Raw genomic sequence first — 72,089 nt, forward strand, 5'->3', positions numbered from 1 at the left:
TCCAGATTATGCTGAGTTTACCCCCAGTTTACCACACCTGGTCCATGTTCTAAATTCTTTTAGGCAGGTCAGGGGAAGGTAAAGATTTTCCCCCAAGTCTTTGGGTCTTGATTAACTTCAGCTCAAAGTAATCCACATGCCAAAGTGGCATTTAAGGAGAGGCTCATTTTGAATCCCTTCAGCACTAAGCTCTAATAGTAATTTCTTAGGTAGTGGGGTATAAATGATTCATTTGGGAGAGTTCAAAGCCTTCCCTCAATCCACTCAGACTATTGAAGAGGTCTCAGTTCTCACATGTCATGGTAAAGTCAATGCTTAGAATCTTAGAGCAATTAGAACCTCATTATAGCTATTATGCAGTCCCTTATTATCTAGTATTTTTAATGGCTTTGACCTCTTCTTACTTTTTATATATTCTCTGCTCTTGAATCTTATTTTCCTCAGTTGGCCACATTTAATTTTATGTGTTGGAACTCTTCCATTCTCTCTAGAACATAAAGCATCATGAGAACAAGAATTTTGTCTTGTTCACTACTTTGTTGCCAGTGCGTGCAGCCATTCCAGGCATATAGTAGATGTTCAATAAATACTGACTGACTGTGAGTGAATGTGTGAGTACCTAAATGCATGAATGAAGCAACGGAAAGAAGTGGACATGGCAGAGTGCAAGAGAAGAGAAACTGGGTAAGATTGAGGCTTGGGGTATTTGTGGAGAGAGGGCAGCTAGAGGTGTAAAGCAAGCAGGCAGGAGAGAAGAGCAATTTTATAAGTATTGCTGAGGGCAGTGTACTACGAACACTATTATTTAAAAGTTCGGTGCTGGGGCGCCTGAGTGGCTCAGTGGGTTAAGCCTCTGCCTTCAACTCAGGCCATGATCTCAGGGTCCCGGGATTGAGCCCCGCATCGGGCTCTCTGCTCAGCGGGGAGCCTGTTTCTCTCTCTCTTTCTGCCTGCCTCTCTGCCTGCTTGTGATCTCTCTCTCTGTCAAATAAATAAATAAAATCTTTTTAAAAAGATTTTTAAAATTTATTTATTCGACAGAGATCATAAGTAGGCAGAGAGGCAGGCAGAGAGAGAGGGGAAGCAGGCTCCCAGCTGAGCAGGGAGCCCGATGCGGGGCTCGATCCCAGGACCCAGAGATCATGACTTGAGCCAAAGGCAGAGGCTTAACCCACTGAGCCACCCAGGTGCCCCAATAAATAAAATCTTAAAAAAAAAATAAATAAAAATTCAGTACTGTGGTGAGTGCTGTGAATTGTGTAAGACTGATGAATCACAGATCTGTACCCCTGAAACAAATAATATATTATATGTTAATAAAAAATTTTGGGGGTGCCTTTGTCTCAGGTCATGATCCTGGAATTCTGGGATTGAGCCCCGCATCAGGCTCTCTGCTCAGCAGGGAGCCTGCCTCCCCACACCCCCCCACCTGCCTCTCTGCCTACTTGTGATCTCTGTCTGTCAAATAAATAAATAAAATCTTTAAAAACCTTTTTTTTAAAAAGCACATACTGAATAAAAAATGCCATTTCATATGTTGAAAAAAATAAAAATTTTTCTTCATTCTAAATTAAAAGATAAAAATTCAAGTAAAATTTTTTTAACTTTCTGAGCTGTATTTCTTCTATTGATCCATTTTTTAAAAAATTGACCAAATGAGTTCCATATCACTAGTAAAATTCCTACCTGGTTTTCATGACTGATTCACATGTCACTTAATTCCTTTTGTTATTTGCTATTTTGAAGGCATATATCATGTGTTAAGTGCTATATTGGGTTCCAGAAAAAAATATATAAATACTATTATATTCCTGCACTCGATTAGGGCAATGATGTAGGTACGCTGGTACTATAGATCGAAACCTTTGTGGGAGCACAGAGGATGGGTCACAAACAGTAGGGTATGAGTGTGTCATGGATCAGCCTCTTAGCGGTAGCTACCTTTGTAGTTATGGATGAAAGACGTTGCAGGCTTCAACAAACTAAGCATTTGGCTATGGCTAGATAACAATATATATGTATGGACAGTTAGAAAAAGAGTCTGGATCACTGTTGGATTTTTAAGTAGGAGAATAGAAATTCCATCTTTGTTTTATACTCTGGGACGAAAAATAGAGAAGGAATCACAACAGTGTTTCTCAAAGTGTGGACCCAAGTATCAGCATCAGCATCACCTGGGAACTTTTTAGGAGTGCAGATAATCAGGCCCCACCTAAGACCTACTGATTCAGAAACTCTGGGGAGTGGGGTCCAGTAATTTGTATTGAACAAGCCCTCCTGGTGATTTTGCTGCATACTAAAGTTTGTGAACCACTGAGTGAGCATGAGTGTGAGAGGGTGAGACTATAGCAGGAAGACCTGATAGGAACTTAAAATATCCCTGGTGAGAAACAGTGAGGGCATCAACTACAGTGTTGGTTATGGTATTAGAGAGGCAGGCACAGACAGATGTAAATAAATGTTTCAGATGGTAAGATAAGTCAGCATGGTAGGGGAGCCAAGGAATAAGATATAAGGAGGGAGAGAGAGAGAGAAACTTTGATAGAGGAAGTAACAATGATGTGTGACTTGAAATGGATCAGATAGAATGAGATGGAGGGGGGACAAACCAAGCAAAAATCTAGTAACCAGTCATTGCAAGAACTTCATAGTATCTCTTGCTGTGACTTCACAGCATCCCTGGCCATTCTCTAGCATTCTGCCCAAGAAACACACCCCAAATGATGCCCCTGTCTCATCTAACAAGCCAACACAAACCCCAAGCTTCAGAACTAGACAACTGTCCAGCAAGCCTATATCCTACAGCTAAAGAATCTGAACTCTAAATAATCATTCATCATAGTGGTCCATAGATTCTGAACTCCAAATAATTATTCACCATAGTGTTGAGTTGTTTGCCAATTCAACAGTCATTACCCCTCTTCCTGATTCCCAAAATCAGCAATTTTGTTCTGAGTGACCATGTGCCCAACCCTCAGCGTATGAATTATGATGGATAAGTCAACCATACCTATAGCTTCCCATTTTCTCTGAGCAGGTGACCAAGTTCTAGCTAAGAAATGGAAGGGTAGGAAAGTCTGTTGGGGGTTCCTGGGAAAGATGTTTCTCCTTGAGGGAGTAAAATACCCTTTTGTCCCACCTCTGCTTTACACTTTGGGTGCTGTTATGTGAAGAACTGGTTTTTGAATGAGAGGACAAACTTGAGAACGGAAGGCAATGCATATGGGATGGCAGAATAGAGAGATTAGAAAGAGTTTGTTCTGAGCCCCATTTGGACTAGCCTATGTCTTGTCTTTAAGTACTTACAGCCAAAAACATTCCTAATTGATTACTCATTCTTCTCTAGCAAACTACCAGAACTAACCTTGGTATGTTTCTCAGCTCTGTTTACTCCAGGCATCTAGATTTTTTGGCCTCATTTGGAAATCTGATATCATTCTGCTTTGTAAATCCCTTAATCTGGCCCTATCCCTTCCCACACTTCCTACTTGACGTCTATGTCCTATGAATTCCAACTTCTGTGAACTGCAAACTCCCTGTACTCTCAGCTGCTGCATCTCCTTGTTCCAACTGAGAACCAGTTATCCCTCAAGTTCTCTATTTCCTCTGTAGTATTCTCCAGTAGAGACCAGTAATTTTTGCTCTCGTACAGGCATTCCAGAGTTCCTGTGGTGTCAGTGTCTTCCTTGTTCTCTGTTGGCATTTTCACTAATTCCCTTTTTTTCCCCTAACAAAATCACAGCTCTTTGAAATGTGTATAGTAGATGGCCTCAGACTTTACCACCTATTTCTACCCTTAGTTGTCATCTTGAGTCAAATTCCAGGATACCTCATTTCATTTTTTGATGACTTTTGGCCTCTGGCTCATTCTTCTCTCCACCATTTTCCCTATTGTTATTCTTGGTGACTTCAATATATTTATAGATGTCTATCCTACCCTTGGGCCCATTATTTCCTAGACTCCTCACCTCCAATGATCTTTTCCCCCATCCTACTCAGCTATAACTATGAGGAGAAGAGAAACAGTCAGTGGGGTTGGCCAGAAGGTCTCTAGACTCCTAAACCCAGCCTTCCTTTAAACTATACCATGATACCTTCACAGTCAGTATTTATAAGAGCATCAACTCTAACATCTCTGCTATTCGATAATAGCAGATTCTAGTAAAGGTAACTGGGTGCAAGTTGTTTTGTTACTGTCTGAAGGTCAAGATATTCTGGGGTGAAGTATCATTGAGGAAAAATCAATAGTAGCCTTCATAAATGTCAGCATAAAATGCTGTTCAAAACAAGTATAAAAGCCTCATGATACCTTGTTTTGAGTGTTTCAAAATATATTATCAGATTAAATAGAAGTTACAATGACATGTTGTTCCCCATGAAGAGATAAAATAATTAGCTAATGCTATTTAAATATCTGTTAATTACATGAAAAAAATTTCAATTAAGCAAGCATGTGTTTCAGATTATGTGCTCAAAACACACCTGAATACCCCAGCACAGTGGGTCCTTTTCATATCTGTGAGTATTCAGTGCAATCATCAAAGTTGTCATTGAGCATTTAAATCAGGAGAGGTCAGGTAGGGTCAGAGAATATCTAGTAAGACTCTGTGGTAAAATGCTATTTTATGAAGACTTTGATGGAGTCATAAGTTTTCTGAGGAATTAAGTGAATGCCCAGAAGACAAGTTCAGATATGCCAGGGTATCCTGAGACAAAGGCTTAATACTGATCTTGGGTTATGGTGTCTCTTTGGTAACCATGGTGAAGCTGGATGAGCTTAAACACTGCATGTTGGAAATTCCTTACGAATGAGTCAATAATGAATCTCTTGCCGGTAAAATCAGTCTGAAATACTTCAAAGTCAGATTGGGAAATCTATGCTTGAAGATTTCAGAGTTAAGAAGTCTCAGCTTGGGTTGATTAAAGAAGAAAACCCCTCAAAGGCCCTCATTTGAGGAAAAAAATGATATTTTACAACAAATAGAAATGCTGGTGTGTCTCTTAAGCAACTCACATTTGTTAATGGAATCAAATAACTGAAATCCATTGATTTCTCAAAATTATTACTGTATCCAAGGGTTACAAGCAAAATTCTACTTAGAGATGAACAGGATGTGTCCAGTTTCTGTGAATGAGTTCATGATTAATCATTCTAACATGTCAGATTCTTCCAATAAGGATGATAAATGTATTACCTCACCTCAGTATTCTTCAACAACTGATGTGTCAAAATCTTTTAACTTCCTGGGTCAGGAAAGAAACCTCTCTATTCTCAAGAACCTACAGCAGAGTAGGGAATAAGAGAATCAGAAGTCCCCACAGAACCTTTTAATATCCAAAATGGTGGCTTCTGCAGAAGGGAAAAAGACATCTCTTATTCTCTGTGGTCCTTTATCATGGTTCATATCCTGGTATTCTCTTCCTCCCATTCTAGTTTCCAGAGTATCTCTACTGCTAACTGCATAGACATGGTTGTTAGTGCCTTCTATATTGACTACAGAAAGAATAAGCTGTATCTCTGAAAATAAGAACTGAAATGGAATTTGGGTGATAGAGATTTCCATTTACCCTTGAGAATTTAGGAAACAAAAACCTATTCTTCATTATCTACTTTTAAAGAAAAAGAATGCATGAATTCAGATAAAAATATTTATTACTTCCCTATCTTTTCTTATAGCATGGAGAGGATTTAACTTTGGTCCCTGTACCAAGTAAACCATTATTTAGAATTGACAACAATGCAGAATATAAAATGATAGTGGAGAGTGAGGGGTGAGCATATCCAAATGCTAGAGGGAAAATAAATCGTAGAGAATCTAGTAACCATCTTATTCTCTTGTTATAGGACAAAGTATTTAAAAGACTTTTTGTTTAAAAAAGAACCTAATTAAAAAATATTAAATTAAGATAAATTAAAAAATAGCACTCATTCTCTTGCATTACATAAATTTCATTACAGTTCATTTAGTAATAAGTCACAGTAAAGAGTTGAACCCAGTGGCTCTGTATTTCCCAGGCCAAAGTACTTTATTCTTTTAGGAAATGCCTAACATACATGCCATCAGTTATCTTGGGTAGTGAATGATGGATTTGGTCAATTTTCTTGGGCCTCTAACAATCCCCAGACAGCTTGATTCTACCTCAGCCCCGGGAATGTAGGTTGCGCAGGCAGACATGTAGAGTGGCTACGTTCATATGTAGGGGAATTGTTTCAGTTTATCCACACATAGCCATACTTGGGAAAGTTAACTTGTTCAACTTTGTGGAAAAAATGCTACAGAAAGTGGGGCGCCTGGGTGGCTCAGTGGGTTAAAGCCTCTGCCTTTGGCTCAGGTCCTGATCCCAGGGTCATGGGACTGGGGCTCTCTGCTCCGCGGGGTGCCTGCTTCCTCCTCTCTCTGCCTGCCTCTCTGCCTACCTGTGATCTCTGTTAAATTAAAAAAAAAAAAAATGCTACAGAAAGTATACTTGTTGCCATCTGAAGTAGAGCAAGCATAAAGTGATATTTATAGATAATGATGGATACTTATGATATAAGCATTTAATACTCTATGATTAGATTACTTCTTCAGATAAAGTGACTTGTGTTCAAGATACTTTTTCATGGCTGAGGAAGGCATAATGCAGAAGGAATAAATGTGTCTACCTTTATGTTAGTGATAGGATGTGAGTGGTGAGATGGGATATGGAATTTAGGAAAAGCACTATCAGCCAAACAATCATGAACTGGGGAAAAAAAAATCCAAAGCAAATTATTCTGAGTATGTGTCATAGAAAACCACTACTCCCACTATGACAGAAATACTTCAGACTGAAAAAAAGAAAAAAAAAATGAAAGGAAGGAAGGAAGGAAGGAAGGAAGAAAGAAAGAAAGAAAGAAAGAAAGAAAGAAAGAAAGAAAGAAAGAAAGAAAGAAAGAAAGAAATCTCTTGATCTGCTAAACTAGGAAGAATTAATCTACTACTATACCGCATCTTTTTCACACTAAGTAGCCAGAAAAAATTGTTAGAAAACCAAAAAACAATTCAAGTGTAAGAGTAATAATTGTTAGATTCACCTCAAAAGGATAGAGCTTACCCAAACTTCAGTTAAAATGACACATTTCTGGGCGCCTAGGTGCCTTAGTGGGTTAAGCCTCTGCCTTCAGCTCTGGTCGTGACCTCAGGGTCCTGGGATGGAGTCCTGCATCGGGCTCTCTGCTCGGTGGGGATCCTGCTCCCCCCACCCCACCCTGTCCAGCCGCCTGCCTCTCTGCCTACTTGTGATCTCTCTCTGTCAAATAAATAAATAAAATCTTTAAAAAAACGACACATTTCTTTTCTGAAAGATGAAACTTGTGCACGAATTGAAAACTTAAATTTGTTGTTTGCTTGATTTATTTAAGTGTCATAAAAGGGGCACCTGGATGGCTCAGTTGGTTAAACTTCTGACTTGTTGATTTCAACCCAGATCATGATCTTGGGGTCTTAAGATCTAGCTGTGTGGGGGACTCTGCATTGAGTGTGGAGCCTTATTGAGATTCTTCTTCTACCCCTCCCTGATCATATGCTCTCTCTCTCTCAAAAAATTTTTTTTTCATAAAATGTATCCCTTCATCATAAAGAAAAGCTTAATTTCCTGTCTTGTGAGAAACAGCCTTTATTTTTGTTTGAGGCTTTCTCTGTGGAGATGACGCCCCCTGCTGTGACAAAGCTAAACTGCAGACTGATTTTTTTTTCCTCTAAGGGAAAGGATATGAAGAATAAAGGTACAATTGTTGAGGTGAAAGAGACTTTATTTTGAATATACATATCATTCATTCAGTTTCATCTTTATAGTGCATAGTATATATGGAAATATATATGGAAAAATAAACATAGAAATATCTAAAGATGAAAGTATACAGGCAAAGAAGACATTCGATATATACCCTTGAACAGGTTTAGAAGCACCATACAACAGTATCCATTAGAAAAGAGTAAATGCATGCAAAAAAAAAAAAAAAATCTATCCAAACCATGGTAGGCAAGTGCAATCAGTACAAGTTATAGTTTCTTGGGTACAAAAGGTATACATGTTCTTTGGACTGGAAATGTAAGTGAATGGCTTGGCTTTTATGTCCAGGCCAGAAATCACCTATAGAAGGAAAAAGTGGATGCCATGTGTGACAATAAAGTATTTAAGGCCACAGATGGAGGTCATGAGCTTACAAAGAGAATACTGCGAGGTAGGGCAAGTTAAAAAAAAAAAAAAAAAGTAGAGAAATGCAATAAAGCCACCTCTGCCTAAATGAGAAAAGAGCAAATGCAAAAGCATTAGAATGATAATAGCCCTCTGTACTCTGCTGCGTTTCTCTTTTCTTTGTCAAAAGAATTCACTGAGTATCACTACAAAGTTCAGTGAATAAGATAAGGCAATAAACGCAGAGCCTTGGCATTAGGGCAAGTTTAATTTCCTTTCATTTTACATGAGAGGGGGGAAAAGAATATAGAACTAGTATTGTGCATTTTTTCATTCAGCACACTAATTTTTCAGTGTTCATAAATAGTTTGTTTGGCACAGGGGGATAGGTGTATGAAGATTAATTAAACCCAGGCTTCCACCTCCAAGATTTTACATGAGGAAAGCTAAGGAAAGATAAAAATTCCTTACTGTTTTAAAAATCAAGTGCTTAAAAGGCAGGTTTTAAAAATTGAGATGAAAAAAAAAATCGATAAGGAAAAACAGCAAAGAAAGGCATTGAACAAAATCTCCTGGTTTCCTTTACAGTTTCTTTTTTTTTTTTTTTCATTTATTTCTCCAAATTGCATTTTACAGTAGAAATGCAGACCATTTAGGATAGCTATGGCTCAATACTGCTTGGTACTTTCCTCTTAAGACATCATCTTCTTACACTCCACTGAACAGAAAACCATCCCTTCTACTGGCATGAACTTCTGCCCAATGAGACACTTGCTGCAGCAGGAACACAAAAAGCACTCTGTGGACGCATGCCAGCTGAAATTGTTATAGGTCACCCGCTGCACTTCAGGGTCGATGGCATTGTGGCACCCTTGACATACCTGTTAAGTTGATTACATAGATAACAGAAGAGGATGAGAAATCAAACTGATAGTAACATTTTCATGTTAGAACAAACAATGTCTTTCTTTCAGATGGTAAATTAAACTGAGAATGACCACCTCAAAAATATATAACTAAGATTGACCTTCTAGTTAACTGTTTAGCCCACCACTGTTAATGGATGTCTATAGAGAATGGGTGTCTCTGAGAAATAACAGGTAAAGACCAAACAGATGATTTGGTGCTTGTAAGATATCCCCATGGTGTTTGAGGCAGAAAGTCTTAATGGTGAGTTTCAGAGAAGTTTCATTCTAGTGTATTCTACTTTACTAATTATAGAAAAGTTTTATGATTTTCTCTATAAATCCAAATGCTGGTGAAGATGTGGAACAACAGGAACTCTCATTCATTATCGGTGGGAATGCAAAATGTACAGCCACTTTGGGAGACAGTTTAGCAGTTTCTTAGAAAACTGAATATACTTTCATCATACAGTCCAAAATGATGCTCCTTGGCATTTACCTAAAGGAGCTGAAAACTTATGCCCACAAAAACTTGCACATTGATATTTATAGAATCTTTATTTATAATTGCCAAAATCTGGAAGCAACCAAGATGTCCTTCAGTAAGTAAAGAGATAAATACACTGTGGTAATCGAGACAATGGGATATTAACCAGTGCTAAAAAAGACAGAGCTATCAAACCATGAAAAGACGTGGAGGAATTTTAAATGCACATTGCTAAGAGAAAGAAGCCAATCTTTTAAAAAAGTAACATACTGTATGATTCCAACCGTATCACATTCTGGCAAAGGCAAAACTATGGAGAAAATAAAAAGATTATTGGTTGTCAGGGGTGGGATGGGGGATTGGAAAGAAGACCAGGTAGAGAGCACAGAGGACATTTAGGGCAGTGAAAATATTCTCTACAGTTTTATTATGATGGGTATATGTCATTTGCCCAGGCTATACTTTTGTCCAAACCCACAGAATGTGAAACACCGAGGATGAACCCTGAGGTGAACTGTGGACTCTGGGTGATTATGAAATGTGAATGTAGATTAATCCTTGGTAAAAAATGTAGCATTCAGGTGAGTGATGTTACAGTGAGTGAGATACTATATGTGTAAGTGTAGAGGTTATGTGGGAAATTGCTGTGTCTTCCTCTTTTGTTGTAAACCTAACACTGCTCTTAAAAAAATAGTCTTTAAGAAAAAAGATTTTCCTCAGTCATTAAAGCTTTGAAGCATAATTTTACTAATCTTACCTCTGACACATGAGATTATTAACATCACTGGTTTCTAGAGAGTATGAAATGAAAATCATGTTCAAAATAATTAAGGATGCAACTTAAAATACTGCCAGTGTTTGAGAATAATTAGTTTGCACTAAAAATTGTAGTTAATTGGCTTCTGTTCTAAGTCATAATTTATGTATAATCAAATATTATAAAATATTAATACTTATATTCTCTGTGGAATTCAGTGTATGTTATGTACAAATAAATACATGGCATGCACATGTATCCACATCCACAACACACACAATTTTCTTCTTTAGCTGAACATCCATATGAAGAAAATAAATGAATAACCCTCAATATTTTAAGAGAAAACAAAACTACCCTATCGAGACTTCCAAAACACTAGATAGTTCATAGGCTTTCCTGTTTGTGCATATTCTGAATGAATGGAACTATCTAAAGTTTTTAAGTATTTTATAACAAGTAAAGAAAGTGACAGACTGTCCTGCATTACATAGAAGTGTCTAATCTTCAGCACCTTTGGTTTCTTAATGTGAATCCTTCAGAGAGGAGGGCATGTCATTCAGCCTGAGCCTCCTTACTTGAAAAGACCTTAAAACATGGCTGCTATTCAGTGGGGAAAACTGGTTTAGGTTGTGAAGTGAGGCCTTATTACAAATACCCACTTCAAACGTGCAATATACTTTCTATGCCTTTTTTTTTTTTTTTTAAGGTTTTGTTTATTTTGAGAGAAAGAGAGAGGCAGAAGGAGATGGGGGTAGAGATTTTGAGCTTGGCATGGAGGCTGACATGGGCTTGATCCCACAACCTGAGATCATGACCTGAGGAGAAATCAAGAGTCAGACACTCAACCGACTAAGCCACCCAGGCGCCCTGACTTTCCATTCTTTTTAGTGCTACATGACTTCTAATTACAGAGATTATAGCTATTTAATTCCCATGTTATGTCAACCTAGTGTTTCCTGAGAAGCAAGAGAGATATTCTCTTTCCATGATCAATATGTGGCTATTCCTGAATATGACAAAAATGGGTGTTTTAATTACAAGTGAGCTCTTAATTTGTAGCTGTATCATGCAAGCAATTGCTTTTGCATATATTCATATTTTGTAGATTTATATTTAGAACATTGGCCTTTGCAGTTTTCTATCTTTCATATTAATTTTTCAATATTTTAAACTTGTTTGTGTAACATAGACACATCTCACAAATTTTTTTAGAAAAAATTGTTTTTAGAACATGCTTTTAGACCATGACTTATCTTCTTTATCTCAACCCTCTAACAATACTTGTGGATCTTTTCATATCTTTTGAAATTCATATTTTTATTTGTGATTTTAAAAAAGATATAACTGGGGCACCTGGGGGGCTCAGTTGGTTAAGCAACTGCCTTCCGCTCAGGTCATGATCCTGGAATCCCGGGATTGAGTCCCGCATTGGGCTCCCAGTTCCATGAGGCGTCTACTTCTCCCTCTGACCTTCTCCCCTGTCATTCTCTCTCTCTCACTCTCTAGCAAATAAATAAATAAATCTTAAAAAAAAAATAAAAAAGAGATCACTACTATTCAATTATATATAAAATTAAGGAAATTGCTTAGGCTAAAAAAAAAAAAAACTAATGAACACACTGAATGGTATAGGAATTTAAGCTTTGTGGTTTCATATAATTTAGTTTTTCTAATAATTTGTCATTCATTCCAAATTCTGACAGAGAGTCCCAGCTAAAACCTACTGCCCCTAATTCTTTATAAATCTGAAAGTTGCCTAGGCCTCATTGAGTGTCTGGGAGATGATGTGCTTTACCACTTTCTGCCTGGCATTTGATTTTTGGGGGTTCTTAAAGTATTTCAATTTGTTCTGATTTCCTTCAATTTCTCCTACTTCTTTTAGTTTATTTGTATACACAATGTGAAAAAAAAAAAAAAAAAAAAACCACTAACAACACTTATTGTAATGACCTCTCTGGCAAGAGGTTCCTGTGAAGTCTCAGAGATGTGAATTCAGGAAATGGCCATTTGAGACCAGAATTCCAGAGACCATTTAGAGACAAACTAAGTGTATTTCCCACTATCCTCTTTCTAAGTTAATTTTTTTCCCACAGAAATATCCTGTTTTAAATTGAGTTCTTGCCTTCAGGTCCACAGACAATTTGTTTGTTTGAAGATTAAAAGATCTAAGCAGACTGATGCCCTAAACCAGACAATCTTCAAAATTTTACATCATTTAGTATGTGGAAGGGATAGCTTGTTTCATCATTAGCTGGTTTGTGCAGGCAATGGAAAAAGCTGTTCATTTTAATTTTAGGCAAAGGGCAATAGTACATCTTACTGAGAAAGTAAACTTCCTTAAAGAAATCGTACCACATTATAAAGCTAAATGATTTATAAATTTTCTCTCTGTGTTTTCATAATATCTCTGGTTATTCCTCTGTGTTGGTTAGTTACAAGCTAAGGAAGAGAAGCTTATAACAGTTACATAAAGCAGCTTCATCTGTTTAAGGCTTTATTCAGTATTTACTGAGTATCTACTGTGCTGTTCTTATGTTGGAATTAGAAAACACCGCAGACAAAGTTCCCTGCCTACATGGAATTTGCATCCTGGTCCTTGAGACTGAGGTCACACAGCCCTATAGTAAAATATACATTATGATAACAATTTACCTTCAAAGAAACTGTAGCAATAATATTCAGGGAAGCAGTTTTTAGCTAAATTATGTACCAGGTCACATGGTGATTCATAATCCTTTCCCCAGGTATAAGGAGGCCCATGTTGATCCAAAGCAAATGAGAAATATTAGAGGACAAAGAAGTCACTTGAACATTTCCTAAGGGCAGACATTGAGGGCATGGAAATAAAAAGGCAAGCTCTGTCCACCAGCTGCTTATAGTCTAGGGGAGGAGACAGAAGGGTGGTATTAATTACACACAGATGTGCTCTGCTGGAGCACAGAGAGGCATCTTACCCAGAGAAAAATGGCTGGAGCTTAGGACCAAAAAAATTAAGAAAGGTATTCTAAAAAAAGCCTCCACTGAGTCTGAGCAGGTGAAACAGGGAACGGGGAGAGTGCAACAGATGAAGGAGTTAAGGTGAGTAGAAGACCCAGAATAGTCTAAAAGCTAGAAAATGCGTAACTTGGTGAATATGATTTGGATTGGGTAACTAGTAGAAGAGGCTGAACAGGCAAGGAGGGGCTGGATCTGGTAAGTAAAGGCTTACTGATTAGGTTTGCGTTTCAGAAAGATTACCTTCCATCATTATGGAAGGTGATTCTGGACAAGATGAAGAGTGGACGTGGGGAGACCAAACTTGAGGTCACTATAATAATCCAAATGACAAAAAATAAAGGTCTGAAGTAGAGTATAGCTGTAACTGTGAGGATCTGAGATTTACGGACGAGGCAGAATTGATAGAAAATGACGAATTATACTCAGAGAGTAGATAAAGGTTGAAAACTGGCACTGGCATCAGAACTTACTACGTTATTCCCACAGTACCACACTCCTAGAATGATATAAATACAACACTGTATTCCTTAGCCAGAAGCCTGCTTTACATGATAGCTCTGAGGAACTTTAGTACATATTTTCCTGCTTATAAAGAAGTAGATGTCTATCATTTTAATATCCCTTGGATTAAGAGGTTTACTATATATGGCCAACTTTCTTTATCTATCCTTTATCTAAATTGCTTATCTCTTGGCCTTCGTGCAATAGCAGCTCTGTGTAAGCAGGGTAGAGCCAAGAAAAAAAATATATTCTCACATTAACTATTTGAATGTTTGGCTGATAAAAATAAATCTAAATATGTAGGTCAAATTTTGTTATAGTCAATCAATTCAATAAGGGTTTAAGAAACAGTCATTGTACAACATCCAGGTTAAAAAGAGATAATGAAGCCACAGTTGGGGGCCCTAGGAACATGGAACAGAAAGCAAAAACACTCAAACACAGCTAAAGAACATAAACAGCTCCTAAAATCTTAATGTAAATGGACTCTGATCTGTATGATGAGAACCAATCAGTCTCATTTCTATTAAAGAACTTTTTTTAGTGGGGATTTGATAACTAAGTAGCACTTATAATCTATAGTGTAAACTGCACAGATAGAAATCTTGAGGTGGCTCACAGTCAATGCATGTTATTGTTTTTGAATTACCTGAATTTTAAGACCCTATAGCAGGAATCACAGGTTTCTTACTTAACCGCAGTCCTTTCTGTTTCTCATTGGCTTAAATAAAGGCATAGTGTTAAGTCCTCAAGCAGGTCAAAGCACCCATACCCCAGAGCGCTTCTTACCACAGCATGATTCTTCACATAGCAGGGCTTGCACACGGGCTTGTCATTGACCATCACATATATTTCCCCAGCTAGGATGTTGTCACAGTCAAAGCAGCAGAAGTGTTTCAAATGCCAATTTTGGTTTTCTGCTTGGGTGTACTCATTGCTGAATATCAACTGGGAAGAAGGCAAAAATAAGAGGAATCACGTATTTTCCTTTTTGCTACAAATGACAAAGCTAGGTTCCATAGACTAGTAAGGGATTTAGATCCACAAGTAAAAAATCAACCCACTTTCCTGATCTCAAAGTCTGAAAATAACTTAATCCTTAAATTCAGGTTATTATTTCCTTCAGTCCAAATCAGTCTTCTATGTTCCTGGACAGTCTTTCATTAGTCAACACAGTTAACATAGACACCCCGAATGACTGAGTTAAAAGTTGTTTTCCCACTCAACTCCTCTGCGTGTAAATATTGGCTAATTCATGTGGACTTTCTGCCAAGGATGGCCCAGTGAAGATGGTTAGGGGACTCTATGGGAGCCCATCTATAGGAGCTGCAGGGAACACACCTCATCGCAGCCAGCACACCGTGGTTTCTCACTGTCACAGTAATGTCTGCCACAGTACAGCTTCCCTTTCTTCCAGAAATAAATCATGTCGACCAGGAGCTCGTGGCAGGTACTGCAGACGAAACAAGCTGGATGCCACAGTTTATCATAGCCGGCCCTTTCAGCATAGATGGCTGGGTCACCCTCTTTCATACTCTGTTTGCAGCAGTAGCAGGACTGAAAGGAAACCCGTTCAAAACAATATGTCATTGTAAAACTGGCATTTCTCATCATCAGTGTCACAGGAATTCAGAGAAACAACTTCCAAGAGAAAGAATTCCTACTAAAATTAGTAATTTGTCCACAGAGACAGTAAGATGTCAGCATTTCCGGGAAATGGAATTTCTTGGCTTTCTCCAGGCTCTTCAAACCTAATTCTTGTGCCCTGCTGTAAAGGAGCACTGTTTCCTGAGTTATCACTTACAGAAAAAGGGCAACAATAATTTCCACCCCAACTTTTAAGTGGTTCTCCCAAAATCATTAACTTAGAGCTTATTGGTATTGGTATCTTTCTCTCTCTTTCTCTCTCTTTTTAAACAGGACTAAGCCTTATTGGTTAATGCATTATTTGTATCTATGAGAAATATATTACACTAAATTTAGCTCTTATATTTTGTTCATGTGTATCACAATTCTCTTTTAATTTCAAGGCATAAGAAAAAGACTTCAATTTCCCTCCTATGAGAGATTTTTAAAAAGTAATATTGGTTGTATAGTTGACCCTCGAACAACACAGGGGTTAGGGGTGCTGACCCCACACGTAATCAGAAATCTACGTATAAATTTGACTTCCTCAAAACTCAACTACTCGGGCGCCTGGGTGGCTCAGTGGGTTGGGCCGCTGTCTTCGGCTCAGGTCATGATCTTGGGATCCTGGGATCGAGTCCCGCATCGGGCTCTCTGCTCAGCAGGGAGCCTGCTTCCTTCTCTCTCTCTCTCTGCCTGCCTCTCAGTGTACTTGTAATTTCTCTCTGTCAAATAAATAAATAAAATCTTAAAAAAAAAAAAAAAACTCAACTACTAATAGTCTACTACTGATTTGAAGCCTTACCAATAACATAGTTGATTAACACATATTTTGTATGTTTTATGAATTATATACTGAATTCTTACAATAGAGTAAGCTAGAAAAAAGAAATTATTATTAAGAAAATAAAATGGAAGAGAAAATACATTTATAGGACTATACTGTAGCGATTAAAAAAAAATCTGTGTATAAGTGGATCTACATAGTTCAAACCTGTGTTTTTCAGCGTCAACTGTATATCCATATAAATTTGAATTATGAATTTTAGGCATGTTCTCACAAGCAAAACTGAATTAACCTAATCATACATTATTCTTGTTTATGGGAAGAGATAAACAATTAACACCAAAATTATGTTTGGAAACAGATTCTAGAGGAGCATGTTGTCTTCCAGCATGACACCAATGCTAACTACTATGTATACATAAAACTCACAATTACTCTTGGCAACAGAGATCAGAAAATTGGCGTTAGAGGTTTCAAATGTGATGATTGCTAAAATAAACCTAAAATGAATTTTAATTTATTTCCTTCACTTACTCCTTTTGGAAATTGAGGAATGCCACCCCGCCCGCCCCCCCCCCCCCCCCCCCGTAAAAAATATTCAAAGAATGGGAAAGAACCTGTAGAAACAGACCAGTTGGGCCAACACCAGGAGCTCTGTACTTACATACTGAGTTTTTTTGTGTTCGGCTGATTTGTCTTCCATGGCCCCCACGGCTGCTGGGGTGCTTCTATCCCCGCTAGGGATGTACATTCTGTTGGGGCCTTGAGCATCCATCTCACGGGGAAGTTTGACATCTCCTACTCCCAGAGCTTCGCTCTTATATTTCTTCACAAACTGTTCCATCTCCTTTACCTCTTTGGGAGACAACTCATGACACTTTGAAGGGTCCTGGTCATGTGCAGGGAGCTGCTTTGCCAGCTGTTTCTTTCGGTACTGTGCCCCCTCTGAGCCTGCCACTGGCTGCTTCTCCTTGGGCAGCATCTGCATGTACTGCCTGGCCTGAACCACAAGGAGACCCGTGTTAACTGAGAGGTGCCTTGGTCATCAGACAAGCAATATTTTATAACACACACCAGAAGCAAATTAAGAAAGAAGGGGGTTTTATCCATTCATAACAGTCTTTATAATATAAATATCTTAAGATATTAACATAATCAAAAAAGGTATTGTAAAATAGATTAAGTTCAGTAAAAATAAATACATTTTTCTCCATGAAATTAAACTTTTGTTGTCAGTGTATAAGAAGATTTTGGTTATTAATGTTTACTTGTGTTATATATACAAATATATAATTGCAAGAGAACACAAATTTTTAGCAGGCATGGTTAAATGTTTAGAACTGCCTATGGATCAAGAACATTTTATCATTATATATAAAAAAAGATATCGTAAGATTCACTTGAATGATTTAATTAGTCTTCTTAAAAGACTTCCAAATGTTATATTTGGTTGTTATAACAGTAAAAGGAGTTTGACACAAAATTACCTTTTTTTTCTTTATATTGTAAAATATACTGTTAAACACTTTTTGAGTTAAAAAAAAAGACAAATTCAATTCTTTCAGATAGTCCTTGCTATCTTAAGAGATACCTCTCAAGTATAAGCTAGAAGTTACTAGATATATACAAAATATGTTTTTCATCTAATTATTTAAAAATGTCAGACCATTCCCTCAAAAAGGTTAACATACCTGAGTAGTCAGGAAAATTCTATGAGGTATCTAATTTTACTTTCAAAAACCAATAAAAGTCTGAAGTCAAAATAATGGGAACCCCAGAAAAATAACAGACTTGAGGTTGATTAGGTCACCAAAGGGACTGCCCTAAAAAAATAGCCCCTGAAATTTAACAAACAGACTGCCCTTCCCCTAATTATTTACCAATGCCTGATTCTGGACAGGAGGAGCCCATTCATAGGTAACTGTATTGATGGAGACATTCTTCTTGGCAGCAACTGGATTGGTCAATATCATAACATTACGTTTATACATGGGAATTCCATCTGATTTTAGCTTTGCAATCAGGGTGGTATATTTGGTGTCTTCAAAAAGTTTTCCCACTTTTCGATCCTCTTCATTGCTCAAGAGGACATCATGCTCTTCTTGGCCACACTTGCAGTTACGACATATTTTTCTATAATTTTGGAAATAAGTTGGCAATAACTAATTATACCTAATAAATAAGTAAGCATACTCATACATTTATAGTTTATAAAATACTTTTATACATGTTCCACAAAATGGTATGGAAAGGCAAGGTACTGGGCAGGGGGGCTTCCAAGAAGCTATCCATAAATTTAACCAAGGAAACATAAAAATGTACCTTCACATTATAAGACTTTAAAAAGTTAGTTGTTCTTTTCTTTTTTAAGATTTTATTTATTTATTTGAAAGAGAGAGAGAGAGATCACAAGTAGGCAGAGAGAGAGAGGGGGAGGCAGGCTCCCCACTGAGCAGAGAGCCTGATGCGGATCTCGATCCCAGGACACTGGGGTCATGACCTGAGCCAAAGGCAGAAGCTTAACCCACTGAACTACCCAGGTGCCCAAAAAGTTAGTTTTTAATTAAAAAGTGTACACTCAAGGGGCATATCTGACCAAAGCCTCATCTGGTATTCCTCATTTTCTTAAATCAATAAGTATTTTAACTCAAATAACCCAAACACTATTACAGCAAATTTCATATTTTATTGCATGGTAAAATTTCATAGCCATTACCTAAGTTTTTTGTTTTGGGAATTTTTTCTAAGTGAGAGGGAGGCTGATATAACTTTTCTGATCAAGGACTATAAAGCTATATGCAGCATTAGCTTTCCTCATCTCCTTTCCTGTCCCCTTGCTAATTTCCCTTCCTTTCCCATGTCCCGTTTTCTTTCTCTTTCTTTCCTTTCCTTTTATTCCTTCAAACATTCACTGACCACTTACTATGTGCTCTCATATGTATAAAAAACCAGATAGATGAAAGTCTCTGGAGTTTCAGAGAAATGAAATGAAAGATACCACTAGATGAAAGCTACTGCTCTCTTTCTCCAATCTGGTCTAGCAGGTAATCATTCTTTCATGCAACTTACATGAACATCCATGTGCTTAGCTTATATATAGCACTTAGCTAAGCTTATAGCAATGAACTTAGATTGATACACCCTATAACTGCATTTGTGATAGATAAGTACAGGATATTTTGAGAGGTCTAATTTTTACTTAGAACTGGTGAGAAAAGGGCTCCATAGAAATATTACTCCATAAGAAACTAACATTTAGGTTGAGAATCTGAAGGATAATGAAACAAGTATGGTGTGTGTGTGTGTGTTTACTTGAGATGGGATAAAGAAGAGAGATGAAAAGCCTCCAAACATTGGGTAGAAAGTGTATTTGTGATGGTCCTGAATTAGGAAAGAGTTTGTGCCCTTAGGTCCCATAATCAGAGAAGGCTGGCATGGCTGCAGTGAGGTAAATAAAGGGGGAGTGACAAGGTTGGAGAGGTGGGCAGGCATAAGATGTGTAGGGACTTGTAGAACACATTAAAAGATTTGGCTTTTACTGTAAGAATAAGCAGGAGGCACTGAAGGCTTTTAGGTAATGGACTAACATGATTAGATCTATCATTCTCAAAAACTCTACCACCTATTATATGAGAATGGATTAGGGGTAGACATAATTGGAAGGAATGAGATCAGTTCAATTAATATGTCAATAATGCATCCAGTTTGCATGCTACTACTGCTTTACAAGTGGAATTTATATTTTGGATGGTTATTGTTGTGGTCTAGGTACAATGTATTATAGCTTAGACTATAGTATTTAACAGTGGAGATAGGGGAAAAAAAAAGAACAGATCTCCTCAAAGGTAAAACTGATGAAACTTTGTGGTTGATTTGGATGTAGTGATGCTAAAGGGAAGGCCCAATCTGTCAGAAAATGAACCCAGGTTTCCAGGATGAGTAAGCTGGTGGAAGGAATATAACTATGAAAGAACAGATCTGAGATAGTTGGGAGGGGGGAAGCTGATCAAAGCTCTCCAAAATTCAACTACTGAAAAGTTCAAAATGTCTACAAAACAGGGTAAAGATATCAAGTAGATTGTAGGATATGTAGATCTGGTGTTAAAACTGTAGCCTGTTAGAAAATATAAATTTGGGAGTCGGGGAGTGACACATTTGCATGTAAAGTAAACAGATCACTTTCACTTCCTAGGCAAGAGTACAGGGAAAAGGTGGGGACTCAGGAAGGAGCCTGGCAGAGTAAGCAAAAGCTGGAAAAGGTGACTGAGGAAAACAGAGAAGTTGAGAGACTTTGTGGTGTTAAAAACATAAGCTGAAAGTTAATATAGGGCAATGGTAGTATATAAATCAGAGGGAGGAGTCTGAGAATTTAAAAAAATTTGTAATATCCTTACATTGTTCAGGAAGATATCGAAGATACAGATTAACATTTGATGTTGTTAAGCATGCATAGTAAGTTAACTAGATAACTTTAAAAAAGTTAATATGTCCTTAAAAAAGGACATATTACATATAATTTCTAAACTTAGAAAATGGAAGGGTGATATAAAATGCAAGTAATTAAACAGGAGGCAGTAAGAGGAGAAAAAAGAAACTTAGAAGATTAGGACATGTAGAAAGCACAAATTAAGATGGTTAACATAATCCAAATATACCAATAGTCACAGTAAATGGACTCAATGCTCCAGTTAAAAGACAAAGGATTTCAGACTGAGTAATACAACAAAATCAGACTTTATGCTACTTGGAAAAGACACTTAAAATTTAAGGGCAAAGAAAGGATGAAAGCATAAGGATGCAAAGAGATACATCAGGCAAATTCCAACAAAAAGTAAATTAGATAGTTATATTAATATCACACACTTTAGACTTTAATGCTCTTTAATGAATATTAAAGAGAATCACTACGTAGTGACAGAAATTTAAAATCACCTCTATAATGTAACAAGTATAAAATTAATATAGTTTAATAACCTATTCAAAATATATAAGCAAAAATAACAGAACTTTAAGAAATAAACTCATTATAATAACACTAAAAATTAGAAATAAAGATTTGAATAATGCAATAATCCTGATCAAGCTGATCCATAAAAAATATCCTATACAGTGACTGGAGAGCACTTCTTTTGTGAACAGTTGATACACTTCAGGAAAAAGATAGACCAAGTCTCAAGAAATGCCCAAGGAATCACCATCAACCACATTATCTGATCAGAATATAAGTATGTTAGAAATCAACAGCAAAAAAAGAAATCAGAGAGGGAGACAAACCACGAGAGACTCTGGACTCCAGGAAACAAACTGGGGGTTACAGAATGGAGGAGGGTGGGGGGACGGGGTAGCCGGGTGATGGGTATTAAGGAGGGTACGTGATGAGCATGGGGTGTTATATGCAACTAATGAATCACTGAATACTACATTAAAAACCAATGATGTGCCATAAGTTGGCTAACTGAACATAATTTGAAAGAAAAGTAACTAGAAAGTACTTTTGAAAGACTCCTAAAAAATTCAATATTGAAACAATCACAATAGGAATTAAAACTAACATTTTTAGGAAAAAAGAAAACAAAACTATTACTTCTTGAAATGCAGAACACAACTGAGGGGTTGCTCAGGAGAAAAGACATAGCTAATATGCTCAAGCTGGAAGGACAAAAGAATAAAATTAGTAAGTTTAACTCAAGAAGTTAGGAAAAACAAAGAATAAGTCTAAAGAACATGGAAGATAATAAATAGCAGAAACTAATAAAACAAGTATTTGCTTCTTATAAGATACAGGGAAAAAAAAAGAAAAGCATCCCATACATTTTAACATCTCTTCTGACTACATTTTGCTTAGTAGTTTTAGCTCCAGAAGAAAAACAGACAGAATTTTAGGAAGGGTTTCTGGGGAAAAGCCCACACTAAACATACATCATATTTAGAGCATTTGTTTCATCAAGAAAGCAACCTTTCCATCACTTCACTCATACAGTCCTGTGGGTGCTAATCAGAGCAGTAAGAAAAATCAAAGAAAGTGAAGTTATAAGGATTCATCAGAAAGGAGGAAACTAAACCGCTATTAATCACAAACACTGTGACTGATCATACAGAAATGCATTAACATCAGTAAGAGTTTAATAAGTTTTCTAGACTTAAAATTGGATTTCTCTATACTACTTAAGTTAGGAAAAAACAACTAAAAATTCTTAAATGAATCTCTTTGCCAAATAATAAATTATTAAATGATTATAGATTTTTGTGTTTTGTTTTCTTAAGGTGAGGTATCAAACTAAAAATATTAGATTTGACTTGTGCAGTCCAGAGAGAGAGAGAGACAGAGAGACAGAGAGAGACAGAGATATAGGGGGTGGGGAGGCAAACTAACTTCCTTGTGCACACATTGGTTAGAAATCTTTATTTGGTAAGAATGTGCTGAAGAGTTTGCATATTCTAGTTCAGCTATAAAAGACTCTTAAATCTGGTTATCTCATCCTCCCACCCAGTGGGAAGGAGCATCTTATTCTACTACGGTATGTTCTTTATTCTTGTTCTTTAGTTAACAAAAACAATATAATCATCCATAAAACTATCACATTGCTTTTGGTCCAAGTTTAAAATCATACCTTCATGAGCAGTCTTTAGTTCTTTAAGGGTGGGAATTTAGTCCTTAATATAGATAAATAGATCCTTATATGTCTGTGAACTATGGCATGCATCCTAATAATTAGCAAAGTGATTGACTAAAGAAGGGAGTAACAAAGTCGCAAAGATATGTGATGAAGGATATGGACTTCCTCTGGAAATGTTTATTATCCAGTTCTACTCCAGAACAACATGTGCACCCTAAAATAAGGGGAGTTAGATTTTAGAATTTGAAAGACAAAAAAATATGTGAAATAAAGTCTGGTGGTTTCTAAAGCATGAACTATAACAAGCTATAGAATAAATAAGTTCTATTTGCTATGAAACATTATATATAAAAAGGTGTATTAGCCAATGATATAAGAGTCATCTCTATACTTTTTTTTATTATTTGCTCTGGCTATTCTTGGAAGGTTTACGTTCTGAGAATATCTATCTTCCCCATCCATCCCTTCACCCATCCACATACCCTTATTAAGTAGGTAAAATCAGGTTAAAACAGTATACCGATAGCAGCAGTGATGAGGGGAAAAAGAGGTTTTCAGTTTTCTCAGTGGGGAAAACCCATGATTGATTCATGATAGCTTTCAAAGTCCCACACACATTATAAACCTCATCTGCATCCTCGTGGCAGCACGGTGTCTGCAGTAATAGAGCACTTGGCAGGAACAGGGCTGAGGGGTGGAATGGTTCTTTCAGTTTGAGTTGTCATCACTAAGCAGCTGGAGTGACCACATCCCTTTGGGACCCCTTACTCTAGAGCTCCATTTCTAAAATACAAGGGGATAGCTACAAACCACAGTTCAAGAAAGAGACCTATAAAATCTGGGCCAGGTGCCAAGAGCTATCCATTATAGAAATCAATGCTATTTACTAGTTCAAAAAATTATTTTAAATAATATGGGGGAGGGGTCAGGCTACAGTGTTTTACATTTGAATAAACTATTTAAATTGGAAATTTTTATTTCTACAAATCTCTCTTAAGAGAGATTTATTTATTTATTTGATTTTGATTTATTTATTTATTTGTTTGTTTGATTTTGTTTTTAATGTATTTATTCATTTGAGAGAGAGAGAACGCACATCAGCAGGAGAGGGACAGAGGGAGAGAATCTCCAGCAGACTGCACCGAGCGTGGAGCCCAATGTGGGGCTTGATCTCACAACCCCAACATCATGACCTGAGGCAAAATCAAGAGTCTGACACTTAACCGACTAAGCCACCCAAGCACCCTCTTTTAAGAACTTTTAAAGTCATTAGGAAGATATCCAGTAAGTTTATCTAAACGAAAATTTTGTTGAGAAATCAGGGGAGAAAAGGATATCATTATCTTGGTACCCAAGAAAAGGTATGAGACTGAGTAGGACATTTATTACAGAATTAACTTCAGCCTAAAATCATCCAGATCTTATTCTTCGTAAGAAAATGAAGAATTTAAAAAAAAAATTGATTTTATACCAACCTAAAACAAAACAAAAATGCCATGGGTGAGCACAGTAGTACCCACATGCTGGGGCAATGTTTGTAAGGTTTGTTTAGTATCTTTCTTCAGATGCTTCACCAGTAACTTCTGATGATTTATGCAGACAAAAGTTTGTTTACTACATTTATATGAGCTATACCAATTTGATAACAATTTTTGAAGGAATTATAAGTCAGTTACCACACTTAGCACAGTTGCCAAATCTCTAAATCTTCTAACCTATCCTTCCTATAGAGCACTACTCAAATTCTCCATAGGATGTTAATAAAAGTTAGATTGGGGAAGAAAGAAGGGAAGTGAATTCAGAATTAAGTTTATTTAAGAGTCTTTTTAACAACCTTTTTAAAAAAGTTGCAAATGTAATCTGATAGGCCAGGAAGCTCTAAGGTATGGGGGATTAGGGTTATTTGTACTAAAAAGTTCTTTGTACAAAAAGTTTAGGGTGTTAACACATACACATGTAAAGGTTAATATGCATGACAAATTGGAACTGTATACTCACATTTTCATATTTCAACTTTGGATTTCTTGAGTTAAATCCAGGAGAGTTACACCAAAATTTAGCAAAAGTATTGTCTCAGAAAAATAGAGATTTACAGTTTTAAGCTGAAAGCAGTCAAGATACTATTTTTCATCCCCCACACCCCCCCAAAGAGAAATTATTTTGTATGACTCTTTGTAAAAAATATTATTTTTACAAGGCAAGTAGCAACAACTGGAGTGCTTTGACATGCTGCCAGCATTCACAGAGATTTAAAGGTATGGTCACGGCACAGCTACAAACCATATTTTAAAAGGGTTGGAAGCTGCCGTTTTATAACAAGGATATACTTATAAGGACTTAAGCATGGGCCTCTGTTACAGGATTCCACACAAGGATTAATCCATTTATGGTGGGAAATTTTTAGTTTTCAGCCAGCCCTAAACCAATCAAATCCTCTGGACAGATGTGTGCTATATTGAAGTAACACTTTTCTTACAAAATGCTACTATCTCAATAGAAGGATTTATCGAAGATAAAAGACTCATTCTATTACTTACATGATGAATAACTATTATTCTAATGATATTACTACACTTTCAAAATGAAACGAATGACTATAAATTCAAAATCTTGGGTTTGTGTTCTAACATCTCATAAATATTTTTAGCTCTAGATATTATTTGGAAGTGTGTCCAGAAGACAGCAGTTCTTATTGAGTAAATATCAGGCATCCTCAACCTTTTATTTTTCTCTAGTTTTGTCATTACTGATGCGGTGAAGAAAGAGAGAGCTCACAGTTAAAGCATCATTGTCCACAAAGATGTATATGTCACAAAAGCACCACACTGTAGAGAAGACAGCCTGATGTAGCCCCTAAAGGTCACTGATCACAAACATAGGCACATGGGTTTTAGCTTGTGTTCTGCCTTGTAGAAGGTGGTGTGATGAGGAAGGTTTTGGCAAAAAATTTGGGTCCAAATTCCAGCTCTGCTGTCTATTAGCCATGGCTCTGGTAAGTCATTTAATTTCCCTAAATCTTTGATTTCTCATATAAAATGGAATACTATCACTTACCTCAAAGGATATTATGAAGATTAGTTACAATGAGGGACATAAGATGCTGAAGTAAGCAGAGTTCTAAGATGGCCCCTCTGACCTGTACCCTCTGGTGTTACCCCCATGATTATGTTACTATGTATGACAAAGGGAGATTACCCAGGTGTACCAAATCTAATCACATGAGCCCTTTGAAAACAAATTTTCTCTGGCTGGGCACAGAAAAGGAAGCTCAAGAGATTTAAGGCACAGAAAGGATTCTAAGTGGTGTTAGTGACTTTGAAGACAGAGGTGGCCTTGTGCCAAGGAATGTGGGTCGCTCCTAGAAGCTGGGAACAACCTCTGACTGGCAGTCAGCAAAGAAACAGAGATAACCTACAACCACAGGAAATGAAGGAAATGAATTCTACCAACATCACAAATGAGTTTAGAAGCAAATTCTAACCCCACTTTCAAGATTAGAGCCCAACCTGGCCAAAACCTGTTTTCAACCTTTTGAAATCCTAAGCAGAGAATCCAGCTACAACTGCCTTGATTTCTTGCCTAAGGCATAAATGGAATCCATTAATAAGTGTTGTTTTAACCTGCTAAATTTGTATTAATTTTGTTATGCAGCAATAGAAAATCATTACAAGTGCTTATTAGTGTGTGACACATAGGAAATTTCATAAACTATATTTCTTATTAATATCTAATAGGCTCAGACAAGTCATTTTAACTTCCTTGGGTTTTAGGTCTTTGATCTAAAAAAATAAGGTCTGACTAGCTAAGTTCCAAGTTCCCACTCTAAACTTCCATAAGTCTAAGAATTTATTTTTAGATAAATTCTCATTAATTCATTTTCCACAACTGTTGCAACACACCTTGAACAGGCAATCATGACTGCTGGATCTCTTTCTTTCACTCTCCAGATCCATTCTGCACCCTTCTGCACAGTACCCTGAGCCATGCTCTAGGCGGCTAGCATTGGAAGATACCAGCAGGAAATCTGAGTGATGAAGAACAGTAAGGTCTAAGGATTTATTTCCTGGCTTCCTACAAGTGTACAAGGTGCTCAGGCCAAAAATGACCTCTTACTTTACTTGGGGATATGTAGAAGCAGGGAAGAAGGTGCCAAAACTGAAATGTGCCACCCCAATCCCCTGATTTGTATATTGAGGCCCTAATCCCTAGTGTGATGTATTTGTAGATACAGCTTTTGGGAGGTAAATTTAAATGCGGCCCAGGTCATGGTCCCGGGTCCTGGGATTGAGCCCCACGTCGGGCTTTCTGCTGAGCGGGGAGCCTGCTTCCCCTCCCCCTCTCTGCCTGCCTCTCTGCCTGCTTGTGGTCTCTGTCTGTTAGATAAATTAAAAAAAAAAATTTTTTTAAATGAGGTCATAAGAGTAGGGCCCTAATCTGATAGGATTGGTGGCCTTGTAAGAAGATGAAGAGAGAAATCTCTCCATGTGCATGCACAGAGACACGTGAGGACACAGAGAGAAGGTGGCTATCTGCAGCAAGGAAAGGTTTCTCACAGAACCCAGCCATGCTTTGATACTGAACTTCTTGTACTTCCAGCCTCCAGAACTAGGACACTATGTCTGTTATTTCAGCCATCCAGTCTATGGGATTTTGCTATGGGAGCCTGAGCTGACCTAGACAGGGAATAAGGAAGAGTTCTCAGAGGTAATGCTTGAACTGAGACTTGAAGAATAGGAAGGACTTTTTGTTTCATGATGGTAAGATGTAGGGTCTTTCCAGCTAAAAGAAACACACACACACACACACACACACACACACACACTTATCAGAATTTCAGGGAACAGCATGTAGCTCAGCAGCTGATGCACAGAGTGCTTAGAAGGGAAGTGGGAGAGAATACACAAGCAAGCAGGAGTTGAGGTTTGAGGTCAAAGATTTTGCCTAAAGGATCAAGCCCAGTGGGAAAGCAATGAAGGTTCTTAAGCTATTGGGAAGTACACAGTTGTATCCGTTTTCAAGACCATTCTGTGGCTGCGTGGAAGTCAGATTGCTAAAAAGTGCAGAATAATTTAGCTCTGATTTTTATAATGTGTCCCATGAAGACCTAAGGGTCCTAGAAGTCAACAGTTACCATGAAGATGGAAGAGGAAGCTCAGTGGACAGGATCCTAGGGCTCTATGTCCACTGTAATCACAGCAGTTCTATGGCCCTGGACCAGACCTGGAATGTTCATTACACTGAGGACAACTGGCCTAGCCTATTTTACTTCAATAACTGTACTAAAAATGGCTCATCTGGAGGTCAAAGGCACCTGCCCTCTAGCCTTCCAGTTATGGAGAAAAAGTCAGGGAATTATCAAGAATTTTGAGAGAGAAATGTGTCTGGATTCATGCCAGGAATAAGACAGAACTACTAAGTAATATCTTCTGGACAAACCGTATAAAACTCAAGTGAAGTTGGAGACTGTGGCAGAACCTTAGTCTATTAGGGCTCCTAACAGATTCTCAGAGTATACCAAGGTAAGTAAATGCAAAAATTAAAATTAAAAAGTGATTTTCATGCTATAGAAGTCAGCTCTTCTCTGACATTTCTATCTGAAAGTCTCAGATTATAGTCTGGATAGACTAGAAGAGAAGAGAATACAGTTTGCGATAGAAAAATCATATAGCACAAACAAGAATTACTCTAAGCTAACCTTCTGCTTTAGAGAAATGATGCTATCACTTAGGAATGCTACCACTTGGGAATGGCTTTAAAAATGTCATTAGCAGTTTTTGGCAACTGTAGTCAACATAAAAAGATTATTTTGATTGTACAGTAAGAATCATGCCCAGCAGAGGGCAGTGCGACTCTCTACACAGCCCACAAGTAAATGGTGTGCACCTTATGAGCTAAAATATTCTAATCCAAGCAATCTATTTTGTGTCTAGTGACTTTACCTTTCAAAGCCATAACGGACATGCTGCCTAACAGCTATGTCCCTTGAGAAGGGGGCACAGGGAAGAGCCATGAAAGTCTTTTAAAAACCTTGTAATTAAAAACCTCCCTGGAAAATTTTAGCTCCCTACAAATAAAGACCTATACCATCAATTCTTGGCAAGCTGAGGTTTCTGTTGCCTTCACTATTTATTTATTTATTTATTTATTTGACAGACAGAGATCACAGTAGGCAGAGAGAGGAAGGGAGAGAGAGAGGGAGGGAGGGTCAGGCTCCCCGGTGAGCAGAGGGGCTTGATCCCAGAACCCTGTGATCATGACCTGAGCCAAAGGTAGAGGCTTTAACCCACCGAGCCACTCAGGCATCCCTGCCTTCGCTACTTAAAACTGTCTTTGTTTCCTAAAACTTGCTAAATGAACTAACTTTAAAAAGAGCCTAATATCTCAAATTTTGTTTACATTCTCCTTTTTTTACATTGTATACAGTCCCAATAGCAGATTAAATTTTTTATTCTAGAGTTTTCTATGGAAATGCAGTACAGAAGTGGTTCTCAAGTGACATTTATTCTAATAAGGCATCTGCCATCCTAATAATGTATAGTTGATGACTAACTTTTTATCCTCGTCCTAATGATGTATAGTTGATTACTTTTTTCTTCTAACAATAACATGCTGATTCTAACTTTGAACAGATTTATAAACTACTATTACAGTCCTTGACAGCCACTGATGAACAACACTTATATTCTTTATAAGAACAGGTTTAAAATAGTAATTTTTAGATTTATATGACCTACTATCACTTTAAAATATGTAAATAAGGTCTACACAAAATTCACATTTTTGTTTCCAAAAATTCACATTTTTGATCCACTAACATTTGTCTGCCATGTATGTGCACTTGATTCAAACCAAGACCATGGAAATGAATTATTTTTTTTAATTTAAGTGTTTCAAAGTTTCTCAGCAGTAAATTTATAGCTGAAAATTTCGAAGAGCCCTTAGGTTCAAGTCTACGTCCTGGCAACTAACACATGAATGCTTAATTAACCATATTTATTGTTTATTGCAAATATACAGGTAAGATGTGCAAAGTTATCAGTTTTTAAGAAAAGAATTAAAATAAACAGTGACAGATTACCATAAACTTATTTGCCACTCAGAAAAGAGACATATTCAGTAATCTAAACTCATAGGAAATCTGAAGGACAGCAAATAAACAATTCCAGATATAGTTACTATGATCTAATTAGCCCAGTCACACTTAATGATAGGAAGACAAAATAGATTTATTTGTTTATTTCTTAGACTATGACAGATCTACCTCTGAGTAGCCATGCTAGAGAATTTGCAAGAGATCTCCACTGCCTGAGGAAGCAGTGTCAAAGAGCAGAAATTATTCATGTGCTTACAGTTTTTAGAACATTACCTCCAGAAGTGTAGTTCGAATCCTTCACATTTTTCTTTGCATTTTAAACAGGGGGCTCCAAATCCTTGCTCATGACCTAAGCCCATCTGTTAAGGAGAAAACATTGTATATTATAATAGTTTTTTAAAATCTTATGAATTCAATAAATTCCACTTACCACTCCTATTGCTGTAATTTCAAACAAATCTTTTATGAGTATCACATTATTTGGTTAATGATGACACCTAGATATGGATATGGGGACTAGAAATACCTACACAACATACCTTTAATTCTTATTGGCTTTTTCATGAAAAGCACCAGAATACAACTGTGTAGAAGACTATAAATACTGCAAGTTGCAAAAAAGTCATAAATTTATCTCTTTGGCTACTATATGCCCTGTATACAATAGGAACAGGGAGCAAAGAGCCAGAGCTCGGAAAGCAAGTCTGCCCCCAATTAACATATTTTGCAGCAAACAAGGAATATGAAAAAGATTTTAGGAATTATGATTAAAATAATATTATTTCATTTTATTATTTACTATTAATTTATTAATATGTGATCAATTTTATTTATTATATCACATTTATTATATTCAAAATATTATTTATTATAAGTATAATAATAATAGCAACAAGCATATATTGAATGCCAGAAATAGAAGTAAGCATTTACCTAAATCTTAAAAAATCTCATAAGACACTTACAAAGTAGGCAATATTATTCTCTATTTTAGAGACGACAACTGAAATTCGGAGAGGTTACAGAACTTGTTTAAGCTCAAAATGTAAATAAATGGTAGAGAAGTGATCTGGGTCCAGGTCTTTCTGACTCTGAAGTCTGTGCTTTTATGCCTAGGGTGGAAATAGAAGGGATGTACTATTGCCCTTATTATAGGGCAATATTTTTTTTTAATAGGGCAAACTATTTTTTTAATCATATTAAATAATAATTCTTGGGAACTTGCTGAGACATGACTTAATACACAGAAAAGAAGAAGGTGCAGATGAGGGAAGGACACAAGAAGGTCATGAAAGCTCTTTTACCCAGCTATTGATATTAGAGTAAAAAAGACCAGCCCACTTTACATCAGCACATTGGCAAATCAGCAGTGACCAGGTCACTCTGTATTTTAAATATCACATCAGTGACTGCTGACAGATTCATTACCACCTAGTGCCTGGAGTAAGAGTTCAAGTTGTGTCTTTGCTATGCAATCCAAACCAAACTGTTACTTGTTCCTTGAAAGATCAGTCTCACCATGCCCTCAAGTTTAGATGAAGCCTTTCCTTTTTTTCTGAAGAAAATGACCATATCCTCTTACCATAACTAAGGTCAACCCAGCTGCTCAGGGGAAACAACATTAACTTTTAAGCCAGGTCGTCTCAAGCATACTCTCTAAAGGTGATACAACTCTGTCCAGTACTAACTAAACTTCATCACTTTTGCCATGTCCCCATTACCAAAATCTAAAAAGATTTTGAAGCTGTATACTTTAATACTAGGTGACACTTTCTCTTGCTTGCTTGCTTGTTTTCTTGCCTTTTCTTAGGGAATCAAATTGTTTCCTTGTCACTGATGATCACAGCTCACAGTGCAGAAATAAAGTGTTTTAAGCAATAGAGAGAGAAACCCATTATTTGAATTTTCTTTTCTTTTTTAAGATTCTATTTATTTATTTGAGAGAGAGAGAGGACATGAAGGTGGTGGTAGCCAGATGCCGGACTCGATCCCCACACTTGGGCATCATGACCTGAGCTGAAGGCAGACACTTAACTGACTGAGCCACCCAGGTACCCCTGAGTTTTCTGGTCTTTGTAAGGAATGTGATTAAAGAGTTTTCTCCATTACGATATCCAGACTAAAACGAATGGAAAATCTAAAAAAGGGTACTCTTTTTTAAGCTCTAATTTTCCATTACAGGAAAGTTAACAATCCTGAATTCACCAGGTGTATGGATTTCCTTCATAAGGTGTTTCATGTATTCCTACCAAACTCTGATCCCAAATAAAAATTAAGATGACATTATTAAGGCTTAATCACATAGTTTAGCTTAAATCAGCTGCTTCTAAACTCTCCTGTATATAATTCACAGTAAGAAATACATTTTATCTCATAACTGAGATATGCACACACACATTAAATTAAACGTCCACAAATTCCTACCTGCTTTCAAATCTGAATCACCTGGACTGAGCAACGCCAGCCTTGATAAAATCCTGCAAGCATACTCGAAAAATAGCACCTGATTCTCTAATTCTGAATGGAACTTGGAGGCTTAGCTAATATAACTAGAACCCCAATTGGTCAGCAGAGGTTTTACACTAAGGCCCAGTGCTATTAATTGCCAACTTAGAAAGTCAGCATTGGAAAGGGGCAAATTGTTTCTTTCCTACCTGCTTTTTATCTTTTTACAATAGTGATCGGTTTACCTATAGAATTATTAAAACTGGTGATGTTTCATGAATACATCTTCTAAAGTGGCCCACAAATTCTTATTGCTGGACAGGTCTAGGCATCCCCCTGATGTAAGAGGCCAGGAAACTCAAATCAAGAGGAAGGCGGTTGATGGCACAGCCAGTCAGCAGCTTGCTAACCTAACACTCCTGGTCAGGCAGGTACTCCACTGCGCTGCAGATGGACCTGCGCAGAGCATCGCGTGCAAGCCCGTCAGTTCTCCAAAGATTCCCTGGTTCATTTCTGCTTCAAGGAAAAGGACTACAAGCCTCTAAATGCAGATGACTGAGAGCTTTAGAATGGGAATGTACAAATGTATCAGGAAGGCTGGGGAGGCTCCTTGGAACAAATGATGCTTGAACTGAGATGAAAGGATGAGCAGCACCTGACTCAGCAGAGAGAGGAAAAAGCACATTTAGGGCAGAGGGGACACCTGATGTCAAGGTCTGTGGCAGAAGAGGGCATTGTTAGAGCTGGGACACCTTAAGGCACTCTAAAGGTGATCGAATCAGACTTGCAGCAGGCTGGAGGGGGCTTTTTTTTTTTTCTTTCTCCTTTTCTTTTCCTTCTCCCAAGGAAGAAATAATCTTCTGAGGATGAGACTGGTAGGGAACAAGCACTGGAGGAAAGCCATGCAGGCAGTGGAGGGGATGGTTGGGGACTGGAGGAGCAAGAGCACCCCTCAAGCTTGGCTAGCTGTGCCACAGAGCCCCCTCTGTGGAGAGCAGGAATCTGGCTCTGAACATAGCAGCCATTTGAGGAGAGGGCTCTGCAGCCTGCCCCAGAGAGCTCAGGAACACTGCTCCAGGGTCCCGCAGGCCACCCCCACACAAACCCCGGGTTGAGCCTGAAAGGCCAATGAAATCTCTGTCTAGGTTCCTTGGTCCAGTACAGGTTATGACTACCTGAAGAGAGTGGCCCTCCCACCTTTCCAAACACATACAGTTTCGTTTTCCCCAAATGCTCAGACACAAGGAGGGAGGCGAATCTGAAAATATCACAGAGAAGGAACGAGTAAATGAAAGAGTGTGGAATGAGATCATGGCAATATGATACATATGATAATTTCTAGTTAAAAATAATATACAAATGAAAAAGACACCTAGCTTTCAAAACCCTTGTTCATAGCTAAAGGGATTAGAGAGAGTTTCAGACTGGAAAGTTGTTTTCCTAGAGGAATTTCATTAAATTATTTTATAGCTGTTAAGTATTTATCTATAAAACTTTAACTTCCTTGAAACCCAGCAATAAAGATCTCTAACCTATGCCACTTCTTGGGTGAGACCTTCTTCCATATTCTGACTCTATCAGCCTCTGTTAGGATAAAGAGGCACAATGCCACTAATAACAAAGATACATGGTTCTACTCTAGTGTCTTCCCTAGTGTTTGCCCAGGTCCACACCTAGAATGCAATGTGTTCTCTAATCCTGTTAATTCCAATTTATATGAGAAAACTGCACCAGAGTGGACATATCTCTACTGGTGGGAGGCAAACTTCTGTTTCTGTTTCTGCCACAACTTTGGCATTTAGGCATCTGCTATCCTTCCCTTCACAAGTCAAACATATTTCAGATGAAGGAAAGTGTGCTCATTCTGCTCAATAACAAAATGAGTTTCCGAGCCAGAGCTGCCCCAGGCACAGTTTCTTGGGTCCTGTTCCCAGACTTCTTTGGGCAGAGGTCATAGGAGCCGGATTCCCCCAACTCTTCCTAATCTTAGTCCAACGGTCTGGAACTCCATTATCCTCAGCCAGTTTCTCTCCCTCCTTCACTTTTGTGTTCAGGATTCCTGGAAGCGCAGGATCCCAGATTCTTCTCCCTCTATCTCTTTCATCTCCTTTATCCTCAACACAGGCTGCACCTTCTGGTTAGCATCCTTGTGTCTTCAAGGGCCCTGGCTGCGACTCTTAGATATCCAGATCATGTAGGTTAGATTCTGCCCAGGCATCTGGGCTTGAGAATTCTTGGGGAGGGGTAAGACAGGGAAGGCATTATTTAATGATACCCAGGATGGGTGCAGGGGAATGTGGGAGGGAGTGGTGAAGGGGAGGGGGCACCCAGAAAGTACTGGCTCCTCAGCTAAATGAAATCCAGATCCCTGGACTAATACAAACACGGAGATATGTGTGCTCACATGTAATAACATGTTGTGAGAATTAGCTATGCCTGGTATTAAGGAAATGATCAAGATCTACATGGCTAACCAGAGAACTGAAAATGCAAAAAGAGCTCCTGAAAGAGTCAGGAAAACTGTGATCTGGTCCCAGGGGTCCCTGACAAGTCCAATGATGTCAGAAGTCATTTTTCTTCTCTGAGCTTCTTCGTGTAGACAATGAAGGAACTGAGAGCAATTCTAACAATCTTTTAATTCTAAAATTATGACTGCAAATCAGGTTTCAGATTAACCTGATCTGAATTTGTTATTCAGCATGGTTTTCTGCTCAACATTTAAACACTAAATAGACAATAATCATTTGAGAAAGCTAATAGATTATTGGCTCCTATAGGTCAGAATCATTTCGAATTCAGTTTGGAAGAGTAGTTTATAAAGGAAACAAAAAGTTTAAATTCTGAGGTATAAGACACAGTTCTGTTGCAAGTAATTATTTTAGCAGCAAATGTGATATGGTATTCCCTGCAGAGTCAACACTTAACGCGTTAAAAAAAACATGTTTTTCATAAGCACATAGGTCCCAAAGCTCTCTACGTACTTCATATAATTTTAGTAACACTTTCTGGCCAGTATCAATACAAGGATATAACAGATTAATTTCTCTTCAGCATCCAAAAGAGCAAATCCTTTGGGTTGACTATATTTGGAAAAACTACAGTCAGGCTTTGGGAATACCTATCAAAGTTCTTTCAGAAAATAAAAATGACTCTATAGTATTTACCCTGAAATACTAGTCTTAGACAAATAAGATTTTTAAAATATCCTTAACTAAAGGTTCCAGATCCTGAACTTATATTACCATGATCTATGCCTCAAAACATCCCTTGTCCCCTGCTTATTCTAGGGTAAAAAATGGGAATGGAATCAATTTCTCCATATTCATAATTTCAGGTAACCAGATAGGTTGGCAACATTTCAAGTGACCCTGCTGACCCAGGAAAGAGTATTGTATGTCAGATACTTTAAAGAAAAAAGAAAAGGTTAGGGAACATCTGGTATTTCAAACATGGTCTGAATTGATTTGGCGATAATTTCAGTCTGGAAGATATTATGCAGTATTCAGGGTGAGATCATCTGATTCATGCTGTTTTCATAACCAAATTTCCCTCTGGAGCAAAGAATCATATGTGGTTACTAAACAAGCAAGTGTTACTAAGACTTCTTTAATCATTTTGGAATGAAGCAGACCTAGGTAGATTATAGGAAATATGCATATCTTCTCTTTCTGTACATGTGCATGTTATTTACCTACTTATCACATATGCAGACATACATATATTCATATTACAGTCTTAAAGAAGCATTTTAGATCTCGTTCAAACAAATGAATATTCTGAACAAAGGAACAACATTTCCAAAAAATAATTTCTCTCAGCACATGGCTCTTTTAAAAACTTGGTGTGATCTGGGAAGTTCCCCCAACCTGAATCTATTTGATTCATCGGTGACACAAAAATTTAAATTGTTTTAGAATTTTTGTTCATTGGCTGTTTCCCAATCTCTACCAAGATTTTCAGTACCCACCCCCAACCCCTAGAAAACCAGACTTAAATATAAAAACAGAGGCATCCTTCAACTTTTGGATAGTTTGGTAAATTTCTTAGATGAGAATACAAAGAAATAATTTATGATTAAGAGCTACTATTAATCATTTCTAGCAAAATTGCTATATATATATATATATTTTTTTTGCTTGCAAGAACAAAAACTTTCCATCTCTCATTTAAGTTCGACATACTTAAAAGGAAGAAGGAAGAAAAAGTTGTCACCACTCACTTGGTTGTACAAGCTGGGGCTCAGAGTCTTCCTTGTCCCTGTCAAGCCATGCTTACTATGCTCCAAGTTTGCTGGTCTCTCCTCTAAAGACTCCATGGTTTATTCCCCTCACCTCCACTCCACTGCTCAGTTTCACACTTCTATCATGTCAACCTGGACCACTCTCCTCAATGATCGCTCCCTTTGATGGTGTCTTATTGCAACTCTCAAAATTATTTTAATAAAATCTAAAGATGATCACAACATTCCCCTTGTTAGATGCTTTTACTTAGTTCAATGAATTCCACAAGTCTTAACATGGCAGAGAAGGTTGTTTTCAATCCACACCTCTCTCTTGTTCCTTCTACTCTCTTCCTCACAAAGCTCGGCTTCCCAAAGGAGCTTCTCCCCTTTGTTGGATCTCATTCCTTCTCCTCCCTCTGGCAAAATCCTTCTTTGTACATACCCAATTCAAACATCAGTTACTATGCGATGCCCTTCTTGGACTATTCTCAGCCAAGTACTATATCCCCATCAGTCTATTACTTAGTCCTTTTTTACTGTGCTATGACTGTTTAACCTCAGTTTACCCCATTAGATTACAAGTTTCTTGTTCATATTTGAATCCTTATGCTTGCCACAGGGCCCAAACTTGACAGAAATGCCAGAAAGTTTTATTTAATATTTGCCTTAATTATCTAATGATCTTTAACATAGTACTTTTATCTCACAAGTTCACATAGTACTTTTACCCCAGGGAATCCCATTGGATTTCAAAAAAGAGAAAAAAAGAAAAGCAGCTCTGGTAGGGCTAGTTATTGCCCAGCATGGTTCTAAGATGGATCATCTCATTTTATCCTCGCAACAACCCCATGAAAGTTTCTGAGATACTATTAATTATCTGCATTTTCATCCAGATGAAGAAACCAAAGCAGAGAATTTTTAATTTGCCCCAGGTTAATTAACTTAATTTTTAAATTGTATTGCAGAATGCCTATTCTTAACCATTAGTGCCTAAGTGTAGGTCATGAACATGGAAAGATCCTGGAGATAACTACTTAGTAACTTAGTACTACTTAGTAAGTTAGTTTTTTAACTACTTAGTAAGTTAACTTTTTAAAGATAGAAAGAATAGAATATTTAACTTGATACCACGGATTATAGCTCAAGAATAGAAAAATCAATTAAGGGTCTTTAGTTATAAGATACTTCTTATACAGAAGCAAATGGGAATAAAACTCTTCACTGTAGATTCTAGGATTTATTTCCATATTCCTTCAGTTTTTCAGTGCCATAAGTGCAAAGCCAGAGCCCTACATGAATCTGTATCATAAAATTCACTGTGAGCCAAGTGGACCGACATTTTTATTCACACACAGTAGTATACCATCACATAGATTATTGTGTTAGGAAAGAAAAGGAAACAAGTGATCTTTCAACCTAGTTTATACTAAATTATATTCTGGAGGTACTGTGTCACTCTTCCTGGAACTTTAACAAATTAAGTAGATAACTCCCACCCAATCTGTCCCTACATTTTTAAAGGCAGTACCAGAATCAGGTAAGCGACATACGGACTGTCATCAAGGCAACTTGTCTACTTCAGTCTGAGATGTAATCAGGTGACAGCAGATCTCCTAAGACATCTATACAATTTCAATAAATATGATAACTTTTTGACAAAGATCAGAAGTAGATCCTGCTACTTTTTTCTAGTTCTGATAGGATACCTTGAAACATTTCTAACTATGCTTTTTCTTCATGAGCAGTGGTGATTGTGATGGTGGAGCTAAAAGTACCTCCACCACCATTTGTTAAGGTGTTAGCACTGCCAGGCACAGCACATATACCATCCCATTCAGTTCTCCAGACAAGCTTTGGCAAAGTGTTTTCTTCTCTGTTTCACAAAGAAGGGAAGTAGGATTTGGACATATTGAGTAATTTGTCCAAGACTGACCAACTAGCAAGTGGTAGAACTGAGACTTGAATCTTAGCAATTATAACTCCAAGTCCTGAGCTCTTTACTCCAAAGCCATCATTTTTTCTTCTCCAAAATGAGAGTTTGAAGATAAATAATAATTTAAATAAGTAATATTTCTCATCTGTAACTTCTCTGGAACATTAGGTTTTGATCTGAAAAACTGTCTATTCCTCACTAGCCAGGAGCTCCTCCTTCCTAGACAAATGTGAGACTGGTTATAAGGAACCTGAATGTCTGCACACCAGCTGCACTAACACTGAAGGCCCTGAGGTGATTATTCACACATGCAGGAAGGCCTGCAGAAGAATGGGGTGCAAGTCAAGGAAAATCTCCAGGGTCTGGACACAAAATAGGTCTCTTGCAATGTTATATCAAGAGGAAAAATGTTTTAAGAGAAACAATGAATCCAAAATATATTTATATCATGCCCTGGAAAAAATAAAATAAATAAAACAATGAAATACAGATGAACAAATTAAATTTCAAAGCTGGAAGATGCTTATTCAAACTAGTAGACTTAACATTAATACTGAAAATTATTTGCTATGTTATCTATTACCTATATATATATATATTATCTATATATACATTATATAGGATATATATATATTTATTTATAACCTATATACACATTACATAGAAGATACCATATAGTGGCCAAGGGTAATATAATGAGGTAAAAATTGAAATAATATTTTTCATTTTTTTCAAATCACTAAATTTCTAGATTTATAATGTTAAATGTCTGTACTGGTTACAAATTACCCCCAAAACTCAGGGCCCAAAATAAACATTATGATCTCACAGTTTCTGTGGGTCAGGCCATCTGGGAGTGGCTTAATGAGATGAACTGGCTCAGGACCTCTTGCCACATTGCAATCAGGGGTCAGTTAGGGATGCAGTCACATCACAAGGCCCAAATGGGGCCAAGACCCACTTTCAAGCACCCAAGAATGAGAGCACCCAAGACAGAAGCTGTGGCTTTTAATCCTGGAAGGGACATATAATCATTTCTGCCATGTTATACTTTTTGGTAGCAATTGACCAGGTTCAGCTGACACTCAAGGGGAGGGAAATGCACAAGAGTATGAATTCATGTGGTTGTGAATCAAATGGGGGCCATCTTAGAAGCTTCCTTGGGGCACGTGGATGGCTCAGTTGAGTCAGTTAAGCATCGGACCCTTGGTTTTGGCTCAGGTCATGATTTCAGGGTCCTGAGATTAAGCCCTACAATGGGCTCTGTGCTCAGTGTGGAGTCTGCTTGAGGTTCTCTCTCTCCCCATTCCCCTGCTTCTTCTGTCCCTCCTCCTGCTCTCTCTCAGCTAAACAAATGTTAAAAAGAAAATAAAAAGCTGTCTTCTACAACCTCTTTTCTGTTTTGATTTTAAATCCAAAGACAAATGATTTGTGAGGAGACAGACATATTACAAAGGGAGGGGATATAGGGTGTGCTTATCTACCACTCATCTTTATTTTTTTTTCCATTTAAAATGTTTAAGTGTCTCTTCACCCAAATGGGCATAGTGAACAGAACTTTGCCCCTTCCTTATAAATACTTCTATTCCTATCGATTTGTTAGCTGTTCACTCAGTCAGGAGCAGGGAACAATCTTCCAGAAGATAGGGTAGAATATGATTTTTAGTCTCTAAATCTTATTTTCCATTGATCTCAGCACATATACATACTTTTGGTAGTATATATATACCTATACATACTGCTTGTGTTTTAGAACACAATCATAAATTGGAATATAAAATGTCAAGTTTGAATAGCAAGAAATAATCAGAAATCTATTTAAGAGAAAAGTTTCACTATTTTTATACTATGCCATAGTCCTCCTTAATAAGTACATTAAAAATAGAAAAAAGATTTATATAAACTTTATTCTATTACATAAATTTATTTGATAATAGAATTAAGGAAAAAAAATTATAGCACTTCTTTGTGATGTCAGAATGCAAATTACTTGATTCCAATTAGGCAGTAGTTATAGTCAGGAGTTCCTAACTGTACTGCTTACCTATTCAAAGTCTAATGTAACCTTACAGTACCATGAGGGAAAAAATAAGTTAGAAAAATCTACACTTATTTTAGGTAAGCAAATGATTAAAAATGTATTGTCTGTTCAGTTTATACTAGTTCCTTATTTTTCAAACTGACTACTATCAAAATGTTTTTATACTATTGCTTAAAAGAAGTTGCTTGAAATGTTCACCAATAGAATACCTCCTCGCAGACTCTATTCAAAGAAGGCATTATCCTCAATCTGTTAATTTGAGAAGGACAATCCAGGCTATAACAATGTCACAATAACAGGTTATGATTGCTACTGAAATGATTTCTTAATTAGGATCGGCTGAGCTCTGGCTCTATGGAAGGACACTGCAGTGGCATGTGCTTTTATACGCAGCCCTCAAAACCTCCCAATTATTAGCTATAAAAGGGATTTTTAAAACCTGATTCCAAAAGGCATCTGTAGTAGTCCCTTAAAAGAATTTAGATCATAACAAGCAATCCTAATTTGGTCTTGTGTCACTACCTCAACAGCTGACTCTAAAAAGTGTATCCCACACATGGCTGTATCTTCAGAGGCTCTTATTAATACTCTGTATGTCCTAAAACTTGAGTGTTGTCATCATTTTTGCCAGGCCTAAGGGCTATAATATTATTTCTTTAGGAGTAACTTGTTATAACAGATGAATGAGGGTGTGGGGAAGGTAACTATATACTTGTTTTACTTATTGCCCTTAACTGCTTATCTAATCAGAACACATACAGGAAGAGAGCAGAACAGGCATGCTTTTGCAGAGCAGAGAATGAAGGGAAAGGCTTGAGGCACTGGCTGAGCCATTGAGGGAACAAGAGGGTCCAAAGGAACCTGGAGAGTCAAGCCCAATGGAGAGAAGGCATAGAAAAAGAAGGGGGTGGGGAGGATAAAAAGCACAAAAAGACAGTCTTCTCATTTTCTACTTTAGCCCAGAATTGGCATTCAGGGACATTTAGAAAAAACAAAAACAAAAAACCAAAGTCCAATAGCACAGACAGGGGTCTTGGAAACTGCATGTTGTCACAAAATTCTTGATGATATATTCAGGTACCTGTTAAAGGGTTTTAAGTTCTATGCAGAATTTTCTTTCTTCTAGGCTGAATTTATTGATAGTGATCACAATTCATCTGTTTATTGTCTATGTGCAAGCACCATACTTCGTGCTTTAAAATGTCCATTTCAGTTATCCTTATACCCCTGAGAGATCAATAAGTGTAACCCATTTTCTGATCAAGATCCCAAGGTTTAGAGTGTTAAGTAACTTTGCCAAATTCACCCAGCTTGTAAGTGTCAGGGCAAAGAAATGAACTCAGGATTCTAAAGCTGATAACTGCTGCAATTCAGCTGCTCCAATTCATTTACTTATTGATGTCAAAGTCTAGTTACCTAAACAAAACTGATCAGGGAACATTAACAGCATTTAATAATTAACACTGATTAAGCACTTGCTAACTGTGCTGTTTACATACATTGCTTTGTTTAATGACAAAATTACCCAATAAGGAAGTATTTTCCATGTTTTATAGATAAACTCCCTGAAGCTAATGAAGCTAAGAAACGTGTCCAAATTTCTAGGGGTGTATCAAACTGGAATTCAAATCTCTGTCTGGAGCCATCAAAGTCTGTTCTGCAGCCTCTAAAGTCCCTAACTGTGCTCCACCAGAGTGGGCAATGGTGGACCACTGGAGGATCCTGTCCTCTGGGTTGACTTCATCTGGTCCATGAGAAAGTACCAACATCTCTATTGTTTTTACTTGTGACATCTTAAAAGCAATATGGATATTAAGCCATCAAAATCTGTCTTGCCTGACTTTACCTTTAATTTCTCCCAATTTCTCTTGGGTTAATTTTCTATTCTGCTACCAATGGCACAGTCTAACACATAGCAACATTTGAATATTTGTGAAACCTACTTTCAATTTGTTGCAGTAACAGAATTTGTAACTCCTCTTAGAAATCTTTGACAACTTGCCATTCCCCAGAAAACCCCCAGAAAAATGAGCCCTACATTTATTTACATGGAGATCACATGACTTAGGTGGAGTGAGTTTGAAGAGGTCTGAGTCTAAAGGCTAACAGAAGAATGCCTAGAATGAGAAAAGGCTCCTCTAAAAATCAACCAAGGGATACTGAAAGATTAATTTTCCTTTATAATTTTTCAAGAGCTTTTGAAATATCAGTAGTCTGTGATATTGTGTAGAATATCTTCTCAGAATAGACTCTGATACATGAGAGATCTTCAGGAAATTATACTTCAGCCCATAAAATTCAACAGTCCCACTCTGGCATGTGTGCTAGATTGAAGTAATGATCCCAATTCTTCATTGTCAGGTAGCAGTATTAAACATTCACACCCCATATTATGCTTAGTGAAATAAGTCAATCAGAGAAAGACAATTATCATTTGATCTCCCTAATATGAGGAAGTTGAGAGGCAACGTGGGGGGTTTGAGGTAGAAAAAGAATAAATGAAACAATATGGGATCGGGAGGGAGACAAACCATAAAAGACTCTTCATCTCACAAAACAAACTGAGGGTTGCCAGCGGGGAGGCGGGTAGAGAGAGGGTTGTGTGGGGTTATGGACATTGGGGAAAGTACATGCTATGAAGTGTGTAAACCTGGCAATTCACAGACCCCTACCCCTGGGGCTAATAATACATTATATGTTAATTTAAAAAATTATAAAAAAAATTCACACCCTTGCCATAGCCGCATAGTCACTAGAATGGACTGCTCCTCTCTTTGACTTGAGTTTGGATACATGGCTACTGGGGAATAGCAGAGGCTTAAAATGTGTTCCTACAGTTGGACATGCCCTCTGCCACTCCAGCCTTTACTTCAGGGATCCCATGATCTAAAGATATATGGAGTCAAAGTGGTCCCAACCCACAACCTGGAACCAAACCCAGCCTACACAAACTAGACCCCAGTGTGAAATTTCCACCTCTCCTTCAAGAGATGATATAGTGTAATAAATAAGAATCAGGGTTAGGACGGAGAAACAGATCCTTAACAGCAAGCTCAGTGACACACTTCCACAATTTGAGCCTGTAACTGAGGAAAATCAGAAATTACTGCAGGTCACCCACCTTTGCTTTATTTTAGAAGAGTCAAACTGAATATGTTAATGGAGTAAATAACAAAGGTTTACTGACTTTTCCCTTTTCACTGACTTTTCTCTTGGTTCATGCTGTTTATTCTTCTTGCAATGCCTTCTTTGCCTAATGAAACCCTCTTTACCCAATAGGAGTTAGTTGTTGTTGTTGTTTTTTAAGATTTAATTTATTTATTTGACACTGAGAGAGAGGGGGAGAGAGAGAGAGAGGGCGAGCGAGCGCACAAGCAGGGGGAGAGGCAGAGGAAGGGGAGAAGCAGAGCAAGGGAAGCCGGATGCGGCACTCGATCCCAGGACCCTGAGATCATGACCTGAGCCGAAGGCAGTGGCTTAACCCACTGAGCCACCCAGGTGCCCAATAGGAGTTAGTTTGAATGTTGTTTCCTCCATAGAACACTCCCCAATCCATCCAAGTTAATTACTGCTGCTTTGGAGACTTCATAATAGTTGTCGGTATTCTTGTGATTGCAATGCTACTCAAAAATGCGGCAGTCTGTGAACTACTGGTTATTAGTCTGTGGTGAGACATATAAAGAAACTGAGAGTAAACTATGAGGGATTATTAGCAATTTGACAGTAATTTTATGGCAATGCAGTTAATAATTTTTTAATTGGCCTCATCTTTTTTCTTTTAGCAATTCATTTTTAGTTTTTTTTTTTTTTTAAATACTGGCCCATGAAAGATTCAAAGTTTAAAAAAAAATGGTTCCTCCCCACAGCTGTTTTGAGCAATCCTATGTTACAGCACTTACTTCATTCTATCCAGCACTACAGTTAACTTACATATCTGTTCAGTTTGTCTGTCTGCCTTCTTTTACCGACCAAAGCTGACATCATAGCGTTTTGGGGATATACACTTAACAAGTGACATTGATAGCAATGAAGTTTTTGTAATCTTACATTTTAAACTGCCCTTTAATATTCTCTATGAAGAACAGAGGGTAACTTTGTTTTGTTTAACTCCCAATTACTTTTATTGTAGGCTTATACCTCATGAAGGAAGAAATATTCTTTACCTTTACTTTGTGACTCGCTCTATGAAGACTTTCAGAGGTTATACTCAAAGAAACAAAAATCCACTTGACTTATGCAAGATCGTTTTTCAATGAAAACATGCTATTACTTTATCTTCAAACAAAGGAAGGGCAAGTTCACTGTGGCTGCAGACTTATTAATGGACTCAGCACCAAGGCATTTGTGCAGGCTCTCAGCCTCTTTTTTTGCTAGGCTTGCTGCTTAGGTAAGAAGCTATCCAACAGACCACCTGAAACTTCTTTTACAGTTTTGTACAGTGGTCAGAATGTCCAAATAATAAACACAGGCTGAATCATTTGTGATTTGAGAATGATCCAGCATTTCAGAGATTAGATATATTTGTTAGCAGCAAATGTGTTGTCATGTGGCAGCTGAGATGTCAGCAGTCCTCAGTGCCTGGCTTCTCAAATACAGCTTCCCTTCATGCCTTACTCAAACCCAAGAAGCCCTGCATTTTTAGTAGACTACCCAAGGACCAGACAAACTGGGAATCTTAAACTATGATCTTCTGCTTTTTAGAATATAACCAAAATAAAAGCAGCAATACCTGGAATCAACTAATTTTTATAGCTATGTACTTCTCAGTGTGGCAGAAACAAAGTACTTCCACAGCATGTTCTCAAAATATACCCCATGAATTTCTTGTGGTTCTTTTTTCATTCACCTTCTGTTCTTTCCTAATATTTTTGTCATAGGCAGTGGGTAGTGATTATAGTAGTTGATTGAGAAGGAAAGAAGAGAGAAGCAATTAAGAAGTCATTTTAGGGGCACAGCACGAGTTTACATTAGAACATTATAGTCATGCATACTCTTATATCTCTAATTCCTTATTATTTATGCAGGGAGTTAAGTAAATTGGATACTTGGGGGAAAAAAACAGGTAAAACAATCTAAATATGACTGAAGCCCTTTTATAGGAAAGTCAAAGACTGGGGCTGGATAATTGAAAAGCATACAAATTTTAATACATGGACATTTACCCAAAGAGCAGGTGTGAACTTACCAGTTACCAAGTTATTTTTCCTTAAAAATCCTGAAAATCTATGAAGTTTTGATACCTGTTTTCAATTTGGTTAGTCTGTTTTCCTCTCCTCGAAAAAGTTGGTTTCATAATTCATAGTTTATATAATATTCCCTGAAACTCACCACCTTGTAAAGAGCAAAATAATTTCCTATAGGTACTATATATTAGTGATCTAATGATCATATTTTAAAAAATCATAGTTTCATGTCAAACAAAGACTAGTAATGACTGTAAACAGAAAACATAATCCAGAGATGCCTGGCTGGCTCAATTGGTGAAGCAGCGGCCTTCAGTTTAGGTCATAATCCCAGAGTCCTGGGATGGAGTTCCACATCAGTCTCCTTGCTCAGCTGGGAGCCTGCTTCTCTCTCTGCCTGCTGCTCCCCCTGCTTCTGCTCTATTTCTCTCTCTCTGACAAATAAATAAATAAAATCTTAAAAAAAACCCAAAAACCCCAAACCACAATCCAGTAATGACTCTTGTAGTACATTTCTAACTAGGAAGAAGACTTAGTTTGTGTAACTTTACAGGTATAATGTAACTAATTACAGCCTTATCAATTTGTGAGCTTTTTCATATCCTAATATGTAAAAGCTGCTTTCTCATTCTTTTTACATTTGCCAATAAGATAAATAAGAATTCATAATTACAAAGTTTTCCAAACCAGGAACCAATACTATGAATTACTACCAAACAATGCCCCTTCTCTGTGTTAGAATTCTAGTGTATTGCTGACCAGTAAGTAGTATTATATTATATTATATTATATTATATTATATTATATTATATTATATTAATGGGTATAATCCCAGTTGTGCTTTTGATAATTTATTTTGATATTTACTTTTTTGGTCTATCAAGAGTGTAAATTCTATGACACAAGGTACCTTACCTTTTCTGCTCATACTACACTTGCAAAGTCTAGAACAGTGCTTGGCACATGAAGTACTCATAATTTTTAAATAAATTATCTTAATTTGGGAAAGAACTTTTAAAGACAATAAAAAATCCATTATTTTTTCATTTTCTTGTAATTAAATACCGAGGAAAGTGATATATCACACCTAGGATTAGCTGACCTAATGAAGCGGTTTATTATGCATTTGAAACTTCATACTACAAATTTAAAATAAAATAATTAAACTTAATGTCTTCAAATACTTTACAAATCTTATAAAGGTGAGTTAAGTAAAAACAAGTTGCAAAGAGTTAAAATTTATTAAAAATTATTTAATTTATAGGTTTCCTCATGAAACTCACAGAACTGCATAACATTATACACTATACTATTTTATTAAAATTACACATATTTCTATATTCTTGCCTTATGTGATTTCTAAGCACTGTGGAACATTATTACACTTGGTAATTTATCAAAGTCAAAAAGAGTCACAGGGTCTGAAGAAATCTTAGAAATCACTTGATTCCCCTGTTGATTTTTATAGATATGGAAACTGAGAACCAAAGTGGCCAACATCACAGACACTAGAGTAGATGAGGATCCACTCACTCAGCTCAAAATATCACTGACATCATACTGATAAATGGAAGTGAGAAAGCTGATATACTACAGATCTCTCCATTCATGACAGGTCTTTACATATACTGACATTTTCTGTTTTTGGAGCACACTGGATAATATGGTTTGTAAAAAAAACCTTATATTCAAATTAGCGTAGGGCCAAACTGTATTCCTACTTATAGTTCTCAGAACAAAGAACATTGGAAGTAGTCCTCTTTTGTCAATTTATCATGTTCTTCCTACTAAGTAGGCCTTTCAGAGTAACCCTTGTTGCTCTCTGATGGCCCTTAAGGTTAATTCCATGTTCACAGCGCTGGTATAATTCCAGAACTCAGGGAGAGCCTCGTGAAATAGTTGATCATTTTGGTGTTTGCCATTGCTTTTTAATAGATGTTCTTGTATTAAGAATGGGAAATTTAAAACAATAATGATAACAACAACAACAACAAAACAGTTCTCCTTCCAGAACTGATTAATTTTTTTTTTTTTAACTCCCCTATTCTTTGCTATCTGGTCTGCTGGTCCACTGGCACACTGAGCACTTTGCTGCTGGGGGAAAGAAAGGTTTAGCCTATCAAGCGATGTATGGATAAAGCTTTCTATCAGCTCGGCTTCAGCAGGTAGACGGACTCTTCTACAGCTCAACCCATAAGTGCCTCGATACAGTTCCAGTTGTCACTGATAACCCCAAGCACAGAGCGAAATGCTGGGTCGTTATTGTTCAAGGACCATATTTAGTAGCCAGGAGGCAGCATTACCGTTGCTCCCAACAAAAGCTGGAACGTTGGAAGAATCCTAAAGGCTATGGTCCAGAATATTATTGGAGCTTATTTTATTTTATTTAGACTTTGTGACTGTCCAAAGAACGTCTGTGGCAACTTACACTAAAGGGTAAATATACAACATGGATAAAATATAAATAAGATACAGAAAACCAGTAGGGTGGTAATTTTATTGGAATAGAAACCACTTCTTCCAAATAATTCCTTAAAACAAAAAATATGAAATGCGCTCTTTTGCTTATTTCTTTTTTTATATTAGGGTAATTCATTTAACATATATTTAGCAAACAAGGGAAAGATATAAGAGGACTCAGGGGCTAGAGGACAGGATGGAGAAGAATGGTTCTGAAGACTATGGCTCAAGTTAGGTTAATCTGAAACTGCCAGAACCTATCTAAGCCTGCTTCTTTTGTCTTAAAATGAGGCTAAGATCTACTTCATAGGATTGCTTTGGACAGCAAACAAAACTATGCAAGTATAAATAGAAAAGGAATTCACTGTTCAAGAAGCTTGAAATCTAGGTAAGAAGAAATCATAATCTAGAGGGAGAAAGGAATGAATGTCCGAAGAGTTACAGATTACACACTTTGCGAATTCAGAAGAAAGAGATATAGCTTCTAGCTAGGAATGAGAAGAAAGATTTCCTGGAGGACAGGGCGTGGTGGGGAGGAGGGGAGTGTCTTGAAGGATGAGTAATATTTAGTATTGTAGATGAGAAAGCAAAGTCAAGGAGTGAGGTGATGGTATGTGGTAATAGCCAGCAGAGAGATAAAACCCCAATTCTACTTCATAGGAGAGCATAAAGGAACAAAATCAATAGAAAACCTACTACAGTTCTATTCAAACCAATATTCAGGGCAAGTTAGAGAAAGTGACTTTTCATATCCAATTAATGTAATGAATCACCCCATGGGTTAGCAGAGATAAAAGCCCAGCTGAGGACCACTTCACTTTCTTCTGTACTTGTTCTGAGAGACAGAGTAACTGCCTCTTAGGCAGAGACCTGGCAGTACCTTGCCCTCCCATTACCCCCAGCTTTGCCAATGATTCTCACAGCAAGAACGGCTTCAAGCCGAGAATCCAACTGTAGATTTGAACATCCAGGTCACCATTTACTTGCCTTTTCTGCTTCAATCAAGGGCCACCTAAGAGAAAAGTCTCGTTGTAATTCCTAATGGAAATGATCTTTGTGGTTCAGTACTCTTGCCAACTGCAGTCACGTGGTTTCACTATGTTTCTCTGGCTAATGACAGAAGCTTTTAAAACAAGTTTGGATGCTGAGAAAGGGGATTTTTTGTGACCTGTAATTGTAAAAGTGCATCTCATCTTTTTAAAATAAAATTAAAGAAACAAGGAAGAGAGTCCTGGGAAAAATATGTAAGGCGTTAGGAAGGATCAAAAGACAAAGGTTAGAAAGGAGGCACGAAATGAATAAGAAGTAAACTTAAAAGCTCTGCAGCAATTCCAGGCAGCCTAAGGGAAATTATGGGACTTCTCCTTCTCTCTGGTATGTTTTTAAAGGGAAAAAAGTGATTCTCATGGGAGAGTAACACAGAAAGGAAAGAGGAAAACAGCTGGCTGTGGGCCATGATTTACCATTCACCACAAAATGAGACTCTGTTTCTGCTTTTGAAAGGCCATTGTTTTTTCCAAGCAGACATGGCCTCTATTATACAAAGTCAATTACAATGAAGAGACATAAAACATAAGGAAGAGATCTAGACAAATAACTCCGAAGACAGGGCACAGACATAAAAGTCACATTCCACTCTAAAATATTAAAACAAAAACTCTGTATAACCAAACTAGCTTCACATCCTAGCAACAGCTCACTTGCTTCAAACAAAACAAAATATAGCAAAATTTAATTATAAAAATCTCTTGTTTTTATGATGGTGGGTTTTAACTGGTAATTTTCTCCAAATCTGTGCAAATGATGTAGACACCCAAGTTCTCCTTTTATAAACCAAGAATCCTATAATAGTATCATCTACTTAAGTTGTTATGGAATAAGGACAACCTTTAATTCTTTTTACACAAAATATTAATGGGAAAAAAAAGTAACATTTTTCATTTTCCTGGGGAAAATTCATCATGACATCAAGAGTATAAGGGTTTTAGAAGAAAAAAAAATGCCACATATCTTAAAACTGATGTCAAAACAGTTTTATATAAATGGTTGTGTCTCTGTTCCAACTTCCAACCTGGCTTTTTTAAAGGTACATTCAAACTATTACTTTCTTGTATACCCAAGCCAAAAAGAAGGGAGACTTGAAAATTAGCCTACCAAAATGATAATAGATCAGAGATAAAAATCTTATAATGCTTCCTTCTTCCAATATGTTGGAAAACATTTTCCAAAAGGAATGCAAGTTTCTTTTTCAGATCACGGCTAAAACTGTAAAATCTATTCCTGGAATCTCCAAACATTTTGTACAGGGAAACTTTCTGTCAAACCCATAGAACATCAAGCCTGTCGAGGATTCTACAAAGGCACAGAAAGGATTATGGTTAGCAGTCAAATTGGACATTTTCTTGGGATCCTTTAGTAGTTTCCAAATTATTGGTTGAGGACTCTGCCCTGAGAATCAGCAATGATGACAAGGTGGTGAAACAAGCATTTGTTACTGTCATGGGATTGTAAGAGCTTTAAATTTATAGAATCCTTTTTCTCTGGGGTAAAAGGAGGACAGAAGGAGGATTAGAGAAAAGGGTAAGATTCTTGGATGAAAAAATAACCTTTTAAACTAAAAGGGAGGTGAAAGAGAAAAATTATATCATATATCAAGGGCATTTTAAAAATCATAATCCACCTTTTAAAACTAAGGAAATTGTTTATATATAATGTCTCAATTTTTCCCTTGTAAGGACATTAATTCTTAACTTTGGACTTTCTCCTTCAGAATTACCTTTTTTGTCTCAAATAATTTCAAAATCACTTTTAAATGTTGACCCCTTGCCCTTAAGTGCATTTCCTTTTTCAGAGCAGTTTTATGTTCACAGCAAAATTAAGCACAAGGTATGGAGTTCCCATATAACTCCCTGCCCTCCTATCTTCCACATTATCCTACCACAGCATCAATATCCCACGCCAAAGTGGTACCTTTGTTACAACTGATGAGACCACACTGACACATCATTATCCCCCAAAGTCCAGAGTTTATTTTAGGGCTCATTCTTGGTATTGTCCATTCTATGCATTTTTACAAATATATACTGACATGTAGCTGCCATTGAAGGTAGCATACAGAATATTTTTACTGCCCTAAAAAATCATCTGTGCTTCACCTATTCATCCTTTCCTCCCCCAAAGGGTGCTGACTCTTAAAAAGTAGTTTTTGCATTAATATTTATAAGCACAGTCAAGACCTCCCAAATTTTAGACAGGTATTAAATGGCTCTTACCCACTTGAAAAAATTAGCAGTTTTCAGCAACAGAAGGATAACTAGGCAGCAAACAAAATGCTTTCCTAGTGACAAGCAAGATTAACAAATGTTGTGTCATTTAAAAGGTCAAGAATAAGAAATCAAAAGGGAATAGAAAAGAATACATTACTCTTATAATTTACATATGTTTTCCTGTCCTTAGATTCCCTTTTGAATGTCAGTTCTACTCATAAGTGATAAGCTACTCTTCTACTGCAAGTTTTTATATTTCAGCAGCTTCCTAACCTAATATTTTACATTTGCCTACATTTTCAAAAATCCATTTGTGGGCATGAAACAGAATTAATGCTCAAGTCAAGAACTCTGTCTTTAGCAGATGAAATAATAGCAACATTGGCAACCATAGTGGACAAGAGAAGAAAATTAGGTTCTATTTTTTTTTTTTTCTCCTTTCTCTCTCTCTGTAAAACTCCCTTCTCTATTTGATAAGGGACAGCTAGCTTAAATTTACCGCAAAGTAAACAGGAGCAATTCCCCGCAATGAGACCTTTCACAAAGAATGTTATACTGGAATGTGACATCAGCATTCCTTCTGAGTCACAGTCTGGTGCCCACCCCTTTCTCCCAGGAGAGTTGAGGCTCCCGTAGTCAGGGAGCAGCTCAGGTAGGGCTGTGGGTCCTGAAGCTCCAAAGGGAGGCAGAGGGAGCACGGGGGCTGGGGGCACAGCCAGGCGGGAAACGTCCCCGGCGTTAAACCACTGGTGACTATTGACCCTTTGGGGCCAGCTGCCGAAGAGGAAGAACGTTTTCTCTGAGAGATAAAGCACTAAGAGGAAGACAGTGCGTGGGACGTCAATAATGAATGGGGGGGGGGGGGAAGGGGGGGGGGGGGGAGAAAAAAATCATTTTCACGTTATCACCAGCCGCGAATGCGAAGGAAGTGCACTAAATCAGCGCTCAGTTTCGAGAGGCAGAGCAGCCAGGGTGGGAGGGGAGGAGGTCGCAGCTGTCAAAGTCACCTCACTGCTCCTAAACCACAAAGGCTTAATAAAGTTGAACTTCCTGAGACAGGAAGAAGTGTCACGATCTCGCCCGAACTCGCCCTGCCCTCATCCTTTTCTTCTGGGGAGGCACAGGCGCCGCTGAAACACACTGAGGAAAGTTTCAGACACCTCCAACCGTTGGACGTGGGGAGACGGGGAGCAATGCCCCGCGCCCGTTCTCGCTCTCGCGCCCGACTCTCCGTCGCTCCCGGATCTCAGGAGTTAGGCGGGCTGCCAGGCATCCCGGCTACCGGGAGAGGCGGGTACCTGGCCCGGGGCTACCGGAGACCCGGGGCGGGCTCGCGCCGGCTGTCCCCGTGCGCCCCACCCGCCGCCCGCAAACAGGGGGCGGCGTCCCGCGCAGGTGAGGCGGCTGCTGCCCGCCGCCCGCTTCCCTCCTACCTTTTTCACTTTGGCCTCCAGGTCCATGTTTGTGTGCCAAAGGAGTTCCTCCTCCCGTCCAGGATCTCACGGCCAGGATCGCCTGGCCTCCGGCTTCGCTGCGGTACTGGTGGAGGGCCTGCGGGGACTCCAGCGCCGCTGCCGGAGCCACTAGCCGGCGCCGTCAAACTTCCGCCGCCCAGTCCGCCGCAGCCAGCCTGCGGCGGGGCCCGGGAACAAAGAGGCCCAGGCAGCCAATGGCAGCGGGGCAGCGCCGGCCAGCCGCCAATCACCGAGCGCCGCACGCACCTTCGCGGCCCGAGCGGGTCGCCGGCAAGGTGAGGGGCGGAGTCGCATTCCGGTAGCCATGACCTGGTCTCTTTCGATGCACCGAGCGTCTGCAGATCCTCTTCGGAAGAAATTGAGTTCCACCCAGCCTCCACCTGAAGATGAGGAAGACCCCTTTCCATTCTGGCAGCTCGTACCTGTGTTTGCCTGGGACTTTAGATATGAGTCCTTGGGGAGTACTTATCTCACTGCTTTGCTTCTTGGTTTATTTTCAGAGCAAAGAGAAAGACTTGAGATTGTGGAGACTGTTTGGGATATCTATGATGGTCATTGCACCCCAGTTTCACCACTGAGTTGTAGAGGTGGCCATTTCCCAAATGCTTTTCTCCATAATCCCAAGCACTGGCAAAGAACCTCATTCACAGACTTAATGTCCATAAACAAGATTATACATGTTTTCTGAGCATTCAGTTGTTCAAAAAGGGCGATGATGTGAATCGCTTCGGATAGGTTGTGTCATTCCTTTGGAAGAAGGGGCGTGTCCTTTGTCCCTTCTACATGAAATGGTGTGAGGCTCCTGCTCATGTTCTCTTGCCTTGATGAAATTTCATAGTCATAACAAGCAGTACTAGTGCACCAGAGCTAGGATCCATTTATGGCCTCATTCATTACAGCCATTACAGCGAATACCGTCAGATTGGTGGGTCTGGAAGGGATCCTACGGATTACTGAGTCTAGCTTTCTCATATTTCTGGGAACTGAGAACCACGGAGGTGTAGGGATCTGTCCAGTTTCTTACTTGGGGGCAGAGCTAAAGCTCATGAGGCAGTGCCTCCAGCATGTTTGGGAACATAGACACAGTGTATTGACTAAGAGAAGAGAGAGAAGAGCCCATTTCTTTTTCAGTTTGTGATAATGACAAATAATTACAATGCACAGACCAGGGGTGACCTAATCTAGCATCTATTTTTAAAAAGAAATCCCCCCACAAATGTAGATATCTGGGTACAGATGTCTCTTCCTTTACCTCTGAAAATTCAGTAACTGAAAGCAGCCAAAACTCGTATTAGTCAACACTTTCAGTGTTTTGCTCACTTGGCTGTTTGCTAGCACCGTTCAACAGAGCATTGATTTATAATGTGCATGTTTTCCTCATCCTATTAATAAACTAAGAATGGAATGATCAAAATGGATTGTGAAATTTTCATTCTAACTCAGTTGAAGTAAAACTTTCCTTTCTCATTTTCCCAAACCATCTTGAAATATTTGGGCCCCTACAATGTTTACCGGGTATAAGCTCCCTGAACAGGAGGCTTAGCTATGACTAGGGAATTTGGTCTCTTTCAGGGAGCTTAAGAGATGGATAATGCCAATAAAACAGTCTAAATAAGGCATCAGAAAAATGTCATGACATAAATTTTGGGCTTATTTGGTGGGATTTTGGAGATGACACTAAGAAAACAATTGGAGACTTTTTTTTCTTAAACCATGAAATTCTGCCTTCTCCCTCTCTTTCTTCCCAGCTCTCCCAGCCTCATTTTGTGTTGGTATCATTAGCAAGGATGGAAGTTGATTTCTATCTGGAATCTACTGTGCCAATATTATAGAAAATAAAATGGAGGTGAATAAATGTTAAGTTAGGAGGATTAAATTGTGAGTCTTCATTTAGTAATTCAGGGGTTAAGCTAAAGAGATATTAAAGAGAACTTGTACTCTTGACTAAGCATAATTGACAGAAAAATAAATAGAAGACAGCATACATGTTTCTGGTTTGATCACCTATGTAGATGGTTCAGGAAAAGATAGAATATATGATGAAGGGCACAATTTTGTTTCATCGTGCTTTCTCTGGGGGATGGTGGAGAAAATGTTCAGTTCTGAATATATTGGGTTTGAGGTTGGGATATGAGAAAAAGTATCTAAATAAAAATCTTAGAGATGAGAGCTGGACTGAAATGGTGATTTAGGACTCAACAGCCTACATAGTTAAATCATTAAAAGTCATGGACAGAGTAAGATCAGCATGGGAGATGGCAAAATAAGAGAGTATTACAATTGAGCAAAGCTGAACAAGAGAAGCACAGAAAGGACATGAGAGCCAATTAGAATATAAGAAAAAAAATTCAAGTAGAGTTCTAGCAACCAAGAGAGGAAATTCAAGAAGGAATTAGTCAACAAGGTCAATTGTAGAAGAGGGCTGAATTCCCATTGGATTTTTAAAAAAGAAAATCATTAGCAAACTTGTGAAATGTTAGCTATATCTCACTTGAAACAGGTTGAGGGCCAAAGTAGGACAGTTGCAAAGGATATGGAGAGTTAGAAAGGGTAATCAATGTTATTAAGGAGGTGGAGAATATTGGAATTGATTGGTTTGAAAGGAGGGAAGATAAGGAGTCTAGAATGATTCTTAGGCATCTGTTAGGGAGAATGGTTTGATAGATCTAACTCAATAAGGTAAGAAACAGAAGAGAAGGAATATTGAGAAAGATCATTGGTATTTTGTATATGGGTTTTTTGTTTGTTTGTTTGTTTGTTTTTTAGAGCAATTGGATTGAGTCTGGTGATCCAAAGAAAGATGTGGGTTAGAGATTCAGATGGCTGATTATAAATACAAGGCATACACATATATGTATACACATATACATATACACATATAAAGAAGCACACATAGTAAACATACCATAATCACTAGGAAAAGGAAAGTTTTCTACACAAGTGAGGTAAGATTTCAAGACAGAGATGATTATACCTCTCTCCTCAATTGTTAATGTGGTTCCAGAAGTCCTCTTTAGAAATGTTTATTAACACATGTTAGAGGAACTCCTGTGCTACTGGTAGAGCTATTATTGCTCCTTAGCGGCCTGTATAGGATTACATATTGTCCTGTAGGGATGTACCAACATATCTCAGAGCAAACCATTACCTATAAAAAATTTTTTTAAGTTGACCAAACAGTAGACACTGGCTAAGTTAGTAATGGATGATTCATATGATAGATTTATTAGAGGTTCTAAATTATAGTAGCTTAAGAATTTTTGTAATAGTGAACAATTACATTATGGGAACAAAATAAAATATAGAATTATATACAGACTATGCTCACAACTATGTAGAAATACCTTGCACAGAAAAGGAACATGAGAAAAATACACTAAAATATCAGTAGTGGTTTGTCTTTGATTGGTGGGTCCCTGGGGATTTTTTCCTTCCTTTAAAAAATATTGCACGATGAGCATGACATATTTCTTAATGGAAAAACCTTCTTTAAAATGTTATTCAGAGCATTTTAGGAAGACGGGACAGTGACAGCGTAATTTTCAATCTCTCTGTAAATCCCTATGAAAAAAACAAATTAACTAGTTAGCAAAACCAAAAGCCCATGGGCAACCTTTGCAATGAAACTAGGTGATAAGGTATCTGCATAAACCCCAAAATACAAGCAGTGAAGACAAATCACTAAGAGCCTCAAGACATGTATGTATAAACAATTTTGTGGGAGGAGGGAGGGAAGGAATAGGGTGGTGTCTGATGGAAAAAAGAACTCAAGATGTTCTCCACTTATGCATCTTATTTTTTCCAGTTCATTTTAAAATGTGGCGGGCATTTTATAACAGCAATTGACACAGTAAGAATGATTAAAGGGGGTGAAGCAATCTCGTGATACTTCAAAACTGGCCTTCAAGGATTCCCTTGTAGAAGGACCCACAATAAGAAACTGCCCTGAGGAAAATAAAAATTGAGTAAGATGGGGCAGAACAGATATTGAAAAGTGAAAGGCTACAGAAGCACTCTTTAACATGCTAACCAGGAACCACATGCAGTTATTTAATGTTAATTAATTTAATTAACATAAATGAAAATTTAAAATTCAGCTTCTCAGTCACACTAGCCATATTTCAAGTGCTCAACAGCTACAAAGGGAAACAGAATCAGGGACCCAAAGGCACTGCAGTATTTTTTAATATGTCATAAAAACAAGGAAAGATGGAACTGTAAACAATTATTTCAAAACAAGCTAAAAGACATTAAAAAGTTAACATGTCAGGAAAAAAAAACACACAAAGCAGAATTAGAAAAACTCAGAAGAGAGGTGATAGAATTCAGAAATGAAATTAGAAATGAAAAAAAATTACAAAAATGAAGACTAAGTGAAAAAGAATACAAGGGCAAAACTGATGATGCCTCAGAAAAATAGGTAAAAAGGAAGGTTTTTTTCTAAAAAATCAAAAAGAAATGAAGGGAAAAAGAAAATATTCTAGAAACAGTAACAAATATTGAAAATAAGATAAAATGATGGACATATGAAAGGGAGTATCCTTGATGAAGAAAATCAAATCAGAGGAACAAATACCAAAAACTGTAATTCAAGAAAACTTTCCTGAGTTCTTTTCAACCCAGAAACTTTCCCACTATGATCTGTCCAAATTCCTGGTCCACAAAATTTCTAAGCCTACTAAAATGACTGTTCTATGCAACTAACTTCAGTGGTTTGTTATTAAACAATAAATGCTACAACACATTTTGAGTTTTACCAAAACAAAAACAAACAAAAATCTAAAATGTGGCATTGGCTTTGGGCAGGAGTGAGAAGAAACTCAAAGGCATTTGAGGATGCTAGCTGAAAATCTAAGGGACTTTTAGGAGACAGCTGAAATTGAAGGACTTTGAGGAGGCTATCAACAAGGGTTCAAAGAAAAATATGCACATGTTACTGGAAGTGAGAGAAGAAGCAGCAACTGCTAAGTAGTAGCAGATAGTTTGCCAAGACTATTGTCTAAAGTGAGGCAGAAATACTAAATCCCTAGAACTTGATGACTGCAGAATATAAAAATGCCACCTGGCTTCTTTTTACTGCTTATGGTAAAATGTGAGAAGAGATGAACTGAAGAATTCTGGCACTGTTACATTAGAAAGAACTGGTACTTTCTGGTTTGAAAAGTAAAACTGTTTCTTATACTCAGCATTCCCATAAAGCAAATGACTTTTAAATTAACAATTAAGATGTGGTATATATACACAATGGAATACTATGCAACCATCAAAAAATGAAATCTTGTCAATGCAACAACGTGGATAGAACTAGAAGGTATTATGCTAAGCAAAGTAAGTCAATCAGAGAAAGACAGATATCATATGATCTCAATGATATGAGGAATTTGAGAAATAAGACAGAGGATCATAGGGGAAGGGAGAGAAAAATGAAACAAGATGAAACCAGAGAGGGAGACAAACTGTAAGAGACTCTTAATCTCAGGAAACAGACTGAGAGTTGCTGGAGGGGAATTGGGGTGGGGGGATGGGATGGCTGGGGGATGGACATTGGGGAGGGTATGTGCTATGGTGAATGCTGTGAATAGTGTTAAAACTGATGAATCACAGACCTCTATCCCTGAAACAAATACTATAGTATATGTTAATAAAAAAAATTTAAAGTGGACTTCTAGGAAAAGACCAAATCTAGAGTGGTATATAGGAGCCTTTTTTAAGACTTCAGAAAGATCTAGAGGAGTGACTCATGTATAAGCTTTTACAGACAGAAGGCTCCTAATGTCTCAAGATTATGCTTCATAAATCTACTCCATTATGTCTGGAGCTTTTGCTGGAAGACCAGAAACCTAGGGGTGGCTCAATGTTTGGGAACTAAAATCATCTGAAGTTACCTTCATGTGTCTTGTTGCTGATGGCTGTTAACCAGGACTACCAGCAAGAACATCTACAAATGGTTTCTCCATGTGTTCTTTCAGCATGGGTTAGGTTGAACAGCTTCACATTCGGTAGCTGGGTTTCAAGAATAAGTATCCCAAGAAAGCAAGGTGGAAGTAAAGGCATTTTCTGAACTAGCCTCCTAAGTCTTATGGCATCACTAAATTCTGCCAGTTAAGGTAGTCACAGAGGTGCAAGGGGACATAGACCTCACTATGCAATAGGAAAAACATCAATATCACATAGTAAGAATGTGGTATGGAAGATAATTTTGTGGTCATCTTTGGAAAATACAACCTACCATAGGCATGTATTTCGTTTTTTTTTGTTTTTTTTTTAAGATTTCATATATTCATTTGACAGAGATCACAAGTAGGCAGAGAGGCAGGCAGAGAGAAAAGAGGAAGCAGACTCCCCACTGAGCAGAGAGCCGGACGTGGGGCTCGATCCCAGGACCCTGGGATCATGACCCGAGCCGAAGGCAGAGGCTTTAACCCACTGAGCCACCCAGGCACCCCCATAGGCATAGATTTGAATCCATAGCAACCAATTGGGTCTTTACCTCATCCATTCTCAATTTAATTGTCTTCTGTCGACCAGACAATAGCCAGAGATGGTAAAGCCTTCACCCTGCCATTGGGCTGATCCCAGGTTACTGTATTCTGGAATGAGGGGTTGAAGAGGCAGCCAGGCAGGGAGTACGCAACAGATAATTTGGTGAATCACGGGAGATTATACCTTCCCCATTTCTCTGACTCCTTCTGAAAGCACCAGTCCAAGCCAACATTACATTTAGTAAAAGACAAAGTGTTCAGTCTTGGTAATCAGCAGACTTTCTACTTCTTTGTATTTCTGGCTACCAACGGAAAGGACTTCTCTTAACAAAACTGTTGATTGATCCCAATGGACCCTTTTCCTCTCAGATGAGCCAGCTTGGATCCTAACTTGCTTCTGTCTTATAGTTTATTAGAGGCTGTAAGAAGTCATCAACACCTCCAATACCCTGACATTTGCTGTGGAATTTTCCCATGTTACAATTTTGGTGTACATGGCCTGTGTCCTAAAAGAAAACTGGAAAGAAATTTCACCAAGTCTCCTGAGGTCATTTTTAAAGGATTGTTATCTCCTCATAGTCTCCCTCATTGAACAGAATCACATTTTAAGGTGTTTCCTTTGCAATACATGCTTTAAGATAGTAATTTCTCAGTGTCTTGTCATTATCTAGTTGCATATGACAGAAACACAGTCTGAATTAGTTCAAACCTGTTGGGTTTATTGACGCTATTAAAATTCTCTTTTGTCTTTCTCTTCCCCTCTTCTTTCTCCTTTTTCTCTCTCTCTCTCTTTCTGGTAACTTCAGATTCATTCTCTCAGTTTCTCCATATACGGAGGATGTGCCTACAGACAGTTCCAGGTCACATCTTTCATAACCAAATAAACGAAGGTTCTTCTTTTCAAGTTCAAATTGAAAAACCCTGGGAGTGATCTATAATCAATCTAATTTTCTCTTTTTACTAAAATGAGGCGATATAAGCTAACCTTATTTATATCTGTCCCTCATAATCTTAAGGCAAATGCTGGCACAAAATACTCATTTTTATATTCTAGGAACAAAACTTTTTTTGTTGTTATTTTGATTGAGAAAACTCCATAATATTGCACCAAAATGTAGTTGGATTTATTTTTAACCTAAACCTAGAGTACTGAATAATCCCTTTTGAATTGCCGAATGAATTTAGAAATGATGTAAACAGTAGAAAGGAAAGATACTGTTTCCCGCACAAGTCACTGTGAAATGTTAACAACAATGCTAAATATATGCCCACTACTTTCCTAGGCAAACAAGGAAAATGTGATGTAAAAGATAGGATTGTAATAGAAAAGTACGAGACATTATAGCATTGCAGTTTATTGAGGTAATTGGCTAGGAATCCCTGTGTGTCTTGGAGTGGAGAATTTCACATCATTTCTAAAACAAATATTTCCTTGTGGGCAAATGAAGGGAGTGCTGAATATTTCTGGAATTATTGTCTACGCAGCATGTTCCCTGGGTAGAACGATACCTTTTAGGAATAAGCAATTAGGGCTTTTTTTGGTTTTGCTCAGTAATCAAGACAGCTATGGAAACATTCTGTGGATAAAGAACCATGGGCATTGTCATGGACTGAATATTTGTGTCCCTCTAAAATTCCGATGTTGAAACCTAAACCCCATGTGATAGTATTGGGGGGTAGGGCCTTTGGGAGGTGAGGTCCTGAGGGCAGAACCCTCATGGATGGGATTAGTGTTCTTACAAAAGCGATCTCAGAGAGTTCCCTTGGTGTGAGGAGGACACAGGAAAAAACTGTCAACTATAAACATGAAAGCAGGTTCTCACCAGACACCTAATCTGCCAATACCTTGATCTTAGACTTCCCAGTATCCAGAACTGTGAGAAATAAATTGTTTAAGTCACCTAGTCTATGCTGTTTTTGTTATGGCAGCTAGAAAGGACCAAGATTAGCATCTTGCAAAGTTTAAGCAAATATCACAGTCTTATATTCTTTTAGCTATTGTAGCAATTTGTTTTCTAAACAATGTAATTATGGTTTTCCAGTAAAGAGTTGGTACGGTGCTATAGCATAGAAAAAGAGAAGTTGACTTGTATGTGAGATAGTGTTATGTATAATTCCTACAAACTCAAAGCTCATAGATATTTTAATTCCACATTAATTATAACAGAACACCTTGCTTTAATTACGACTTAATAGTGAAACTGTAATTTTATTTTATAGTACAACATTCCTCTATCCATCATATTGTCATTTAATAAACTTTCTTACTTTAACAATTTAAACAAGGCCTCATTTTTTTAAACTGCTTTTTCTTGGGTATACCATTTCCTGAGAGTCCAATATGTTACTGCTAAAGGAAATGTTGTACTTTTAAGATTGCCTCTTAACTGTAATATAAATATGAGTCTCTGGTAAGTCTCAGTGTGGTCAGAAGTTACTAATTTATTTTTCATAAGTTGAATCAGTCCTAAAAAGGGATGGCACCAGCCTTTTGGCGACTATTTTCGTGTCGTGCTTACTATAATAGCTGGGTAAAGAGGAAAATCAATTATAGTTTTGAAAGAGATGTAGATTTTGTTCACTTAAAACTCAGGCTTTTAATCTGTGGATAAAAACCTAGCCTGGAATTCGTCTGAAAGACATTTGCTTCTACCATAAGAGGGTGTAGTAACTCTAGGCACCTATCATTTAAACAAATGGATTAGTCACAATAATGATGTGAGAGATTCTCCAAATAAGGCCAACATGTTCTTTTGGATACGTGAAAAGTAAATTGTGCAATAAAATTTCCATCATATTTTATCTGTTTCCACTAGGTCACAGAAGTTGGATCAGTATTCATATGCATATGAGAAATTCCAAGAATATCAAAGGTGAGTGAATTAATTGACTTCTTAAGATGTAGTTTCTGTGTAACCTTAAAAAGTAGAGACCCAAACATATCCAAAATATGTATACAGTTAATTTTATTTTATCCTATTCCTTCTGCTTTGGTGAATTAACAGGAAATAAACTATGTATTACATAGTGTTACTATGTGTTACATTTCACTGCCCACAGCATACTACCAACTCCATTCAATTTAACTCAACTCAATTTAATTTATTTCATACTGAGAGCTCATGTCTGTCCTAATCAATATTGTATATACCCCAAAGATGTAAAATTATTTTCTTTCTCTCAGGTCCTAGTGTGAAAAGAGTAAGTAGTAGGAAATAGTTAAATAACTATTTACTTATTCAATTAATGGGAACTCCCAATGATAGACAGTAAGTGCTATAGACTTTAAAAGCAAGATGTGTATAAACATGTTTATAATAGTTCTCTTCATAATTGCAAAAACTAGAAATAACCAAAATGCTCATTTTCATTGAAGAAGATAAGTAAATTGTTTATAGTTATACAATGGAATGCAATTTTTAAGAGGAATGGAGTATAGCTAGATGCATCAACACTGATGGATCTTATATATAATGTTGGGTTGGAACAATTAGGTAGCTGCATTTAAAAAAAGATACAGTTTGGTCTAGTCATACTGTATACTTTTATAAACTCAAAGATTTAAGTGAAATCATTTGAGTATTGGAAGAAGACATAGAAGAATTTCTTTATAAAATTAGATTAGGAGGGGTGCCTGGATGGCTCAGTGGGTTGAGCCTCTGCCTTTGGCTTGGGTCATGGTCTCAGGGTCCTGGGATCAAGTCCCGCATTGGGCTCTCTGCCCAGAGGGAGCCTGCTTCCCCCCGTCTCTCTATCTGCCTCTCTGCCTATTTGTGATCTCTCTCTATCAAATAAACAAATAAAATCTTCAAAAAATAGATTAAGAAAGTACTTTTATAGCTTTGATTAAAAATCTGGAGCTACTTTTAAAAAGATAAAACTAATTATATATATATATATATATATATATATATATATATTTAAAACAAAACAAAACAAAACACTGTGTGGCCAAACTACCATACTCAAAGCCAAAAAGATAAATGACAACTAAGAGAGGAAAATTATTACTCATGTAATGGTAAGTATTAATATGCTAGGAATTGATTTTTTAAAATGTCAATAATCTAAATGAAAAAATATGCTGTGGCATGAAAAACTAGGTCACAGAGAGCTTAAACATAAGAAAAACATACAACTTCACTCAGTGAGACAGTTTCAAATGAAACAACATGATGTATACTTTTCACCAATTAGATTAGCGAGAATCTAAGTTTAATGAGATAGGGAAACAGGAATTTATATGTCATTGGTATGAATATAAAATAGTGCATCCTTTCTGAAGGGCAATTTGGTAATACCCATCAAAATTACAATCATATTTCCCCTTCAACCCAGAAGTGCCACTCACAGGAATTTATACTGCAGGAATACATGCATGCAGAAAAATGGAGTCTTATTATCTGCATCATCGTATTTGTAAAAGATAAGAGAATAACTCATTGTCCATTAATTGAGTACTGGTTATAGAAACTATGGTAGATGCACACCATGGAATGTTATGCAGTTTTCAAAAAGAAAAGAATGTGCTATCTTGTACAGATATGGGAAGATCTATATGCGATATTAGGTATTTTTTTAAATGAAAAGGTGGGAAGGGAAACATAAGAACATATAATACAGTTGTGTTTGCTTATATTGGAAAGATCCAAAAGAAAATAATGAGTGATTTCCCATGGGAAGAAGGTAGAGGGGGACATACGATAGTTATAACAGGGGAAGAAGTAAGATTTTTCAGTATATTGTATTATACTGTTGTATTGTTTTGATTTTGGAACTTGAACACAATACCTACTCAAAGTAACTAACAGACGTATGAAAATAAGAAGGAACAAAGTACAGAAGAACAAATACAGTGTGATTGCTTTTATGTGAAGTTTAGAAAGAGACAAAATATATTAGTTTATTATTTTAGGTTATATACATGGATGATAAATACTGTAAAACAAACCAGGAAATGATTAATACAAAATCCGGAATAGTTATTACCAGTACTGGGAGTGGGGAATCAAGGTATAGAGCAAGGTAGATGCAACTTTAGAAGGAAGGGAGGGAGGATAGAAGGTTGGGAGGGAGGGAGGCAAGCAGGCAGAAATGCAAAAAAGAAAAAAAAGAAATCAGTGAAAGCTAAAGGAATTCAGTAAACCTTCCTGGGAAGGAGGGAGACTTAAATTGATTCTTGAGGGTGTGGATTCCAGTAAATATAGTTCACATTGATGTATTATTTTATAGCTTACAAAATGTTGTCTATACATAATGTCATATTGAATCTGGATAGGCAGAGAGGGACGAGAGCAGGCATCCAAAATTAGGAAAATAGCTTAGCCAAGGCAGAGTGGGCACATTTTGTGTTACACAACCTTGAGCGGTCAATGTAGTTGGGGAGTGGGATTGGGCCTTAATGAGCAATAGATCAACAGGTTCATAAAGTTTGATTATAATGGGATTGGGAGTTTATCTTAGAAGCCATCAAATGTGTGTTTGTATGCAAAGACAGCTCCAAGAAATGGTTGACAGTTGAACATAGTAGCATTTTTTAGGCCCTGCTAAACATTGGCTCTAGCCTTGAGACGCCTCACTAACAATCATCTGCAGGACCAACACTGCTCATTCCAGCTGCCCAGACAGGTATATTTTTTATTACTTAGGAGGGTGTTCTTTAATTTCTACATATTTATAAGTTTCCCAACTTTCTTTCTGTTTTTGTTATTTTCTAACTACATTCCATCGAAGTTGTGTCTTAGACAACATCTCCATCATAGAGGAAAAAAGATGAAGGAGTGGGAATTGCTTCAGATTAAGGGAGACATGACAGCCAAAAACAGTGCATGGTCCTTGACTAGACTTTGGTTTGAAAATGTAAAAACAGGGATGCCAGGGTGGCTCAGTCAGTTAAATGTCTGCCTTCTGCTCAGATCATGATCTTAGGGTCCTGGGATCAAGTCCTGTATTGGGCTGCTTGCTCTGTGGGGAACATGCTTCTCTTCCTGCTGCTATTCCTGTTGGTGTTGATCTCTCTCACAAATAAATAAATAAAATCTTCTATATATGTATATATATAAACAGCTATAAAATATGTTTTGAAGACAAGTAACAATATTTAAATATAGATTGGGAAATAGAAAACATTAAGAAGTTTTCTAAAGTTGTTGGACGTGTTGACAGTACTGTTAACAGGTGGGAGATGCTCTTATTTTCTGAAAATGTAAGCTAAAGTAGCTGGCTTGAAGCAAATAATGTTTATTATTTATTTTATAATGAGTCAGGAAAAACATGTTGAGGAAACAAATATGGCAAAATATTAATTATGAAGTATCTATGGGTGATATTGTGCTATCTCTACTTTTCTGTATTATGAACATTTTCATGGTAGTAAAGTTTAAAAATCCAATATAAAATTATATATATATACATAACTTAATTGCAATAGAATCTGTTGGAGATAATGGAGTCGTTACAGAAAGAAAATCTGCAGAAATAATTAGAAAAATGCAAAAGTTTAAGAAACAGACAGTTTCCCCCCAGCTTTATGTAGTTTCATCTTTTCTCATTCTAGGGAACAGGCTTATTTTCTCTCTCTCTCTATTTTTTTAGAAGAAAGATAGTTTCTAGAGTCAGAACAACATGATGGAATTTTTTAAAAAGAATAGTTCTTGGGGCAACAGGGGTGGCTCAGTCTGTTAAGCGTCTGCCTTTGGCTTAGGTCATGATCCTGGGGTCCTGGGATCCAGCCCCATATCCAGCTCCCTAACCAGTCAGGAGCCTGCTTCTCCTTCTCCCTGTGCTGCTCCCCTCTATTCGTTCTTTCTCTCTCCCCTTCTCACTCTCGCTCTGGGTCTCTCTCTCTCTAGTAAATAAATAAAATCTTCAAAAATGGAAAGAATATTCAGCTCGTTCCAGGCTGCCTGAGGGCCTTACTGAACTTTATACTATCTGTATATTGGGGTCTAGTGTGTCCTAGGCAGATACCCAGTCCCAGTTCTTGAAATAGGGAATATGCGCCATTCACGTTTCTTGTGACAGTGGTTGCCAATACAAGAGACTACACAGAGGTCAATAAGTCACAGACCAGGAATTGTTTGAAGGACCAATCTGAACTTCAGCACAGTCAAGAGTGCCAGGCATCCAATAAACCACTGCTGTCATGAACACCTGGTCTTCTTGCTCCTTGGATATCTATCTCTATCTGCTGGAAAAACTCTTAAAATGGCAGCTGCAAGATACTCGTTGAAGGCATTGCCTGATGGACCTTGCAGAAGATATTGGAGACCCCTGGTGGCAACATAAATGAAAAACAGCTCACCACAAATTCCCAGCCATAAAAAGGAATGAAATCTTGCCATTTACAACAGCGCAGATGGAGCTAGAGAGTATAATGCTAAACTAAATAAGTTAGAGAGAGACAAATACCATATAATTTCACTCATATGTGGAATTTAAGAAACGAAATTAAGGGAAAAAAATGAGAGAGAGAGAGCGGCAGGGGAGAGAGAAATCAAGAAACAGACTCTTAATTATAGAGAACAAACTGATGGTTACCAGAGAGGAGGTGGTGGGGGGGAGGGGAGGAAATGAGTTAAACAGGTGATAGGGATTAAGGAGGGCACTTGTGCTGAATCATGATGTCATACACCTGAAACTAATACAGCACTGTATGTAAACTAACTGGAGCGATAACTTAGCAACAACAACCAAAAAGAAACTAAAGCCATCCTCTCTGAGTCCCTTTTATTTCTCTGACCTTTCTACTTAATTTTTCTTTTTCCCGGTCTTTAAAAACATTGTCATTCCTTAAAGGATTTTCCTTGCTATCTTTTCACTTACATGTTCTCCTTAAATGACCCCATCCATTCATCAAATCACACATTTAACATGTATTTTTCTATGGAGTCTATGTTCATATTTCTAACTCCCTGCTAGCCATTTCTATTGAGATGGCTCTTAAACTCAACATGTGGAAAGAATTATTTTCAAAATCTGTTAATCCGGTACTTCTTAGGAAGTGGTGTCACAATACAGCCAAGCCAAAGGACATATACTTCAATAAAGTATAAAGGTACAAAAAGTCTTGCACACTTAGCATGTACCCGGAACAGGGCTAGTGCTGGCACAAGGAAAGTAAAAACACATCTTCGAGTAGAGTGAGTAAATAGATCCTTTATTTTTTTTTTTTTTTTTAGATTTTATTTATTTATTTGAGAGAGAAAGAGCATGAGTGGGGGGAGGAGCAGAGGGAGAGGGAGAAGCAGACTCCCGGCAGAGCAGGGAGCCCGACTGCTCTGCTCCACATGCAAGGTTCCACGTGCAAGGCTCCATCTGCCGGTCTCCACTTAGGGCTCCTTCCCAGGTCCCTGAGCCTAAGGCAGACACTTAACAGACTGAACCACCCAGGTGCCCTTTAATGTGAGAGGAATGTATATTCTGTTTTGGGAGTTTTGAGAAGGAGATTTAACCCAGCCTGAGTGGGAAAGATTCAAGATGAAGGATTTATAGAAGAAATTCCTGCCAAGCTATGCATTATAAACACGAAGAATTTGTGTTATGAGCTGAATTGTGTCCCACCAACATGCATAAGTTGAAATCCAACCAGTACTTCAGAATGTGACTGTATTTGGAGACGGTCTTTAAAAACCTAATTAAGATGTGGTCATTTGAGTCAGCCCTTATCCAATATGTCTCTTGACCTTGTAAGAAGAGGAAATTTGGACACAGATGGACACAGAGGGAAGATGATGTGAAGACATGGGGAGAGGATAGCACTCCACAAGCCATCAACCCTGTCGGTACCTGGATCACGGATTTCCAGCCTCCAGAACGGTAAGGCCATAAATTGGTGTTGTCTAACCTACCCAATCTGTATTATGTCGTTATAGCAGCCCTAACAAACATGTATTCTGATTTCTTTTTCAGGATAAAGCTAAGACCTTTCTAAGTAGAGGGAAGAAAATATGCAGAACAACTAATAATGAAAGATCATAGCTTAGTTGGGAAGCTGTAAGTAGTTCAGTAGGACCAGATTACTGGTCATGCTGTGGGGAAGAGACCTCCCCCAAATCAAAGTTAATCATTGGTGTACAACTCTTAGGGCTCTGTCTAATCCAGTTTTCCATGTTAATAACTATTATTTCATGAGGTCCACTATATAAAGAAATATTTTAAGAACTACATTGATCCTGGGGCGCCTGGGTGGCTCAGTGGGTTAAGCCGCTGCCTTCGGCTCGGGTCATGATCTCAGGGTCTTGGGATCGAGTCCCGCATCGGGCTCTCTGCTTGGCAGGGAGCCTGCTTCCCTCTCTCTCTCTCTCTGCCTGCCTCTCCATCTACTTGTGATTTCTCTCTGTCAAATAAATAAATAAAATCTTAAAAAAAAAAAAAAAAAGAACTACATTGATCCTTTTCTCTCACAAGATTTTTATCCCCCCAAAACAACCTAAATACTTCTTTACTGAATTTTATATCAATATTTTTCCCTCTACCCCTTCATGCCAAGATTCAATGATTTATTCTCTCCAGGGTTTATGTTTTAACAATATGTGGAATTTGGAACTCCTGGGTGGCTCAGTTGGTAAAGGTACTGATCTCAGGATCGTGAGAAGGCATGGGTGGCAATTTATTTTGGTTGTTCTATGTGTAATTTACCTATTACCTTTTAATTCTTTAGTCTCCCATGGATAGAACAGAATTGTTCTGCTTTTGTAAAATAAGGTGTAAGCTCCATGAAGGCAGCGGCTGATAGAGTGCCTGATACATAATTGACAATAAATGTATTTTTGGGAAAAATACAATTTGCACTTAGCCATCAATCATCAAATCTTCACAAGGTAGTTGTTCCTGAATTAGAGAAGTACCCAAGAATCCCCTGGGGAACTTTTCCAATATGTACATGTGCTATTTCCTCTCAACACCAAGTCTGGATTTGGAAGAAGGGGGATGGAGTGATCCAGGCCTAAGTACAGTGAAAAACTTCCAATATTACTATGATATCCCCTGCTAACTGAAGAGGGCAGAATTTGTGATTCCTTTCATCTCAGTTAAACCCCTCCCACCTGAGTACAAGGATGAGGAAATATGTTAGGTAGTGGGGGAAATGTTTTGGAAAAGGGGATTTTGCCTAGAGCTTTTCAATACATTCTTTAGCTGCTTCTGTTCCTAAGGCTGGTCTCCACCGAGAGCAATGTGCTGTGTAGTCTTATCTTAAAAATGGGGGTTTTGGAAAGATGGGAAAACCACTAAACTTAGAATCAAAAGCCCAGGGTTTTATTGTTAGCTTAGGGTTTTATTGGTAACTTACTGCACAGTTATTAGGTTTGAGGTCTCAAGCAAAATAGATAACTCTCTAAGCTCCAGTTTCCTCACCTGTAAAATAAAAGTAATAATGTCTATTTGAAAAATACAAGTATTCGAGGTCTGAACTGTTTTTGACTAATGGCTGTACTTGAAAAGTACCACTTACCATTCTGACCTTGAAGGCATGTGTTTTCCCTTAAAGGAAAGTGCTATTTATGGGGGAAAGGAGTGTGAAGTTCTTAGTAACAGGCTTCTAGAGTTAGCTGTCTTCACAACTAGAATTGCTGCAATGTGATTTCTCTTCCTATAACACAAACCAAGGGCAGATGCAGTGGCTTTTGGTAGCAGAAAACTGCCCCTTTTGCTACCTCTTTAGGACATGGCAAGTCTCTGCTATGTCTTTTAAAGCCTTTATGTTAGCAATTTGATGATTTGTTACCACTAGAGTTTTTTCTGCATCTTTCTCAGGGACTTTTTTATTCCAAACAACTGAAACCTAGAAGGTATTTTGCTCTGAACATGAGAAACTGTTAAGATTACAGGGGATATCATGGACCCCTCAGTAAAAAGGTGTTGTTGGGCCTCATAAGATCCTGGGTCAAGAGCTGAAAAGCCACAGGTGCTGAAGAATGTCATAAAACATTAATATCCTACATGTTTGGGGTGCTTTGCAATGATGACTCTCATTTAAAATAGGGAATATGACACAAAAGATCAGAGAAGTTGATCCTTTAAAAAATAAGGACATCCACAGTCTTGAATATTTGGCTGTTGAGCCATGAACACTAATATTCTTTAAAATTTTGTTTTAAAATTTACTTTGAAATTTTTATTTATTTTAAAATTGATGAATACATTACTTAAATACTGGAAAACAGGAAAAAGTAAACAAAATCCCTTATTTTTCTATCATCATAACACAGAACTATTTTTTGGAGCACATTTTCTGATGCATTTCCCCCCACCCCCAACAAATACCAAAAGGAAAGCAGGTAGCCTCTTGGTTAGGGGTTGAAGGTGGGGTACCCACAGGAGTGCCTTCCTTATATAGACCGATTTCTTTGAATTCTTTCCTTTGTGGCATTCAAGGGAAGCTGCATAATTTAAACCTAATTTGTTTGTGAGACTGCTGTGAGACAAAGAAAAATATTGATGTTTAGCTGGAGTGGTGTGTATTCTTCTGGAAGACAAAGGGAATGCTCTCTGAGGATCCAAGGTAGAAATAGTGTTAGCCTACTGGGACAAAGACTTCAGGAACCCAGACGGCACTAGTCCAAGAGTGTCCACGGGAGAATGTCCACGGGAAAGCTGGCAGTGAGACTTTCCAGGGCCTTAGAGAAGTGTGCAGGGGAAACAGTGCCACTAACTATTGAAGAGACATGGGTGAACTCTATAGATAGACATTTATGTAAAATATCAAAGAAAAAAAACCGAGATAGGAAGGGTAAATCCAGCAGGATAGAAGTCCTAAAATAGCCAAAAAATTATGTCAGGAAGAAAACTATCAGACATAATAGAAGAAAACACCTCAAATTAGGAGAGACACAAGATTTAAGATAGAAAGAATACACAGAGTTCAAAAGAGGATGTAAGACAAAATGACCCATACCTACACATATTCGAGGGGCTTCAGGTATCCAGAAGGGGAAAAAAAAAATCCCAATATTGATAGTTTTCCTAAAATATAGATCTGCAGTACTTGGACAATTTGAGCCACCAAAAATAATTTATTTATTTATTTATTTTTTTAAAAAGATTTTATTTATTTATTTGACAGAGAGAGATCACAAGTAGGCAGAGAGACAGGCAGAGAGAGAGGAGGAAGCAGGCTTCCTGCCAAGCAGAGAGTCCGATGTGGGACTTGATCCCAGGAACCTGAGATCATGACTTAAGCCGAAGGCAGAGGCTTAACCACTGATCCACCCAGGTGCCCCCCGAATAATTTATTTATGCTCCAATAAAAGATGGAGACAAAATTGAGGGATGCCTTATTTGGTCTTTGAATGTTTTATGTGGTAGAAATGATTCTAGATTGCTGCTCTGATATAATGGATGAACCTCTGTCACTCCACTGCCTCTCCTAAGAGGTGGTAAGGGAGTTGGGGTGCTTTTCACTTTTCATAACTGGAACAAAAAGATCCTCACCATCAAAGTAGAAAATAAATGGAACTTTATTTTAAAAAATCCAAATTAATCCTCTTGACTAATATTTCTCTCTTAGAGTTGTAGATTTTTCTACGCTCTCTTGCAAAAAAACCCTGGTTAATTAAGGGCCCAAGAAGAGGCCCTCAAAGCAGGAAACAGGTAGCCAAATATACTCTTAAACAGTCATGTTCACAGCAGTATTATCTGTAAGTAACCA

At 37.7% G+C, this 72,089-nt stretch overlaps 1 protein-coding gene across 1 annotated transcript; it reads right to left on the reverse strand.

The window, feature by feature from the left end:
* Positions 1 to 7,753: 7,753 nt before the first annotated feature.
* On the reverse strand, positions 7,754 to 53,134 carry TES (testin LIM domain protein). The gene is made up of 7 exons (XM_059396529.1): positions 52,917 to 53,134; positions 30,207 to 30,292; positions 18,104 to 18,356; positions 16,888 to 17,223; positions 15,152 to 15,367; positions 14,600 to 14,758; positions 7,754 to 9,041 (listed from the first exon to the last, which is right to left on the reverse strand). Exons 1-7 carry the CDS (start codon positions 52,941 to 52,943, stop codon positions 8,853 to 8,855), a joined length of 1,266 nt encoding a protein of 421 aa, XP_059252512.1. The 5' UTR covers positions 52,944 to 53,134; the 3' UTR covers positions 7,754 to 8,852.
* Positions 53,135 to 72,089: the final 18,955 nt, after the last annotated feature.

This window comes from Mustela nigripes, chromosome 4 (assembly GCF_022355385.1).
Source record: "Mustela nigripes isolate SB6536 chromosome 4, MUSNIG.SB6536, whole genome shotgun sequence".
Classification (NCBI taxonomy): Eukaryota; Metazoa; Chordata; class Mammalia; order Carnivora; family Mustelidae; genus Mustela; species Mustela nigripes.

What these genes read in the sequence shown, in the direction of transcription:
- TES (XM_059396529.1), bottom strand. Translation starts at nt 52,943, where the DNA reads ATGGACCTGGAGGCCAAAGTGAAAAAG. An exon ending in TTCGAACTACACTTCTGGAG is followed by an intron (nt 18,357 to 30,206) that starts GTAATGTTCTAA and finishes CCAAAATTATAG; the next exon opens with AAAAATATGTCGTAACTGCA. An exon ending in CTGTCCAGAATCAGGCATTG is followed by an intron (nt 17,224 to 18,103) that starts GTAAATAATTAG and finishes CTTGTGGTTCAG; the next exon opens with GCCAGGCAGTACATGCAGAT.